The sequence below is a fragment of the Lissotriton vulgaris genome, unplaced genomic scaffold (assembly GCF_964263255.1).
Source record: "Lissotriton vulgaris unplaced genomic scaffold, aLisVul1.2 SCAFFOLD_5010, whole genome shotgun sequence".
NCBI lineage: Eukaryota > Metazoa > Chordata > Amphibia > Caudata > Salamandridae > Lissotriton > Lissotriton vulgaris.
Window position 1 is genome coordinate 8047 of NW_028244049.1, and position 72089 is coordinate 80135.

Consider the following 72089-nt stretch of genomic DNA (forward strand, 5'->3'; position numbering starts at 1 on the left):
GAGTATTCCTCCAACCCGAAATGTGTTCTAACTTATACGTATACTCTTGCACCTTAGCTGCAAATTTCATCAAACGGGGAGAGCCATTATTAGCCCCACCAGGTGACAAGATCTTAATAAGAGGTTTATGATCAGTCCTCAAACAAAAATGCATACCCCATAAATAGGTGCGAAAATGAGACACACCCCACACAGCAGCCAGTGCGCCTCGCTCAATGACAGCATAATTACGCTCAGAAGAATTGAGACAACGCGAAGCAAAAGCTACCATTTTCTCAATCCCACCACTCTTTTGAGATAAAATTGCACCAATTCCATAAGCACTCGCATCAACAGTAACGTACATGTCTCTACCTGGTTCAAAAGTAGTTAAAATACCCGCATTTATAATCTCACTTTTAATCTTTTCAAAAGCTTGTGATTGTTGAGCCTCCCAATCAAAATGCACACCCTTTCTGAGCAACACTCGTAAAGGTTCCGTTTTATGTGAAAAATTAGGTACAAATTTGGAGTAATACTCCACTAACCCAAGAAAAGATTTCAGCTGGTCTTTATCAGAAGGAATAGGAGCACTTTGCTTTTAACAAATCTTCTTTAGGTTTAACTCCATCTTGTGAAACTGTGTACCCCAGGGAATCAATTTCAGTCAAAAGAAACTGACACTTGTCCCTCCTCAGGGTAAGACCAGCACTGGATAAAATTTGCAGAACCTTGGACAAATTACAATTATGCTCAAGTTCATCTACACCTGTGATCAAAATGTCATCTTGAAAAAAATTAACGTGCTTCAAATCTTTAAACAAGGAATGCATCATTCGTTGAAACACGCTGGCTGCAGAAGCCAGGCCGAATGGCAACCTCTTGAACTGAAACACACGTTCAATAGTAACAAAGGCAGTGAACGTCTTCGAATCAGGGTGTAATACTACTTGATGATAAGCAAACCTTAGGTCCAATTTACTGAAGAATTTAACTTTGTCCATCAAGAGAACCATTTCAGAAATATTGGGCAAAGGAAACTTATCAACAATGATGTTCTGATTTAATGAATGAAGGTCAACACAAAACAAAGCTTACCATCTTTCTTTTGTGTGACCACAATGGGAGAAAGCCATTCTGAAGCTTCCACAGGTTCTATTATGTCTTGTTTTTGCATGTCATCCAGCATTTCCTTTACTTCTTTCCTAACTGCAATAGGAATTCTCCTGAGAGAATACCTAACTGGAGTAACATTTTCCTTTAATTTCATTTCATGCAGATAACCCTTCAATTTACCTAAACTAGGGCGGAAAACATCAGAAAACTTAGAAAGAACAGTCTCAACATTATTGAAATCCTCAATGACTAATACCACATCATCAGACCTCGGGTCAAGGATGATATGCAAATCATATTGTTGTATCCAACCCAGGATGGCTGGACCCTCTTCAGAAATATAAACTTTACCAACCGCAGACCTCCCCTTGAATTGAAAAGAAGTATCCATGACTCCCTTCAGTTTGATAACTTGCCCAGTGTAACCTTTGGGCATAATGTCACTGTGTGAAAGTGGGATAAAAGACCAATACTCTTTATACATGCTATACGGAATGATGGAAAACATGGAGCCAGGATCAACCAAAAGTGTAACAGGAACACCATTGAGAATAAAGGAAGCTTTTGGAGTTTGTAAAATGAACTGAGTATTGTCTTCAGAATCACTTTCAACACACAGGGACATTTCTTGAGAAACAAAATCATCTTCTACAAAATTCACTCGATTAAAAGATGGAGACTTGCATGCTTTGCTAATATGACCACGCTTACCACACTTACGACAAGTCTTATCTCTGGCAAAACAACCTTGAAAGTCAGCAGGATGAGACATACTACCACATCGAAAACACCCCATAAATTTTCCTCTCCCCCCAGAAGCATTAAAAAACGATTTAGATTTGGAGAGAAAAACTTTTGGTTTAACATCAAATTTGTCCACGTTAGGAGTAGGGTCCTTGTCAGCCTTATTGACGACAATGACGGTCTCTTCTTTCTTTATCTCAAGAAGTCGCATTTCTTCCATACACTTGTCAGACTCCTCTACAACTTTAGCAATAGCAATAGCTTCCAAAAGTGTAAGATTCTTAGCTGCCCACAATTTCTGTTGCATCCTTTTATTTTTACATTGTACTATTAATTGGTCTCTAATCATTTGATCAGCCATGACTCCAAAGTCACATTTCAAAGATAACTCCCTTAAACGAGCAACCATCTGATCAACAGTCTCTTTTCCTTTTTGTGGTGCAGTGTAAAATGTATGTCTTTGCATGACAATATTCACTTATTTTCCAAAGTATTTCTCCAATCTCAACTTGGCTTCATTATAAGGATTATCAACAAGTTCACCATCCGCATTACGAAGTTCTGGCATGAATTTAAAAACATGTTGTCCAGCTTTCCCTAAAGAATTTAATAAAATAGCTTTTTTCCTTGTCACAGGAAATCTAAGACCATCTATAGCCTCTAAATAGTTTTCAAAGAAACCCAACCACTCCTCCCGTTCAGTGGTAGGAATCTCTCCTTCAATTAGAAAAGCAGGCGGAGGAGAAATAGTATGGTTGGCTGTAGTTGCCATAATAAATAATGTCTTTAATTTGTAAGAAGTGTGACTTCGCGGAATTAGGCTGAGGCAGGAAGAAAGCAAATTCACCAATTATTCAGTAAAAGAAGAATTGAACATTCCTTAAAACATTTGAGAGAAAAGCGCTTTTTGTTAAATAGTAATTCCTTTGTATGCACAAAATTTTAATGTCCAAAAACGATTTGCCGGTTAAAAATACGTGGTTGGCAAAAAACAGCAGCGTTCAATGTAGCGTAATGGGCAAATTGAAGGAAGTCTTAAAATGGCCGCTCGACGCTGTGCGCGATGAGGTCAGAGCGCACAATGCGTTGTGATGAGGAAGTACGCGACTTATATTGCGCGCGTTGTTGCTCACGGCTTGTTGCTTAGTAGGCGTGGGGAAGAGAAAGACCGCGCGCGCTACTGCAGTTGGTTACACAAGATGCAAGATAAATATTTACCAAAAATACCTTTGAAGAAGCAAAGAAGCCGATTTTCACCTGCTAGATTCACGAAGCTCCGCGATGATTTCTAGACATCAGATCATGTGAAGCAGGAAACGGGCAATCAAGGTTTCAATTGATGCTTCGATCGGCACAACTAGCAAATCTTGAAAGACGAGGAAGACTGGATCGTCGCCAAAATGTAGTGAAGAATCAGATTGCAGGGTCGTGAGTACAGAGGTTTTATTTGCAGAATATGTTCAGGAGTAAAAGTTATGTCTATCCTGCCTCAGCAACCGCCAGGATCAGAATGAAGAACATGGAATTAAAACACACTAACACTCTAGGAACAGCAGCATGTAATGATGTCAATAGAATATCAGGCACAACAGCTACTCACCCGTGAGGGTCTCAAGGCGCTGAAGGGAGGGGGGGTGCTGCTACTGCTCGAATACACACAACAATCAATGAGAGGAGGGTCTAAGGGCGGGTTTACCGACCGACCAGGTACATGCCCCAAACACAATATTATAACAACAAATAATACCTGGGAGTCATATATAGTAAGTCAAACAGAATGGATCACAAAACCAATACTACGCAGATAACACCCGTGAGAACATCGTGCATGCTGGTAAATGCAGGCCAAGTCAAGGCTCAAGAGCATATGGAGAAAATAGTTCCCATCAGAAGCCACACTGTACCGCCCTCTTTATCATCATCTGGGTTCTCCTTACCCAGGAGACAGAACGGCCGGTCTGATATTACCGTGACCGATAAATGTGACAAGTGGGTAGTATGTTTTGTACAAAAATTAACGTGGCTACTGAAAAAAGCAGTGTATAGTGGTAGGAGTGACAAAGTGAGGGGTTTTAATAAAATTAGGTGAATCGGGTAGAAAAACAAATTTTATTAGTATCTCCCAATCCCTAAGGTTGCAAAGCAAGTGCAAGTGCGGGTTTGAAATAATAACCGTACTTGATGGTGGTCAACATGTTTCTGCATCAATCGAACAAATTTTCAAATGCATTCTTCAGGACCTTGTTATATAACACTACTGCTTAGAATAAATAGTAATGAAAAAATATCACCTGAAAGTCCCAGGTGTGTACTCAACCGTATACTGTTATCGCATTGTATCACACGGTATTGGATCCAGACGGAAAGACAAACAAACGAAAAGACAAAAGAACATGAATGTATCATATTCCCGTAGTTTTTACAATAAAAACCACAGTGTGATGGAGTCACATTCACACCTACTAGGAAAAGAATTCCAGTATACACACTCACCCATATGTGATGGTTGAGAGGCTTCACCCCACCTGGCTGCAGCTCAGGTTTGAGGAGCACCGCTCTAAAAACAATTTATGAGTTATTTTTAACAATATTTAACAAAGAGTTAAAAAGGAGTTTACACGGAGGCAAAAGATGGCTTAGTTACTCCATCAAAAAATACATTGGTTCATTGTAGGTGACCCCGCCTGTACTAAACCCCAGCAGTCAGACTGATGGCTAAATTAGAATTGTGACACGGAAGTTCGATAGTGTGGAGAACAATACACTAACCGTGTTCACAAAATATGTATATATGGCCGCGCTTAGGTAGAACAAGTTTGAGCTTTAACCTCTTCGCCGCTAATGACAAGGGTAACTCGTCATGGACTTTCCATTGATTTCAATGGAAATTGCAGCAGAGGAGTAATTGTACCTTAGCAGCCAAGTGGTTAAGGGAAACAGGAGAACGAGGCTGCTTTAAACGCTTGCGCTGCTTGTCTTGTGCGTTAGTATTGTCAGGCTTGCAGCGTGCGCATTAGCAAGCGAGCACTGTGCAGCCCGCTTACCTGTCCGTCGGTGTCTCCTGGCAGTTATCCGAACTGTCTGGGGGGGCACCGGCGATCGTGAATGAGAGCTGTTTGTACGTGCGTCTTCAGCTCAATGGAATCACGTGATCCGATGCGGTCACGTGGTGCATGGCATGCTGGGACATGTAGTCCGAGACAGGTCTTTGAAAAATAAGTTTCTTTGAGAATAAGGCATATTAATATTTGGGCAATGATTACGCAAGGAAAAAAGCCATTGCTATGTGTCAGGGCAATAATTAATGCTAGGACATATAGTTCGAGACAGGTCTTTAGAAATTCATTACTGTCTTCAAGGCATATTATTGTTTAAGCAATGGTTACGCAGGGGAAGGGCCATTGCTATGTGTCAGTAGCAATAATTAAGAATGGGTAGGAGCATCTAGAGAAAAACCCGAGCCTGTATGGTGTTTGTAAGTACGTTAGCAGAAATGCCAGTTATGCTGGAAGGGACTAAAAGTATGAAATGGTTAGAGGGACATCCAAGGTATTGGCTCATTAAGACCCTCCTTATCGCTGTTCAATCGGTAAACCCATTTTTGTTCAATTTTAAACAGGAAGCGGCTGATGTCATTACAAGAATCAGGAATCTGTGGTTGTTCCAGGACTGTCCAACAAAAGTCATCAGGGCCATGTCCTTTCTCCAGAAAGTGTGCAGTAAGGCGAGTGGCCTGTTTTCGGCATCGCACAGTACTTTTATGTTCTTGTATCCGTGTCCTTATTTTTCTGGTCGTCATGCCAACGTATCGTAGTGGGCACGGGCATGTTATCAAATAGATGAGGTTACTGCTGTTGCAGTTTGTGAATCTATTTTGTATCCATGGGCGGTTAGTCCCTATGTCAACCACGGTGGATTTACAAGTTTGGGGACAGACAGTACATGCCCCACAGGGGTGGTGGCCTACAACAGGGGGTAAGTCCCACAATGTGCCCACTTGTCTTGATTCTTTGTTTCGTGGGCGTGTGTGGACTAACTGGTCCTTAAGATTTTGTCCTCTTTTGAAGGCAAAGTTTGGTAAAGCGATGTCATCACCTCCAGTTTTCAGAATCGACCAATGTTTCTTTATGATCCTTTGTACTTGGTTTGATCGACTATTAAATGTATTGACAAAGGCAATGCGATTGGTCTTTTCTTTGGGAGGGTGTATCTCCAATAGAGACTCTCTGTTATTGTTAGATGCCCTCTTTTTAGACTGACGGATAATCTTCTTTGGATAGTTTTTTTCGCTCAATTGGGCTTCCAGATTTTTCGAGTGGATCTTGAAGGCCTCTTTGCTGGAGCAGTTTCTTTGCACCCTGAGAAACTGGCCGAAGGGCAAGTTGTCCCTTAATGCCCGTGGATGACAACTGTCATATCGCAACAATGCGTTTCTAGCCATCGGCTTGCGATAGAGCTCTGATTCAATGCCAGTTGGAGTTGCATGTAACCTCAGGTCAAGGAAAGCCAAAGATGTCCGGCTATATTCTATGGTGAATTTAAGGTAGACATTCTTACTATTCAACCATCCATGAAAGGACACGAGATCTTCTTCCGTGCCTCGCCACACCACCAGGATATCGTCAATGTAACGTTTCCATACATGTAGTGATGGTAGATAGGGGTTGGCGGGCGTCAGGACTTCTTGCTGTTCAAAGTTATGGACGTAAAGATTCGCCAGGCTCGGCACGAAAACACTGCCCATACTGGTCCCGGATGTTTGCAGGTAAGTAGTGTCCTCGAAGCGAAAGTAGTTTTCTTTCATGGCAATTTCCGCTAAATTCATAATGAAGCGTGTTGGAGTGATGGACTGATGGTTGCTCTGTTCCAGCAAAGCACCTACTACCTCCAGGATTTCGGTTTGCGGGATTGACGTATACAAAGACTCTACGTCAAACGATACAAGAATATCAGTATCGATGTCAAATTGTACTGTTGGGAGGAGTCTCAGGACATCTTTCGTATCCTGCAAGAAAGTGCTAACGTACTTACAAACACCATACAGGCTCTGGTTTTTCTCTAGATGCTCCTACCCATTCTTAATTATTGCTACTGACACATAGCAATGGCCCTTCCCCTGCGTAACCATTGCTTAAACAATAATATGCCTTGAAGACAGTAATGAATTTCTAAAGACCTGTCTCGAACTATATGTCCTAGCATTAATTATTGCCCTGACACATAGCAATGGCTTTTTTCCTTGCGTAATCATTGCCCAAATAATAATATGCCTTATTCTCAAAGAAACTTATTTTTCAAAGACCTGTCTCGGACTACATGTCCCAGCATGCCATGCACCACGTGACCGCATCGGATCACGTGATTCCATTGAGCTGAAGACGCACGTACAAACAGCTCTCATTCACGATCGCCGGTACCCCCCCAGACAGTTCGGATAACTGCCAGGAGACACCGACGGACAGGTAAGCGGGCTGCACAGTGCTCGCTTGCTAATGCGCACGCTGCAAGCCTGACAATACTAACGCACAAGACAAGCAGCGCAAGCGTTTAAAGCAGCCTCGTTCTCCTGTTTCCCTTAAAGCTCAAACTTGTTCTACCTAAGCCCGGCCATATATACATATTTTGTGAACACTGTTAGTGTATTGTTCTCCACACTATCGAACTTCCGTGTCACAATTCTAATTTAGCCATCAGTCTGACTGCTGGGGTTTAGTACAGGCGGGGTCACCTACAATGAACCAATGTATTTTTTGATGGAGTAACTAAGCCATCTTTTGCCTCCGTGTAAACTCCTTTTTAACTCTTTGTTAAATATTGTTAAAAATAACTCATAAATTGTTTTTAGAGCGGTGCTCCTCAAACCTGAGCTGCAGCCAGGTGGGGTGAAGCCTCTCAACCATCACATATGGGTGAGTGTGTATACTGGAATTCTTTTCCTAGTAGGTGTGAATGTGACTCCATCACACTGTGGTTTTTATTGTAAAAAATACAGGAATATGATACATTCATGTTCTTTTGTCTTTTCACCTGGGACTTTCAGGTGATATTTTTTCATTACTATTTATTCTAAGCAGTAGTGTTATATAACAAGGTCCTGAAGAATGCATTTGAAAATTTGTTCGATTGATGCAGAAACATGTTGACCACCATCAAGTACGGTTATTATTTCAAACCCGCACTTGCACTTGCTTTTTAACCTTAGGGATTGGGAGATACTAATAAAATTTGTTTTTCTACCCGATTCACCTAATTTTATTAAAACCCCTCACTTTGTCACTCCTACCACTATACACTGCTTTTTTCAGTAGCCACGTTAATTTTTGTACAAAACATACTACCCACTTGTCACATTTATCGGTCACGGTAATATCAGACCGGCCGTTCTGTCTCCTGGGTAAGGAGAACCCAAATGATGATAAAGAGGGCGGTACAGTGTGGCTTCTGATAGGAACTATTTTCTCCATATGCTCTTGAGCCTTGACTTTGCTGCATTTACCAGCATGCACGATGTTCTCACGGGTGTTATCTGCGTAGTATTGGTTTTGTGATCCATTCTGTTTGACTTACTATATATGACTCCCAGGTATTATTTGTTGTTATAATACTGCTCGAATAGCCAGGTCTTGAGGTGCCTCCGGAAGGTGAGGTGTGCGGGGAGGGAGTTCCATGTCTTGGCGGCCAGGTAGGAGAATGATTTTCCTCCGGTTGTGGTTCTGCGGATCCATGGGACGATGGCGAGGGAGAGGCTGGCGGAGCGGAGCCGGCGGGTGGGAGTGTAGAACGTGAAGCGGTTGTTGAGGTATACGGGACCCATGTCGTGGAGAGCTTTGTGTGTGTGGGTGAGGAGCCTGAATGTGATCCTCTTGTTGACGGGGAGCCAGTGCAGGTCTCTCAGGTGGGCGGATATGTGACTATGGCGAGGGATGTGGAGGATGAGTCGTGCGGAGGCGTTCTGTATGCGTTATAGTCGTTTCTGGAGTTTGGCGGTGGTTCCTGCATATACGGCGTTTCCGTAGTCCAGTCGGCTAGTGACGAGGGCCTGGGTGACCGTCTTTCTGGTTTCGGTGGGGATCCACCGGAATATCTTTCGGAGCATGCGCAGGGTGTTGAAGCATGATGACGAGAGGGCGTTGACTTGCTTGGTCATTGTGAGAGTGGAGTCCAGGATGAATCCCAGGTTGCGTGCGTGGTCCGAGGGTGTTGGTGCGGAGCTCAGTGCTGAAGGCCACCCGGAGTCGTCCCAGGCGGAGCGGGATTGTCCGAGGATGAGGACCTCCGTCTTGTCTGAGTTCAGCTTCAGGCGGCTGAGCTTCATCCATTCTGCGACGTCTTTCATTCCTTCCTGTAGGTTGGTTTTGGCGGTGGCTGGGTGTATGGTGAGGGAGAGTATCAGCTGGGTGTCGTCGGCGTAGGAGATGATGTTGATGTTGTGTTTGCGTGCAATGGCGGCGAGGGAACTCATGTAGATATTGAAGAGCATTGGGCTGAGCGAGGATCCTTGGGGTACGCCGCAGATGATTTTGGTGGCTTCTGAGCGGAAGGGAGGGAGGTGGACTCTCTGGGTTCTATCGGAGAGGAACGAGGGGATCTAGTCCAGGGCCTTTCCTTGGATCCCAGTGCTGAAGAGGCGTGTTATTAGGGTGTGATGGCATACGGTGTCGAAGGCTGCCAAGAGGTCCAGAAAGAAGAGGGCGGTTGTTTCTCCGTTGTCCATCAGGGTCCTGATGTCGTCGGTGGCTGCGATGAGGGCGGTTTTGGTGCTGTGGTTGGCTCGAAAACCGGACTGGGAAGGGTTGAGCGAGTTGTTTGTCTCGAGATAAGCAGTCAGCTGTTTATTGACAGTCTTCTTGATGACCTTGGCCGGAAAGGGAAGAAGAGAGATGGGGCGGAAGTTCTTGAGGTCTTTGGGGTCTGCAGTGGGTTTCTTCAGAAGGGCGATGATTTCTGCGTGCTTCCAGCTCTAGGGGAAGGTGGCTGACGTGAACGAGATGTTTATGACGTTCCGGAGATGGGGTGCGATGATGGTGTCGGCTTTGTTGAAGATATGATGGGGGCATGGGTCCAAGGGGGAGCCGGAGTGGATGGAGTTCATGACGTTGGTGGTTTCTTCAGTGCTGATGGGGGTCCAGGCACCGAGGGTGGTGGTGGGGGTCGTTGGTTCGGTGACTGGAGGCGGAGTCTGGGGTCCGAAGCTGTCGTGTATATCTCCGATCTTTCGGTGGAGGAACGTGGCGAGGGAGTTGCAGAGTTCTTGCGATGGCGTGGTTCGTTGTTGCTGGCGCTGGGGTTGGAGAGTTCTTTGACGATGTTGAAGAGTTCCTTGCTGTTGTGGGTGTTGTTGTCTAGTTGCTCTTTGAATGATGTTGTTTTGGTGTTGTGGATCAGCTGGTGGTGTTTGCGGGTGGCAGTCTTGAGGGCTGTCATGTTTTCTGTAGTTTGTTCGTGGCTCCAGGTTTTTGCGAGGGTTCGGCAGTACTTCTTTGATTCTTTGAGGGCGTCTGTGAACCATGGAGTTTTCCTGTAGCCGGTAATGCCTGGGGAGTTCTTCAGAGGTGCGAGGTCGTCGGCGCAATTGGTGATCCACTGTGCGAGGTTGTGGGCTGTGTCATTGGTTTCAGTGGTGCTTGTTGGTGGGTTCTGGCTCAGCGATGAGAGGAGCTGGTCTGTGGTGATTTTGCCCCAGTGTCTGCGGGGGATTTGTTGGGTGCAGTGGTGAGATGTATACTTTTTGAAGGTGAAGTGGATGTATCTGTGGTCAGTCCAGTGTAGTCCGGACTGAAGGAGACGTGGTTTCTGGCGGAGAAGATGGGGTCGAGCGTGTGGCCAGCGATGTGGGTTGGGGTGTTCACCAGTTGTTTGAGTCCGAGGTTGGCGCCGTTTTTCTCCAGGTGGAAGTTAAGGTCTCCTAGGAGTATGTATTCTGGTGAGGCTAGGGCGTGCGGGCTGATGAAGTCGGCGATGGTTTCAAGAGCGCTAGATATGAAAAATACGTCAACAAATATCAGTTAGACTGCACATGCTACATTTGATATGCGTATAAGCCATTGTGTCTGACCAGCGTCGCACCCTTAAGTACAACAGAAAATAGAGGCCACGTTGTACATCTTCAAAAAAAATCTCTAATAGCTTCTTCGCTGCTGCTTAAACGGCAGTTCTATTTCATCTTCCAAGGGCTGTTCAGTATACATACATCCTATTTATTTTAAAAGGTTTTGTATAGCACAAACATGACCAAAGGGGGTATCAGAGTGCTTTACAATTTAGCAATCACGAAATGTCTAAGAGAAAGTAACAGAAAACCAACAGAACAACATACAATCATCGCAGTCTCCTAGAAACTAGCATGCCTTTGAGAGCCTTGGAAGCTAGGGTCCTAAGGCAGAGGTTTCTTAATTAATATTGCTTTAACTTCCTTTTTGAACGAGGCAGTAGAGGGACTCAGTCTGACTTGAGGGGGAGGGAGTTCCAGATTCTTGGGACGATACCCGAGAAGGCTCGATTGTAAGATTTCTTTTTATGGAATTTCGATGTATTGAGCAGTAATGTGCTGACACTTCTAGAGGATCTAGAGCCAGCAGAGAGCACAAGTGATTTTGCGGGTATATCAGGGTGTTGAAATGAATGTTTTCATCGGCCATGCAAGCAATTTTTAGTTGTATGCTTGCTTCATACGGGAGCCAATTTAGGAATTTCAGCTCAGGAGTGAAATGATTGTTTCTTTTAGAACCTGTTATGAGCTTTGCAGCAGAGTTAACAGCTGCCCTAAGTGGAGCGGTCTTCGATCTAGGAAGGCCGTAGAGGGTTGCGCTTCCATAATCCAGCTTAGAGATCACTAGGGCTTGCACCTCAACCTTTAAGTCATTAGAGGGAAGGAACAGTTTTGTTTTCCTTAAGATAATCAGTTGGAAGGTTGCTCTTTTGGAGAGTGCACTAATGTGCTTCTGCATGTTCAGACTCTTATCGAGCAATATTCGAAATGAGTTCATGGAATCAATGATGTGTGGCGTGCAATTAAGAGCTGTTAGTTGATTCATCCATTCTTCGATGACTGGTGACTGTTCGAGTTGGACGATTAAGAGCAATTCAATTTTAACCGTGTTTAATTTCAGGTGGTTAAAAGTCGGCCAACATTGGGTTTTCTGTTAAACTGAGTTGAGGGACCTGATGTCTTCAGGCGAGGAGACCTTCAGGTACACTTGGGTATCATCCCCCTACAAGCGATTGTGAATGCTGGATAATTTCTGAATTTCTGTTAATGGCTCAATGAACAAATTGAAGAGAGTGCGTGAAAGTGAGGACCCCTATAGTACCCCCAGAGTGACCGGTGAGGGGTGAGACAAAGACTGGTCACCTTTAATCTTTGGGGTCTATTGTGGAGAAATGAGGAATACAGTTTATACAGGCCCAGCAAGCCCCATCCTATGTTCCAATAGGTCGATTAGGATGTTGTGCTTAACAGTATCAAAAGCTGATGATAGGTCGGGGAGGATCAAAAGGCTGGATTCATTCTGATCAAGCATTCTTAGCGCATCGTCTACAATGTGAGTGAGAGCGGAATACGTGCTTTGATCCTGACGGAAACCAGATTGGAATTGGTCTAGAAGTCGGAATTGATCAATGTGGTTACAAAGCTGGACGTGAACATATTTCTCTAGGAGCTTTGCCAGCATGGGAATGTTGGAAATTGGCCGATAATTGTGTATGTCAGAATGATCTGCGGATGGGTTTTTTAAAACAGGGTTGACTTGCCCAGACTTTAGGCAATCGGGAATAGCACCTTGCCGTAGTGAGGCATTGACTATCTTAGTCCAAAGTAGGAGTATGGAGGCTCTGATTTCAGAGAAGAAGTTCAATAGCAAGGGGTCGTTAAAGTGGGTAGATGGTTTAAGAGTAGCAAGAGTTTTGCGTCTAGTGCTTTCATCCGTCAGTTTTGAATATGCTCCAGGAAGCGTTGTTTATGTCGGGAAAAACCCGAACAGGAGTTGTCATAACAGACCAAGAAGGAAGGAGGGTGTTAGGTGGTGTGATCGATTGTTTCGCCAAGGTTCACCGTAGTTCATATTCGATCTCAGTAGTCTTTTCAAAGAAGAAGTCAGCAAATTCTACACAGTTAAGCTGCAGACCAGGACCCGCTGATGAAAGGTTAGGTTGACTGATTGAAGCTTGACGAGCTCTAACAATTTTTTGGTTTGTTTTTTGCTTGCTGTAATTGGGTTCAGAAATTGCTAGCTTTAGAGCATCTAATGCATTGTTGTAGACATTTCTTAATGATCTCAGGTGGTTGAGATGTTTGAGGGAGGGAGAGGATCTCCACAATCTTTCCGCTAGTCTCACATTTCGTCTTTCTGTATTTAGACTGCCATTGTACCAAGGTTTGGAGACTTTGGAGGACAATCCTTTTAGCTGTAGAGGTGCCATGGAGTCTAGAACACTTGTCCTGGAGCGGTTATAGTGGTCTGTAAGGTGATGGACATCCAACATGTCCCCAGGAGGGGGCAGGATGTTATCGTTAAGGGCAGTCAGATCACACAAATTGCTGTATCAAAGGCTTCTGTTCCAGTGTCTGGGTTTCTTAGGCTGGACTTTGTTAACTCTCACAGAATCTGAGATGAGGAAGGTGATGCAGTGGTGGTCTGTCCAGTCACACAGGACGGTAGATTTGGCACCAATAAGTTCTCCACCTAATTGCTTAACTGCTACTAAGCGGTCAAGTAAACCGGGACAATCCCTGAACTAACAGAAGGTGGATCACCTATGTGACGCTGCTAGTAGAACACCAATATAGAGTGGGAAAGGAGGTACGTCCTTTTGTTTTATATTCCCTCACACACCCTAGTGGCGTCATGCTTCATCATAGGGACACGCTGACGCCTTGAAGTCAGGGTGGGCTCGACCATCTTTCAGGGAGCGCTTCATGAGAGGTTTGCAGAATAGGGCCCTTAATGTGACGCAGTCTGTCTAGTTAATACTTAAGAGTGCTGCGCAAAATGTGATAGGAGGATTTCTAATGGTAAGTGCTGCAGATATGTGTTGTTGCTGTGCTGCTGTGAATAGCTTTTCATTGTTTTCAGTGTTCCTTTGTTTAACAGAGCTTGGAAAATGTACAGTACAAACCTCGGCACGCACTTGAGATGGTTTATGCCAATGTGCAGGATCCTCGCTGCCTGAAGCATTATGCCTCCGTGCCTCCATCCTTGTACAGCACTAGGTGACTCAGAGAGCGTGCTGAGGTATAAGGGAACTCTTTCAGGCACATTATATACAAGGGAATGACTGTTCAATGTGTACATGGTCACACTCCTGTTTAGACACTGTGTACACTTGGGAATGACAGTGGGGCCAGTTCACAGAACTAATCTCAGATAAAATACTAAACTTACTACTTTTGGTATTCACAGACAGCATTTAGTAGTAGTACAGTTAGGGCTCCTAACTGCCTTTTGTGAAACCCGAAAGTCGCACGGTTAGGATTTTGTCTTAGTTTGGTAGTAGTAAAGTTAGGAGTCCTAACTTTACTACTACTAAATGCCTTCTGTGAATACCAAAAGTAGTACGTTTAGGATTTTCTCTCAGATTAGTTCTGTGAATCGGCCCCCGAGTGTCCAAGCTGCAAGGTACGAAGATTTTATTCAGACCTCCATGGTGTATACTGGTATATGATAGGGCGTGAGTCTCCATGGTGCTAGGTGTACTCAAATCTATTGCAGTAGTGTGTATACTATTGACAGAGGTCGCGAGGCTCCATGGTGTTAGGTGCACAGAAACCTACTGAGGGAGTGTGTATACGAGTGAATTACAGGGTACAGATACAAGGTCATTCAGGCTAGCACTGTATACATCTGTTGATTACTAGGTGTGAGACGTTAGAATGTGAGGTACATGTGAGTGCATTATGCCTGGAGATGATTGTACATGTGCCTATATTGGAAACACATGAGTGGAGTTGAACTGGAGTACATATTTGCTATCCTTTGCAGAGTACGGATGCCCCTAGGTTTATCAACCGGATCAGGATGTTAGACTCCGGTCCTCGTAGTTAGTATTAGAATAAATAGTATAATATCTGCTCCAATAGCAATTTCTTGTGGAATGAGGCGGGGTTGCCCACTGTCGCCCATCTTTTTAACGATAGCTCTGTGATCTGTAGTCACTAATTCAGGCATTATTCTGATCATGTGCTCAGTTATACCAGCCGTAGACTTCGAATTTCACTTTATTCTGAGGATACGAGTTTCAATATGAGTCTCAACCCAATAATGCAGAAGCTCAGAAAGGTACGAACTATTTAGAGTATCAACATAAACTGGGGTAAGTCACGGATATTTCCTCTTACCACTGACACCAGTAGGTTGCCTTAGAGTTTCCCCTTGAATAGTGTGATGGTTCAGTCAAATATCTGCGGATATGGGTCAATTGGGACATCAACTAATTTATCCACAGATGATGGTGTCACTTTCACCAAACCAGAAGATCCAGTTACTCAATTATTTACTCTCCTTCTTTCCTATCATTTCCCCCCCCCCCCCCAATATGAGTCTCAACCCAATAATGCAGAAGCTCAGAAAGGTACGAACTATTTAGAGTATCAACATAAACTGGGGTAAGTCACGGATATTTCCTCTTACCACTGACACCAGTAGGTTGCCTCAGAGTTTCCCCTTGAATAGTGGGAGGGTTCAGTCAAATATCTGCGGATATGGGTCAATTGGGACATCAACTAATTTATCCACAGATGATGGTGTCACTTTCACCGGTTGTATGGCATCACAACGCGGGCTTTTACCACGCATGCCATTACAATACTGTTTTTACAACGCAAGTCGTTACAACGACTTGCGCTGTAAGCGCTGGATAGAGGAATAGTTTCATTTTCTATTCCAACTCCAGCCCACGTTACAGTAGGGAAGGTGTTGGAATAGAAAATTAAACTATTCCCAATCCAACAGCGCCCTCAAGCGCAAGTCGTTGTAACGACTTGCGTTGTAATAGCAGTGTTGTAATGTTAGCGCGTGGTAATACCCGCGTTGTAAAGGCTGTTCCCCACTTTCACCAAACCAGAAGATCCAGTTACTCAATTATTTACTCTCCTTCTTTCCTATCATTCCCCCCCCCCCCCCCCCCCCAATCACTGGGGCCTTTTTTCAATCACTTTTGTCGCTGATCGTCACTTTGCAGTGGCAGGCAAACAAACCCCGGCTTCGGTGACACTGGCATTCCATCAGCGTGGATTCAAAGTCCCTGACCTGGAGCGGTACTACTTACGTGCGCAGGCGCACTGTGCGCACTACTGGTTTCATCTGACACTTTACATGCCACACTCAGACGTTGAATTAGTTAATAAAGCCTCCGTACCTTCGAGTCCCAGGTGGGCCTACGATCCTTCCGACACCTGACATCATTTCCAGTCCTGCCTGAGCGAGGGGTGAGATGAAAGTAAAAGCTGGACTGGACATAATCTCCGCTCCCACTGCCTTATCACCCGAGACAGATTATGACACGTGAGAAGAAAGTAGTCGCACAGCTGTGGCTGTAGTGTGGGATTTATACAAACGTGAACACTTTATTGGACTTAAATCCATCACAGATACAGCAAACCTCACAGCTCTAAACGCTTTCCTATGTTGTCAAAACTGCCTATTTACCCCGTCCAGCACATTATGAAACCCGATCACGATCAACGAAGTATGAAATGCAAGATCACTCGACAAACTATCACTCTCTCACACTGAGCACTGTGGGTTTATACTGTCAATGTTTCCTGTAACTTGGCAATTTTTCTTTATTGTTCTGCAAAGTCAAAACATTTGATTCTGGAGTGTCTGTGCTTGGAGTTAGCATTGCTCAAGAGTGCTTTATTATATTAGAGTCGTGAGTGTTTGTGCACTCCTGTGTGTGTACTCAGCAGTGCCTGTTCTGGGGAAGGGGCGGCTACAGCTCCTACTCCAGCCTCAGCTCTGTTCTCCGGAGAAGCAAGTACGGGAAGAGCCTGCGAGTGAAGGGGGTACGGGGGAAAGTGTAGAGAAGCTCCATGGAGTCCGCATTGTACAGGGACACCAGCCCCCCCTCGTAGTCCAGATACACCCCCAGCTTCAGGGGCCTTTCACGAGGGGACAGAGGGGTCATAGGGGTGGTGGAAGCCCAGTAGTGAGGATGAGGATCATCCCCATCACCATCACCACCACCATCACCACCACCACCATCACCATCATCACCATCATCACCACCATCATCACCACCACCATCACCACCACCATCATCATCACCACCATCATCACCACCATCATCACCACCACCATCACCACCATCATCATCATCATCACCACCACCACCATCATCACCACCATCATCATATATCTTCCCCCACAGCACAGCCCAGACTCCCCCTTGAGTGGACCATAGGATCCGATACTCGCTCTCTACAAACTCTGCTGCGACCCCCACCATCCATCCCCCCAACCCCTCCTGCAACGGCTGCACCTCCCAGTAATGTCTGCCTGATGTGAACCCCTCACTCCCCAGCACACAGGGCAAGGAGGTGATTCTCTTGGGGGTGTCCAGCAGGGTCTGCCATGTCTCTGTCCATCTCACACGTCTCCCCCCCTCAGACAGGAGGAGCTCAGGATGTGCTGTGTCTGGATCCAGAGTCACCGTCACTGCAGAGAAGAGAATCAGAATTAGGGATTTAAGATGCAACACAGAGGACCAATCACAACGAACCACACTGCACTTTACAATATACTACACTATACCACACCTACCTGGGGGGAGCGCACTGTACTAAACAATACACTGCACTATACAGCTCCCAAGCAAAAGAAGCGCACTATATGTCAAAATGCCTATGCGCACACACACAAAAAGTTTCTTTTACAGTCGTGTCTCTGTTTAGTGACACATTGAAAACGCCAAGGACCATAAAACATAATAATGCAGTTTCTTGGGGTTTGTTGACGTGTTTTCAGATTTTATTCCACAACCAGCCGACACGTGTTTCGTCGTGTGCAAACAGTATATTCGCGACTCCTCAGGGCTATGGTGCAGAAATCAAAAGATACAAGGTCACTCTACTGGTGATACTTCCGCCCCAGCGGGGCTCGTGACCAAAGGTAAGTAGTATCTTCGAAAGAAAACCAATTGCGACAATATGTCCCGTGAATATGTGTTCCCACTGGAATGCATCCTCGTTGCGTAAAGAAGTATAAGCGCGACTCTCCTCGGAGATCGCACTGGAGACGTGTGGCTCCTGTGCAGTATGCCCGGGATGTGTGGCAAAACAAAGCCTGGAGTGGATGACTCCGGAATTGTGTGTCTTGGATCGGACGAGTAGTGTAGCTGATCTGTTTCTTCCCGGGTCGCAGTGTTCCAAATTTGTTTGTTGTCCTTGGCATTTTCAATGGTGTCACTAAACGGAGACACGTCTGTAAAAGAAACTTTTTGTGTGTGTTCATAGGCATTTTGATATATTATGTTTTTGTGTATGTTAGTTAATTCTAGCACACTATTGGAGGGGTGATAGGGACTTCCGCTCGCCAGTTGCACCACTCCCACTTCCCACAGCTACTACAAGCTTTGCGCACACTGTAGGCAGAGCGCCCGAAATAATCTGTGTATTAAAAACCCTTTCCGTGTATATCAAAAGAAGCGCACTGTACAGTATATTGCACCATACAACACCTACCTGGAATGAGCACACTGTACAATACACTGACTATACCACAGCTACCTGGATGGAGCACACTGCACTGTACACTGCACTACACAGGACCTATCACAAAGAACCACAATGTACTTCATACTGCACTACTCGGCTCATATGTAAAAGGAGCGAACTGTCAATACACCACACTATTCAGCACCTACTTGGAAGAAACACACTGCACTATACAATACAATACAATACAGTATACCGCACCTACTTGGAAGGAGCACATTGTTCAGTGCTGCACTGGACAGCACCTATCTGGACAGAGCATACTTTTGTAATGTACACTGCACTAGAAACTTCCCCTTCTGGAAGGAGCGCACTGTACTGTACTACACAGAACACATCTAGACAGCAGCTATCTCAAAGGACCACACCATACTAGACAGTACCAATCTGAAAGGGGCTCAACCTACTGTCAACAGACTGCACTGTACAGCAACTACATGAAAGGAGTGCACTGAACTGTACTGCACTGTCGGCACCTCCCTGGAAGGATACACCGGACAACCCTAGACACCACCTAATCTGAAAAAAGCATACTCGTGTGTAGTGTACACTGCACTAAAAAGTACTTATCAGTAAGAAGCGCTCTGTACAGTACACTGTGCTGGACTTCACCTATTGGGAAGGCGTGCACTGCACTGAACACTGCACTAGCAGCACCTATCTGGAGGAGCAGAGATGTGCTTTATACACAGTTCTGTTGTAAAAGGAGCAGCGCACCCACGAGGCGCTAGATATGGAACATGAGGTGGATGGGGCCAAGCCTAAACAGGAACCAGTCACTACACTGCAGTACAGAGTACAACGCAGCGAGTGCCGTGTGCTTGAGAGCCATCTGTACTAAACACTGCACAACACCCACTGCCCTAGGTGAGACTGCACTACACAGCTCAGGGTACCACAGAGTGCTCTGCAGACAGTACACTATCCTAAATGGTAGGGTGCACAGCTGTATGTACTTCTGTAGGCCACACTGCTACCAGTGCACTGTGCTAGGCTTCCACTGTACTAGACGGAGAACTACACCAAATGGAAGACTGCACTAAAAAAACCTCACTGCACTACAGAACACACTGTAAACAGTACACTGCACCAGATCGCGGACTGCACTGAAAAAGGTAATTGAACTAAAGAACACTGTAGACAGTACACACTGTACCAGACAAAATACTGTGCCAGATGGTACACAGCACTACAAAGGTAATTGTACTGCACAGGACACTGCTAGACAGACCACTGTGCAAGTGGACCCTGTACTAGATTGTGCACTGCACTAGACAGCACAATATACTACAGAGCTACCACAGATAGTACACTGTGCTAGAGTACCCCCCCACCACACACTGTCCTAGACAAAACACTGAGCTTGAGAGACCACTGTCCTACCAACTGTGATAGATACTCACAGTACTAAACTGCACACTGCTCTAGGCCACTCTTTGCACTCGATTATACTCCGTAATACACTGTACAGGGTAATATACAGTTTAATGCACACTCCACTAGACAGCACACTCCATTAGATGGTGCACAGCTCTAGACAGCACACCACAAAAGACCACAGTACCTGATGTTAAGCTGAACAATATACCACAAAGATAAGGAAAGCACACTGCATAAAACAACATACAGCATATCACTGTATAAATTAGTAGAGGGAACACTGTGCAAAGCTGCACATTGCTCTAGACAACACACAATGAGAGGCAGCACACCGCACTGGATGGTATACTGCACTTGACATTACAGTGCAGGAGGGGGCACATATTCCTAGGTGCGCACTGCACTATGAAGCATACTGTACTAGACCACACACTTCTAAAATAGTGCAATGCACCAGACCGTGCACTGCACCAATTAGCACACTGCATGAGATTGCTACTGCAATAGGCCGCCCAAAGTGCTAAACTGTACACTATACACTGCACTAGAACTAACTGTATTAGCACACTGCACAAGAAAATACACCTTACTAGATAGTACATAGTTCTAGGCAGTGTACAGCACTGGAGTTAACAATACAATAAACAATACACTATTTCACAAAACACTGCACCAGACAGCACACTGTCACACTGCATTAGATGACGCATTGTCTAGAGAGCGCACTGCACTACTCAGTACACTATACTACACTGACCACAGTGCTGCGCCAGACAGTACACTGTAGGACATGGTAGATTTGTGGCACCATCTCCCTTCCCAATCACATCTTTTTATCTTTAGAAAACATTGCAAGACTTTTCTGTTCATGCACAACTGTAATTGTATCTATTCTCCACTCTTGTTTTTCTTTCCATTTCCTTGATTCCAGGGGGTCGGAACGGAGACTGGATCTCGGTTTGTTACTTCAAGAGCTCAGGCAATTGGGTGGAGCACCCGTACGCACCGGAGATCCCATTGGGGATGCTCACTGCATTGCCACACGGTGGGGACTGGTCCCCCCTTATGGAGTGGGAACGACAAGGACTTCACACGATAGGAGATCTATACGAGTATGGAGGGCTGTTGCCATTCCGGGCCCTACAGGAGAGATATGATCTCCCTGATGGAGACTTCCTGCTTCATGCTGCGGTAACAGCCGCTATTCGAAAGCATTGGAAGGAGGAGCAGGTGGAACCGGCGACTACCATGGCCTGTCAGTATGTCGTGATGGCCGTGGGAACTTTCAAGGCAGTTACATGCCTTCAATCTGGGATGTTGCATGAGGGACTCCGACCACTAGATGGCCTTAAATTGAAGTGTGAGGCGAGCATAGGCAAACCGATACCGGACACGGTGTGGGGGTCACATCCTGTGGAGAACCAGGAAGGGGAGTAGGAACGCGCGCTTCCAGCAAGTGCAATTTTTTATCTTGCACTGGGCTTATTTGACCCCTGGGAAGATTCGGAGGTATTTCTAGGTCAATGACGCAGCATGCCCCAGGTGCTTTGAGCAAGGGGTGGAGTTGGAACATATGCTCTGGAACGGTCCGGCTCTGGGGCGATATTGGGCGGAGGTAGGGGAGCTCCTAACTGAGATTACAGATCGACATTTAGACTTTGAAATGGCACTGTGCTTGCTGCACTGGTTCCCACACACCGCCAAGACTAAAGTAACCAGTAAATTCATTGACTTAGGCTTATTCTTGGCAAAGCGGGAAATCACTTGGCACTGGAAGTCGCGGGCAAGGCCGTCGAGCAAGAATGGGGGACAGAGCTATATAAATGGGCAAGCAGAGAGAGTTCCATTAGGTTGCGACAGGCTAAGCGAACGGCCAATGAAAAGGCTCTAGATTTGGCCAAGGCTTGGGACACGTTGGTGCAGGCTCTGCGGGGGTACCAGAGGGAAGATTGAATTGTCCGAACTATACATGTGATACTTACCAATGCGCACTATGTCATGAACAATGTCCATATAACTGGTGCGATGTTCCGAACAATGTACTGGAAATGTGCCAACACCAATGCCCAAATGGGGGAGGGATCCATGGGTTTAGTTGGAAGTAACTTTGAAGACATGTTTGATGACACTAAAAATGTGGTGCAAGCTATTTTGGTTTGTATGCCGATTAAAATCAATAAAATATGTTTAAAAAAACAATGTGAATTGCCCACACCTCAATTATTGAAATTTATTTAGAAAAAGGCAAGTGTAAATCAATGACACTTGAGCAGGTAATTTTATTTATACCCATTACTCATATTCTTCTGCTTTTTTATGAAAGTTCTTTTGAAGACAGAAAAGATACACTCTAACAATCATAACAATTGACTAAACGACTTGTACAAAATACAAAAGGAAAACAATCAATATGGCAAATGGAAACACAGAACACAACATATTAACACATCAGTTCATTAATATTTACAAATGAATTTCCTATTCCGTGACAACTAAAGCTGAGTGAAAGCAAGAGCAAGAACTGTATTTTTCTTTTTTACAGAAACACTTAATGGAACACTTGGCTCCTGCAGAATGCCGACACGTTTCAGGTTCGAATGACACGTTTTCGAACCCTCATCAGGGCTTTATCAGTTGTCGGTGATTGAAACATAAAACAACAATGGACCTTTAGTGAAAACCTAATACTCGAATATGTGCCTCTAATCAATAAGATTGTAAGGAAAAATACCTGTGAATATCAGGCTCCTTAAATTTTAGGTGGTGGACATGGGGGACGGCACCTCTGTGGTTTGATTCTATAATAAAATAGAATGTACACTATTTGAGAATTTGGATGTGCTGGTCTCATATTTAAACGGCGGCGTAATATCATTAAATGCCACCTACCTCTACATGCACCGTCCGGCGCCTCTTTAGAGGGAGGAGATTGTGGTCGCTGCTCTTAACCTAATTCAAAAAAACGACATGCTAGTATTGTACGAGAATGATTGCTTCTTTTTAAAATTGAGGAAATTTAAAGTGACCCCGTACCTCTCGTCTTGGTAATGCAGTGGAGGAGATATATAATCCAATCTGTAACGACAATTTGCGTGTGGTTTTTGTGACCCGGAAAAACGGAGGAATTGTCAATACTAATGCATGTGTCAAAGGACTGACAACAACTTTTTGTAAGGGCGGACTGCAGCCTACCTGGGATGGCGGCGTATGTCTCCGTCACCCAGGCGTTTCTAGATGGAGCTTTACAATTCGGCTCCGTGTTCAAAGGCGCGCTCTGTGGGGGAAAGCGAGGAGGCATGATTGCGAGCGCCGTAAGCGGATTTAGACAGAACGAGCACGCGAGCAAGCAGCGCTTGTTCTTACCTGCGGTTAAACAATCGATGTCCCCAGTGTGAGGCTTCAGATCGAATGCCTGACAACCCGCGGGGGCCATCTTAGTGCTATTTGAATGCGAGACTGATTGGCGTCCCGGTGTATTCTAGGACACGTGGTCCAATTCCTAATGATGAATGCGCCGAATGTTTACTGGAGGAAACCAAATCGGGCAATTGTGGAATGGAGTTGAAAGAACTTAATTGTACAACAGAGATTTAAGGCGGGGATGTAAAAAACGTATTTACAAGTCCCGGATGTCTGCATTAATCATGTATGAACAAGACTAGTCAGGGGTCATTTTCTGATTGAAAGATAGCTATTGTCGGAAAAGCAGTCAAATCCTTGATAATTCGGACATACTATTCAACCCTGTGAGTGTGCTGTTAAATTTAAGAATTAAATAGGCTTCCTTTTGTAGTAACGCCTTGTTAAGTTGCAAGAAGACCCCACAAAACATATCCAGGGTCTCATTTCACAGATATTGACTGAAGGCAAGGAGGAAGGATTCCTTGGTCCTAAGGAATTTGATTTCCTCAATAAACGGTTTCCAAGCATCCCAATATTGTATCTTCTACCAAAGATCCACAAGAGTCTGGCCGACCCTCCCAGAAGGCCTATAGTCTCCGGTGTAGATTCCTGCTTGGAACCCATATCTAAATATGTCGATTTTTTCTTGAAACCTTTTATCAGAAACGTTAAATCATTTCTGAGAGATACTACTGATTTCCTAGTTAAAGTTGAAGGAACATCATTCGACCCCCAGACGCAAATGATGGTATCAATGGACGTCACGTCCTTATACACGCAAATTCCCAAGGAAGAGGCCCTGGAAGTGATCGAGCTGTACCTAGAGATGTGAGAGCGTCCCCATAGGGTACCTACATGTTTTATTCTAAAGCTGGCTGAAATCGCCCTCAAGAAAAATTATTCTGTATTTGATGACCAATTTTACATGCAAGTGAAGGGCACTGCCATGGGGTGTCCTTATGCCCCAGAAATGGCAGTGCTCTACATGGCACAATACGAAATGAGATTCATTGACAGTAACAACCCATACAAAAGAAATATCATTCAATGGTGGCGTTACATTGATGACGTCTGGCTCCTGTGGCAGGGGAGCCAGACCGATTTAACTAGATTCCACGAATGGATTAACATGAGGCACAGCGACATAAAATTTTCCATGGAAGCGAGTAACACTAGAATTACCTTTCTGGACGTAGAAGTCACTTGCCTGGATGGAGCACTAAAGGCCTCACTACATAGAAAGGCCACTGACAAAAATACAATCTTGCATCACAGCAGCCACCATCCGAGAAATTTAAAATCTAATCTACCTTTTGGACAACTACTGCGTATACGCAGGAATTGTACGGAGATGAGCGATTTTGATCACCATGCAAAAACATTTTGCGAAGAGATGACACATAGGGGTTATCCAAAGAAACTCCTCAAGCACTCATACAAACATGCACGGTTCACGCCAAGAGAATGTCTGTTACAAACAAAAGATAGGAAAGAACTGGACCGTGTGGTGTGTGTGACCACATTTGGTCCCAACACGCACAAAATGAGACAAACGATTCTCAAAAATTGGCACTTACTAGATGGACTGGAATGCCCCTTTCCCCGCCCCATCTTCGCCTACAGAAAGAACAAAAGCATTGGTCAACAAATTGTTAGAGCCAATGTAGCATTGCCAAAACCTAAACATGACATTTTGTCTTGCTGGAACATGAAACCAATTGATGGGCATCATAGATGCGGCAATTGCGTGGCGTGTTCCAGTACGATCGAAGGCAGTGAATTTGTCCATCAGGGGACCAAGTGGAAGCACTCTGGCTTCTCCAATTGCAAGACTAAAAACGTCATATATGTTATCCTGTGCCCATGCCAAAAGATCTACATTGGGAAAACGAACCAGCAAGTAAACCTACGCATAAGTCAGCATAGGTCCCGAATAAAAAGGAAAGTGTTAACGGCCCCCATGGTCGAACATTTCATAGAGAAATCCCATTCAGAATTAGAATTCAAATGGTCGGTACTTTTCACAATTGGTACAACACAGCGCCCAGCAGATGTTGACAAGGCGTTACTACAAAAGGAAGCCTATTTAATTCTTAAATTTAACAGCACACTCACAGGGTTGAATAGTATGTCCGAATTATCAAGGATTTGACTGCTTTTCCGACAATAGCTATCTTTCAATCAGAAAATGACCCCTGACCAGTCTTGTTCATACATGATTAATGCGGACATCCGGGACTTGTAATACGTTTTTTACATCCCCGCCTTAAATCTCTGTTGTACAATTGAGTTCTTTCAACTCCATTCCACAATTGCCCGATTTAGTTTCCTCCAGTAAACATTCGGCGCATTCATCATTAGGAATTGGACCACGTGTCCCAGAATGCACCGGGACGCCAATCAGTCTCGCATTCAAATAGCACTAAGATGGCCCCCGCGCGTTGTCAGGCATTCGATCTGAAGCCTCACACTGGGGACATCGATTGTTTAACCGCAGGTAAGAACAAGCGCCGCTTGCTCGCGTGCTCGTTCTGTCTACATCAGCTTACGGCGCTCGCATTCATGCCGCCTCGCTTTCCCCCACAGAGCGCGCCTTTGAACACGGAGCCGAATTGTAAAGCTCCATCTAGAAACGCCTGGGTGACAGACATACGCCGCCATCCCAGGTAGGCTGCAGTCCGCCCTTACAAAAAGTTGTTGTCAGTCCTTTGACACACGCATTAGTATTGACAATTCCTCCATTTTTCCAGGTCACAAAAACCACACGCAAATTGTCGTTACAGATTGGATTATATATCTCCTCCACTGCATTACCAAGACGAAAGGTACGGGGTCACTTTAAATTTCCTCAATTTTATAAAGAAGCAATCATTCTCGTACAGTACTAGCATGTCGTTTTTTTAGAATTAGGTTAAGAGCAGCGACCACAATCTCCTCCCTCTAAAGAGGCGCCGGACGGTGCATGTAGAGGTAGGTGGCATTTAATGATATTACGCCGCCCTTTAAATAGGAGACCAGCACATCCAAATTCTCAAATAGTGTACATTCTATTTTATTATAGAATCAAACCACAGAGGTGCCGTCCCCCATGTCCACCACCTAAAATTTAAGGAGCCTGATATTCACAGGTATTTTTCCTTACAATCTTATTGATTAGAGGCACATATTCGAGTATTAGGTTTTCACTAAAGGTCCATTGTTGTTTTATGTTTCAATCACAGACAACTGATAAAGCCCTGATGAGGGTTCAAAAACGTGTCATTCGAACCTGAAACGTGTCGGCATTCTGCAGGAGCCAAGTGTTCCATTAAGTGTTTCTGTAAAAAAAGAAAAATACAGTTCTTGCTCTTGCTTTCACTCAGCTTTAGTTGTCACGGAATAGGAAATTCATTTGTAAATATTAATGAACTGATGTGTTAATATGTTGTGTTCTGTGTTTCCATTTGCCATATTGATTGTTTTCCTTTTGTATTTTGTACAAGTCGTTTAGTCAATTGTTATGATTGTTAGAGTGTATCTTTTCTGTCTTCAAAAGAACTTTCATAAAAAAGCAGAAGAATATGAGTAATGGGTATAAATAAAATTACCTGCTCAAGTGTCATTGATTTACACTTGCCTTTTTCTAAATAAATTTCAATAATTGAGGTGTGGGCAATTCACATTGGTTTCTTAGTATTACGGTCCAGCCCCCCCCCTCAGTCCCGCTACGGACCTGACTCCTTCGGTTGCCTTAAAAAAAAAAAAAAAGGAGCGCAGGCAATTATTTCTGAAGTAACTGATTGCACTTTCCAATCAATGCACCAGGGGCCACATTGCACTAGACAGTGCGCAGTGCTTGGGAGTTCACTGCACCAGATGACACACAGTAATGGACGGTATACTTTATTAGAAAGCACACTGCACTAGACAGCTCACTGCACTAGTGGACACATTGTATTAGACAGAAATCTGCACTATGCAGTGCACTGTAAAAGGTGTCACACTCTGTTGAAAGGTACGCTGCAGTAGACATCGCACTGCCCCAGAGGGCACACTGTGCAAGACAGAACAACCAGCAAGAACATCGTGCTGTGTCGAACACTGTGCAAGACAGTACAGTGCACAAGACAGTACAGTGCACAAGACAGTACAGTGCACAAGACAGTACAGTGCACAAGACAGCATTAACAAGAACCTTGCACTGTATGGCACACTGCCCTAGTAAGATAGTGCCGTTCTGAGAGAGTGCAGTACTTGTTGTGAGACAGGAAAGCTTGCGCCTGTGCATCTGTGTTCTGAGTGAGAGAAGCTTGCTCTTCGGTATGTGTATATCTGGCCTGTGTGTGAGACCTGTTCTGAGTGTAGGAAGCTTGTATGTCCGCGTATGTCACGTCTTCTGAGCGAGGGAAATACCCAACCCTGCATGTCCTAGGCAAGTTTGGTGTGTTTTAACTATTAGGAGTAACGGAAGCTTGTACGTCTGCATCTCATGGACATGTGCACAGTGAGAGAAGCTTGCACCACTTTTGAAAATGGAGGCCTGTTCTGAGAGAAGGAAGCTTGCACTTCCATGTATGTATACCTGGTCTGAGTGTGGAAAATGTACACATCTTTATGAATGTCTTAGACCAGTTGTGAGCGACACAAACTTGCACTTTTGCATCTTCTAAACATGTTCAGAGTCAGGGAAGCTTGCACCTGGGCCAAAAAACACTACATAAGACACAGTATCAGTATACATTAAACAGAGCACTCTACGAAACAGCGCAAACAGTACTAGAGTGTCCTAGATAGCACACTGCACCAGACTGCATACGGAGCACATGTAGAGTAGGTCTGCTTTTGATTAAAAGTTCACACTATGCATCCTCTACCCCCCGTGAGAGGACTGTACTGCAGTTTATACAGGCTCCAGGATCAGACACACAGGGTCTAAGGATGCAGAAACCCTCCCAGGACAGTAGGTGCACTAGATGCAGTAGGCTGCATACACAGACCAGGCCTTCCTCTGATTATAATTTCACACTATGCAGCCTCTACCCCCCCGTGAGAGGACTGTACTGCAGCTTATACAGGCTCCAGGGAGAGAGCCACTATAGTTTCATTGTGTCCATGATCAAGCTCCGCCCTGAAGGGACCCTTTGGATTGTTTGTCATTTTTTTGGCTCCTGTTCTGGGCATGGCCAGATGTACTGGACTTAGGAGGGGTCTTAACACAGATCTGAGGGCAGGGGGAGGGGAGGGGTGCGGGCAGCGTGATTAGGACCTGTCAGCTCAAGTCCAGTTACCTTTATATTTCTTGATCTTCTCTGGACCCTGAAACGTCACCTCCTCACACCTGAAGGAACACAAATCATTTTAGTGTTACAGAAAACTCAGACTACAGGATCTGAAAAGGAACAGCACAAACACCCTGGAATTAGAAATAAAACACTTACATCACAGGAGTGCCTGCAGGACAGTCACACACACACACAGTCACACTCACACACACACACAGTCACACACACACACACACACAGTGTCACACACACACACACCCACACACACACACGCACACGCACACAGTCACACACACACACACACACAGTGTCACACACACACACACCCACACACACACACGCACACGCACACAGTCACACACACACAGTCACACACACACACACACACACACTCTCTCTCTCTCCCTCCCTCTCTTCCTCCTTCTCTCCCTCCCTCCCCTCCTCCCTCCCTCTCCCCTCTCTCCCTCTCTCTCACTCCCTCCCTCTCCTCCCTCCCTCTTCCCCTCTCCCTTCCCCCTCCCTCTCTCTCTCCCCCTTCTCTCCCTCCCTCCTTCTCTCCCTCCCTCTCCCTCCCTCTCTCTCTCTCCTTCTCTCCTTCTCTCCCTCCCTCCTCTCTCCCCCTCTCCCTTCTCTCTCTCTCCCTCCTTCTCTCCCTCCCTCCTTCTCTCCCTCCCTCCTTCTCTCCCTCCCTCCTTCTCTCCCTCCCTCTTTCTCTCCCTCCCTCTTTCTCTCCCTCCCTCCCTCTTTCTCTCCCTCTTTCTCTCCCTCCCTCCTTCTTTCTCTCCCTCCCTCCTTCTTTCTCTCCCTCCCTCCTTCCTTCTCTCCCTCCCTCCTTCCTTCTCTCCCTCCCTCCTTCCTTCTCTCTCTCCCTCCTTCCTTCCCTCCCTCTCTCACTCCCTCCCGCACCCCACCCTCTCTGACCGCTCCTCTGCTCAGATCCTTGCAGGGATTCAAACCTGATAATACAAGCTTTGGGATCTAAGAGCAAACGGTGAAAAGTGCATCCACCGACACATGAACACTCTCTCTATTTATCTGTTTACCAGGCGCGGTGCGTCCATAGGGGCGTGGGGGCGTAGGGGCGTAGCCCCCCCGCCCGCAGCCGCCCACAGCCGCCCGCAGAAGACACCGAGGGAGAACTGACAATGCATGCCAGTCAGCATGACATCGGGAGGCGTCATGTTGATTGACATGATTGTCACCAGGCAGGCAGCAACACGAGTACGCATGCGTGGGGACGTATGCGCACTTTTGTTCGTGCTTTTTCGCGCATGCCCATTAGGAGCCCTTCGGTCTCCTAATTGGCGTGCTGTGGGCGTAGAGTAACCTGTGCCCCTGCAGCGCCAGGATTGTCTGAAATATGGAAACAATTAGTGCGGACATGGCAGCCTGTTGACACGAGCTGTGCAAAAGAGTGACCTCACGCAAGTAAGGAGGAAAAAAGTGTTTTGACGTGTTTTATTTGTTTAACACCTTGGCTGCTGCCCAGATTTATCCCCGGTGCTGGGCCCCAATGTAAACGGGCGTGGTCATGACGGAACGGTTCCGTCATGAGCACAGCTCAACCGATGCTCATGACGGAACAGAAAAACCATGCATGACAGAGTCAACTGCTGAGCAACATGGAGGGAGCCAGAGAAGGTCCAGAGGACAGCCAACATGCTCACTGAAGTGTCTATGAGTTGCAGTGCACTGGGTTGGGGCACTAGAGATGAGCGCGCTCGTGTGAAGAAAAGTCTCGGATTTTGTCCCTTCGAGACATACTCCTGATGCAGACGCAGTGGTCTGTGTTAGACCTGCATCATTCTCCCCATCAATGTCCCAGAGTTCCCACACTGTTTGAGATGACATTGCTGCGCAACCTCTACACAGCACAAAACTCAGTAACGCATAATAGCTTGCGGTGCACTGAGTCACTGGCACCTGGAGTGCTGAGCACGGGGTCAGGCAGATGATGGCAACCACGACAGGTCTGAACATCTCCGTAAGTCTGTCAGGACCACCGTTTCAACTCTGGCAGATGGCGGGGGTCCTTACGGTGGTGGCGTGTGCCTCCAACGGTGATGCATATAGAAAAAACAACGTCCCAACAGGTAACAATCAAAAGGCAGTTTAGGTATGTATGCACAGAGCATTACATAGGAAGGAAACAGTCTACCTCGCCGCAGATTGATACCACGTCGAGAGATTCAGTTCCTCGCAGCAGCTCAGATTCACACAGACGCTGCTTGGTCGTCCACTCTATTTCAGACACCATTCGTCTATCAGCACAGATACACCGACTGAGGCGGGATCCAACTTACTGAGACCCGCGCCGTTAACCATTTTAATACATCCGTGAATTTATCGCACCTTGACGCTCCTGGGGCCAACAGTGCCAGCGCCCGCCCCCTGCTAGCTTCCTCAGCACCATACCAACTCGACAACCCTGTCCTGAAGAAGATCCCAAACCACTGTGGATCGAAACGCCGTCGACACCACGGCGCAATTGTTTGACGCACTTTAGCGTTTGGCTCATAACTGTGATTGAATGTGTTATAACTGACTAGAAACCTTCTGATTATTGAGCCACCATTGTACATAATTTTGTCACCTTGCGCCGTTCACGCTGTTCACCTTATCACTTGCGTCGTCACTCTTCACTTGTATATATCACCTTGTCACCAAGTGCCTTTGGGTTGTCACATGAATTTTCATGTACAGTGCTGCCTTCAACTGTATTTCCATGTGTAAATATTCCAACAAATTGGTGAATTACAAGCCATGCACTAACCACTCGAGCCTCCTTGTTTCCTTCCTATGTAATGCTCTGTGCATACATACCTAAACTGCCTTTTGATTGTTACCTGTTGGGACGTTGTTTTTTCTATATACTTTATACCCAGTCCCATCGTGGTCTGTGGGTCCGACTCCTGTTCTTTATCACTCCAACGGTGATGCGACGTCCTGGCCGGTCTTGCTTTATTTGATGTGTGAGTCCTGGTGGGACGCAGTTGGGGCCAGAGGTTGCGTACAGCGCTGGACCACAGAGACATGGCGGTGATAACTCCAAGATTAACGCTTCTGTGGCCATCTATCTCAGAGGAAGGGGTCCCGGACCGGCACAGAGTTAGTGGCCCCGGATGCACTGCGGACGGCACAGGCATCCAGCCACGGGACGTTGACTTGCGGTGCAGTCAGATGGGCCATGCGACCTGATCAGGTCCTCATCAATGTCAGAGGTGTATGTTGCGGAGGGTTTTGGGGGATAGTGGAAGCTGTCCTCCAGAGAATGATGCCAGAGGTCTGAGGTTATATGGAACCAGCAAGTGTAGGAGAGGAAAGCACAACTCCCGTTTTCACCAACAATTCAGTATCAGCTACATGAGGATGAAAACTAGCCCCTAGTCCATAATCTCAAATGCCACAAACATACGACCAGTGAGTGTCCATGAATGTCAGGGAACAGACTAAGTGGAACAGGTGCTGAGAGTGGATGCAGTCAGTGAGGATGCCGGTACACATGAACTCCATCATTGCTAAATCAAGACTGTGACCTACTGGACCACAGTGTAGGCTGGCAGCAGCGCTCAGCAGTGTCCCACAGCCACGTGTCGTTGGCTATCGAGGCACAGAGTTAGTGACACCAGGGCTGTTGTCGGTAGTGTTCGATCACCTCCATAACGGTTATCCTGTTCCCCCCCGGACTGCAATGAGTCATCCTCTTACGCATCTCCGTGCGTGAGATGAAATGTATTCTGCATTTGAATAACCTATGTTCAGTTCCAAATGTGTGACCCACTTGCCTGTGGTGTAGGCCTGAGGCAGCGGTCAGCAGGGGGCACTCACTGAGTGTCCCTACCAGCCTGCATAGTTCAGGTTCAGTGGCACCACGTGTTCGGTCACCCCTGTGACTGTGACCCGGCTTTCGTCCGGACTAAGCTGCATTTTCCTCTTACTCCTCTCCGTGCGACCACTGGTGTGGACTCGGATTCATGATTTGTGACTAGATGCTGGATGTGGGACCTACTGGTCCGATAGGGGAGTCCTGGTCCCTCATCCAAGTGTAGCCGGCTAGCGTTGAACAGGGTTAGGGACACCAGGTGTTGCCTGCTAGTGTTGAACAGGGTTAGTGGCACCACGTGTAGCAGGCTGGCGTTGAACAAGGTTAGTGGCACCATGTATCGCAAGATACCCATATGGAACTATGCCTCACTGATTGGGGGTGGGGTCTGATGCTGTGGCCGCTGGCCTGGAATTGGGGTCACTGCCATTCTTGACTCAGGACACATTTTCGCATATGGGACCAACTGGGCCGAAGAGTAGGCCGAAGGTGGCAGTAGAGTACGTCAACGTGAAAGGAATAAAGTGGGCCTGTGTCGTGGAGGCCGTGATAGACTGAGGAAGCTGCCAAGGTTGCGGCCCTCTGGCTTGCAGCTTGCGCCGGCACGTGGGGGGTCCTCCTTGACACACGCCGGTGTTGGAAGGTGATCTGTGTGGCCTGGCTGCACAGGTGCGGGCTTGACGGGTCTGTGGTCCAGCGGGCCGGGGTCCAGCCGGCGCACATCATCGCAGGCAACACCACTCATGAGGACGGCGTTGGCCTAGTGGCAGGGTGAGAGGCGCCGCCCTGGCAGAGACGTTGTGCTTTCCATAAGAGGACCACGCCCAGGGCTACGTGCTTTCTATTCACACCCCTACGCTGGCGTGGCGTACATTGGTCCATCCCACTCTGGTCACGCTTAGGGGGGCTTAACAGGCAACATTTCCGCGAGGTCCACACTGGCTGGAGTGACATAGTTGCGTCCACTGTCCACTAGACTCCATACACCAGAGGTGTATGTCGCCATGGATATGGGTGTGTTTTCCGCATACTGCGGTCTGTCCAGCACATCTCCGGCCACTCTTGGCATTGTGTACTTTCCCAAACATGGTTCTACTGCATCCTTCACACATGCCTGGTTGCCACCTCGCCTCACATTCAGATGTTGTGTGACTGAGGTGCCATGCCGTTGATGGGCCATGTAAAGGGCTTGCCCAGGTTAGCATTGTAAGTTGTTCTGTCATGACTGGTGGGTGGGCATTTTGTTGTGCATGTTGGTAGTGATTTTGTGATGTGTGTATTGCCAGAGTTGTGAGTTGCATGGTTGTGGAGTTGAGGGGAGTAGGGTGTCCATTTGAAACTTGCCAAGGGGCTGTGCATTTCCATTGTTGCTATCCTGGGTAGGCTGGTTGATGATGGACTGCAGAAGGTGAAGGAATCATGCACACTGGCTGTGTATTTGGAGGCGACATTGTTGGATGTTCCACGGTGTTCTGATGTTGCCTGCACATTGCTGTGAGATGCGTGCTTCCTATTGCGGTTATTGTGTGCTGTGTCACAAGGGGGCACAGGTGGGATGTGTGCGCTGTGGTTTGCCCCAAACAGGTGCGTGCATCCTGCTATGGCGTTTGGTCTATGCTTGGTCTCCAGCGGATCCTGTACATTGTGTTGGACATATAGGGTGATGGTGATGTCCAGGAAAGGTGTGGGGGACTTGGATGTGGCTGGCTGTGAGACTCCTCCGACTCTGGTGGATGTTGATTGGGGGGTGCCAGGGGCAAACAGGTGCATCCAATCTGCAGATTGGGGAGGGGTGAGATGTTCGTTGTCCGCTGTGTTGGTGCCGTAGGCCTGTTAGGCGATGATGGACAGGATGCGTACGATGGTTGTCCCTTTCAGCCTGTAGTGGACAGTGACATTATCAGATGATGAGTCTGTGAGGCTGGTGTGTTTCCTAGGAGTCCGCTGTCTTGGTCTGCTCTGCCTCTGTGGTTTTCTGGGGTGGGAGAGGGGGTTCTGGGTGTGTGTTGCGGTCCTGGGGTGATGGTGGTGGGTGTTGTGGCCCTCCTGGGAGTCCAGGCCACATGATGAGTGGCTCCATGGTATCTGTTGTCCTTCCGATGTAGCCCTGGGCTGGGATCCCTTTTGTGGTGCTGGCTGCTGTCTTTACACCAGTTCAGAGCATGTGTAAATTCCCTGCTGCTAACGCGCCTCATCGCTGGTTTTGTGTTCTTATTGCTGATCTGGCTGGTCGTTGCGAATGTTCAGGTGTGATGTTGTCACTGCTTTTGGCACGGGAACAGCTACTCTGCATCTCATTAGCGATAGTTGCGGGGGGTCCTCTGTGGCGATGCTTTTTGCGGCTGCTATCACGGGTAAACTGGTGCTGTGGCCTGTTAACACCAGCTTGTGAATGGGGAGTTAAATTTATCACAACTTTGGCTGCAATGAAGTGCTGTTAATTCAGCGATAGCTCCTTGTGAATATATCCCTAGGAGTTTGTGGAGTCTCAATGCATTTTTTTTTAAAACTCAATCAATGTTTCTTAGAATGGAAATGAGTTTTTAAAGACTCTGGATCTTTTGAGAACAAGCCATGGGGCCTCAACACTTTGTACGGTAGGAGAGTAGATCTGACAATCTCAATCCAGAGAACTATAGACCCATTTCCCAGCTTCCTTACCTCTCTAAAGCTCTGGAGAAATTGGTCAATGCTCAGCTAACTAGGTACCTAGAAAGTTATTCACTTCTGGATCCCTCCCAGACTGGTTTTAAAGCCAATAACAGCACCGAGGCAACGTTGCTGGCAGTGTCGGACAGTAGCAGATCCTCCACCGATCAAGGTGGAGGGGTGGCGCTGATACTGCTTGACCTGTCAGCGGCGTTTGACACGGTATCCCACGACTGTCTGCTTAACACACTCCGGAGCAAGGGAGTCCAATCTACAGAATTGAACTGGATGCACTCCTTTCTGAGTAATCGCACACACGCAGTTCATATGGGTCAGTTTCACTCAAGACCCAACCCCATCAGCTGCGGGGTCCCCCAAGGCACCTCACTGAGCCCCACCCTTTTCAATGTCTATATGTAATCTCTTGCGGACATTGGAAGGAAGTGGGGCATTGGCATCTGCTCTTACGCGGATGATACGCAGCTGATGGTGGCTATGGACAAAGGGCCTCAGATATCCAAAACCAAGCTACATGACTGCCTTTCCGAAATGGCCCAATGGAAGCACAACCACTGTCTAAAGTTAAATGCAGGCAAATCGGAGATTCTTCTGTTCGGTGGAGCCAAACGCGCGTGGGACGCCACATGGTGGCCACCTTCTTTGGGACTGGCCCCCACTCCTATGCAACATGCCAGGAACTTGGGAATCATCATGGATGATGCCCTATCCATGAAGGATCACGTCCGATCCCTTTGTGGCAAAGGCTTTGCCATACTAAAACTTCTCGCCAGGATATTTCCCTGGATACCACTGGACTGTAGACGCTCAATCACACAAGCCCTACTGGTCAGTCGCCTCGACTATGGCAATGCACTATTTGAAGGGATGAACGAATAGTTATTTTCCCACCTACAAGTTTTGCAAAACCTGGCGGCCAAACTCATTTGCAATAAAGGCAAACGGGACTCGACAACGGAGTGCTTAAAGAAACTCCATTGGCTCCTGATGCGCCAGAGGGCTGCCTTCAAACTGCTCAGCCATGCCCAGAGGGCGTTACATAAAACTGGCCACACAATTCTTCAAGGGAAGATCGATTTTTATGTACCCAATAGGAACCTACGTTCATGTCAATCAGCTCTGGCCAAAACCAAACGCATTTACAAAGTCAGAACAGGCGGTCTCTCCTTTTCTTACCTTGCAGCAAAAAGTTGGAATGACCTGCCTACTGACCTGAGACATACCACAAATTACCTTCAGTTTCGAAAAAAACTGAAAACACCTCTTCCCTAAATCGTAATCTCTGAGCATACGCCATCAGTAGTCCTTTCTGGTACATAGCGCCATGATATCCCATGGGATGAGTGTTGCGCTCTATAAAAACCGCAAATAAATAAATAAATAGGCATGTAAATGTATTGCGACTTATATAGCGCACGTATCACCCGAAGGCATCAAGGCGCTTGCCTTGGGAACCCGTCCTGGCTTTTCCCTGTGAGATAACCCCTACTGGGCATCCCCAAGGTGAAAGCCAGGCATCCCGCAGCGGGTGGGCCGCCATAGTGGAGATTAAGCAGCTATTGCCCAGAGTTGCCACGTGGGACCCCATGATTAGAATAGGCACCGAGGCAAGAATTATCGAGTCCGTGGACATTTTTGGGTTCAGGACCCCGCCGCATCGGGCATTGAACCCTGGTCCCGGGCCAGACCTCTGCATCAGGGTCTGCCACTCTAATCAGTGAGCCACACTTCTCCACAAGTGATCAACATATAATAATTGTCTGAGGTGGTATTGCTCTGGCAGCAGAGTAGATTTCTGTGAGCTCAGTACTGACATTTTCACACTGCAGCCAGACTCGCTCCTTACACACAGAGAGGAGGACAATAAACCAGCCTTACCTGTCCAGGGTGCTTCTAAGATCCTGAAAAACAAAAAAAGGACATCAGTTTCCACAACTAATTTTAAATTATCGCAGACATTTAGGTATTAGTTGTGCAATTCAGGTTAATGCAACGATCTCATCTAAGGAGACACTAGGGTGCCCACCTCACACCACCACACACACAGTCTGATATTCTGAATAGGGTCACACAACACAGCACAGCTTGTGAAATCACAAATGGGCCCTCAAGACAGCAGAGTTTAAAATTTTGATTGAGGGCAGATTGAGTACAGTCTGATATATTCTGAATGAGTCATGTATTCTGAATGCTTTTCGTTCCTGAGATCAGACGGCATATCCTGCTAAAACTCCTGCATCGCTAGAAATAATAGTTGATATACCAGAGAAACAACTAGTATCCATACTCAAAGTATACCATGCCAAAATACTTCTAACGCTCTTCTAAGGATTTAAATGTACACTTGTAAATAAACAAGGATTTTTGATCAAGCAAAGGATAAGACCTTTAGGTCTCTTGTTTCTGTTAGAAAAGGTCTATCCATACAAGCTGCAAAACTAGAACTGGGTTGTTAGACCTGGCACCTTAGTGGGAGTCTCCCTTACACGTTTTTGCTGATGTGCCTCATGTGTTTTGCTGGTGTTAGCTGCTCAGGGCACTATGCCACTGCCAATCAGTGCCACAGTGCAAGTGCTCCCTATGAAATGTGTATATGTGATTGATTTCCATGATTGGCTTATTTGGTTTACTGTCAAACCCCACTAAAGTGCACCAGGAGTATCTTTTCGACGCAGATGTTACCCCGCAGTACTTTTACAATGCGTCCGTAACAATGCAAGTCATAACCACGACTTGCGCTGGAGGGCGCTAGAGGATAAAGAATAGTATATTTACTATTCCAACACCTTCCCTAGTATCCACGGGGACTGGTGTTAGAATAGTAAATTATACTATTCACTATCAGCGCCCCCCAACGCAAGTCGTTGTAACGACTTGCGTTGTTAAAGATGCGTTGTAAAAACACGCGTTGTGACGGTACACGTCGTACCGTCATACATCCGCCAGGGCTTGTAAATACAAATGCTGCTAGTTGTGCCACCCACAGAAGCAGCCTTTTAAAATGTATCTAAGGGTCTGCCATTGCAGAACCTGCGTGCAGTCTGGTACGGTCATGCTGGCTGGGCAAGTGCATACAGTTGCCATCCCCTAAACCTTCCCTTTACTTCATGTGAGTCACCCCTAAGGTAGGCCCAAGGGCAGGGTGCATTGTAAGCATAAGGTAGGACAAGCCCTGATGTGTGTGGCATGTCCTAATAGTGAATTACAGCCATTTTCGTTTTTCACTATTGTAAGGCTACCTGTTCTCATAGACCAGAATGGGCTGCTGGAATTATTACACCCTATAATCCCAGCAGGCTCAGGGAACATGGTAGAAAGTCAAGTTTAGTATGCGTGAACTCAGAATAATAAAATACATCTTTTAGTAAAGTTTATTTTAGTTTCCTGGGTTTGCAAATACTACTTTTAGAAAGTTAGTATTTGCTTGCCTAACCATTTCAGCCTGCCTCTGCTCTGATCAATCAATCAGAGTACTTGTACAGCGCGCTACTTACCCGTGAGGATCTCAAGGCGCTATGGGGGGGGGGAAGGGGTGGTCGATGGGCAGCCTGTGTAGGGTGATGTGGCTGTGGTGGGGGGACGTTCTCGGGCAGAGGCGTTTTGGATGCGTTGTAGTCATCGTAGGTGTTTGGCTGGGATTCCTGCATAGAGTGTGTTGCCGTAGTCCAGTCTTGTGCTGACGAGGGCCTGTGTCATCATCGTTCTTCTTTCGGTCGGGATCTACTTGTAGATCCTGCGGAGCATGCGGAGGGTGTTGTAGCAGGAGGAGGAGACGGCTTTGACCTGCTTAGACATGGAGAGGGAGGAGTCGAGGATGAATCCTAGGTTGCGTGAATGGTCAGTGTGTGTTGGTGCTGTTCCCAGTGTGGTCGGCCACCAGGGGTCATCCCAGGCTGAGGGGGTGGGTCAGAGGATGAGGACCTCTGTCTTGTCCGAGTTCAGCTTCAGACGGCTGCTCTTCATCCAGTCGGTGACGATCTTCATTCTCTCGTGGAGGTTGGTTTTGGCGGTGTGTGGGTCCTTGGTGAGAGAGAGGATGAGCTGGGTGTCATCGGCGTAGGAGATGGTATTGAGGTTGTGATGGTGGGCCACTTGTGCGAGGGGGGCCATGTAGATGTTGAACAGCGTTGGGCTGAGAGATGAGCCCTGGGGGACGCCGCAGATGATGTCGGTGGCTTCGGATCAGAAGGGTGGGAGGCTGGCGCTCTGGGTTCTGCCGGAGAGGAAGGACGTGGTCCAGTCAAGGGCCTTCTCTTGGATTCCGGCTTCTAGGAGGCGTGTCTTTAGAGTGATATTGCAGACCGTGTCGACGGCGGCTGACAGATCCAGGAGGATGAGGGCTGATGTTTCGCCGTTGTCTAGTTGGTGCCTGATGTCGTCTGTGGCGGCGATGAGGGCTGTCTCGGTGCTGTGGTTTCATCTGAATCAGGACTGGGACGGCCCAAGCCTGGACCGCGCCCAGCGCCAGAGCCCCTGGCCCCCGCAATGCCCTGACCACCCGCATTACATATGACGCAGCCACCCTCACAGCCCTCAACACTGGCCGACCTCCAAACTGCTACCAAGCCGCCCCCGGACATACCCATGGACCTTTCACCTGTTATTCATGCAAGTTCACCTGCGTTAGAACCCTCACCAAACCCACCACTTCCAAACATACTCCTAACACCAACCAGCTGAAATGTATCCTTCTGAACACCCGCTCAGTCCACAGTCACGCCGTCCAACTCTGGAACCTACTCGACACTACAGATCCGGACGTCGCCTCCCTCACAGAAACGTGGATGAATGCCTCTTCAGCTTCAGACATCACCATAGCCATCCCGGACGGGTACAAGATCATCCGTAAAGGCCGCACAAAACAAAAAGGAGGAGGCATCACCATCGTCCATAGGAACACCATCCGTGTCTCAACCAGCTCAGACGACAACTTCACTATCGCCGAACATCTTCACTTCCAGATCCACACCGACCCCAAGACCACACTTAGAGGCACCCTCCTCTACAGGCCACCAGGACCCCGCACACAATTCAGTGAAGACATCACTGACTTCATCAGCCCACACGCCCTCCACTCAGAGGACTACATCCTACTGGGAGACCTCAATTTCCACCTGGAAAATAGCAACGACAGCAACACCACCACCCTTCTAGACAACCTTGCTAACCTCGGACTCAAACAACTTGTAAACACCCCCCACCCACTACGCAGGACACACTCTCGACCCTATCTTCACCTCCAGCAAGCACATCTCCTTTAATCACACCACAGCTCTCCCTTGGACGGACCACAGCTGCGTCCACTTCGAATACATAAAAACCACAATCCACAACCACCCTCAACCAACACTGCGAAGAAACTGGAACAAAATCACCATCGACCAGATCTCCACATCGCTTCTTCAAAATCCCCCTGCCTATTCATCAAACCCTAACCAAGCAGCCATCAACCTCACACAATGGCTAACCCACAGCGCCGACAACCTAGCACCCTTGAAAAAACGTCAAATCAAACTAGGCAGCAAAAACGCCCCCTGGTTCAACGATGACCTTAAGAAATCAAAGAAACTCTGTCCTTCCCTTGAGAAAACCTGGAAAAAAGAGCCAAACATTAGGACCAGAGACACCTTCAAAAACGCCACCCGAAAACACCACAAACTCATCCGAGCAGCCAAGAAATCCGCATTCAAAGACCAACTAGACAACAACGCCCACAACAGCAAGGAACTATTCAACATCGTCAAAGAGTTTACCAACCCCACTGCCAACTCCAACGACATCACTTTCTCTCAAACACTTTGCGACTCCCTAGCTTCATTCTTCCACAACAAAATCGCCGACATCCACAACAGCTTCGACAACTATCCCGGGGACCAACCCACCCATCCTACCTCCGAAACTAAACCCCCCCAGAACATCTTTATGACTGGAACCCAATCTCCACTGAGGACACCATTCGCCTAATGAACTCCATCCACTCAGGATCCCCCACAGACCCATGCCCCCACCACATCTTCAATAAAGCAGACTCCATCATCGCACCCCACCTCCGAGACGTCACCAACTGCTCCCTCAACTCCGCCACATTCCCGGAAAGCTGGAAACACGCCGAGCTCAGCGCCCTTCTGAAAAAACCCACAGCAGACCCCACCGAACTCAAAAACTACCGCCCCATCTCGCTCCGACCATTCCCGGCCAAAGTCATTGAGAAAGCCGTCAACAACCAGCTCGCCGCCTTCCTCGAATCCAATAAATCCCTCGACTCCTCACAATCCGGCTTCCGAGCCAAACATAGCACCGAAACCGCCCTCATCGCAGCAACTGACGACATTCGAACACTACTGGACAACGGAGACACAGTCGCCCTCATCCTCCTTGAACTGTCCGCAGCCTTCGACACAGTTTGTCATAGCACCCTGATACGTCTCAACAACATCGGAATTCAAGGAAAAGCACTAGACTGGATCACTTCGTTCCTCACCGGAAGAACTCAGAGAGTCCGCCTCCCACCATTTAAGTCAGAGGCCACCGAAGTCATCTGCGGCGTGCCACAAGGATCATCACTCAGCCCCACACTCTTCAACGTATACATGAGCCCCCTCGTGGCCATCGCACGCCATCACAACCTTAACATCATCTCCTACGCCGATGACACTCAACTGATCCTTTCACTCACCAAAGACCCAAACACCGCCAAAACTAACCTACATGAAGGGATGCAAGAAGTAGCCGAATGGATGAAGCACAGCCGGCTAAAATTGAACTCGGACAAGACAGAAGTCCTCATCTTAGGAAATTCTCCTTCCGCCTGGGACGACTCTTGGTGGCCAACGGCCCTAGGAAAAGCACCCATCCCAACGGACCATGCAGGAAACCTGGGCGTCATCCTGGACTCCTCACTCTCGATGACCAGACAAGTCAACGCAGTTTCTTCATCATGCTTCAACATTCTGCGCATGCTCAAAAACATTTCGCTGGATCCCCATCGATACTAGAAAAACGGTAACCCACGCACTGGTTACAAGCCGCCTGGACTACGGAAACACCTTATACGCCGGTACCACCGCAAAACTTCAGAAAAAACTCCAACGCATCCAAAACGCTTCAGCCAGACTCATACTAGACATACCGCGCAAAGACCACATCTCCGGTCACCTGAAAGACCTCCACTGGCTTCCCGTTAATAAAAGGATAACGTTCCGCCTCCTCACCCATGCACACAAAGCCCTCTACGAACTTGGACCCGAATGCCTCAACACGCGACTATCCTTCCACACTCCCCCCCGCCAGCTTCGTTCTTCCAACCAAGCCCTCGCTGCTGTTCCACGCATCAACAAAACCACCATGGGGGGGGGGAAGATCCTTCTCCTACCTAGCGGCTAAGACTTGGAACTCCATCCCCATTCACCTCCGTCTCACTCAAAACCACCTAGCCTTCAGAAATCAGCTTAAAACATGGATATTCGACAGGTAATCCTCCACCCTCCCTCAAGCGCCTTGAGACCCTCTGGGTATGTAGTGCGCTATATAAATTTCCTGACTTGACTAGCGAGTTGCACAGTTCTTGTGAGGGCAGGATGTCGTTGGCGTTGGTGCTGGGCTTGGAGAGTTCCTTTACGATGCTGAAGAGCTCCTTGCTGTTGTGTGCGTTGTTATTCAAGTGGTCTTTGAAGGAGGATCTCTTGGCTAATCTGATGAGATGGTGATGTCTGCGGGTGGCTTTCTTGTGGGCTGCGTGGTTGTCCGGTGTGCGTTCGTGGAGCCATATCTTCTTCAATTTCCGGCATGCACGTTTGAAGGTCTGGTGCTCGTTGGTGAACCAGGTGGCTCTCTTGCTGGCGTGGCTGTTGGAGGGTTTTTTGAGCGGGGCGAGGGTGTTGGCGCAGTCGTTGATCCACTGTCTGAGGTTGCAGGGTGCGGCATCTGGGTTGGTGGGGTCGGCGGGTGGGTTCTGGGCGAGGGTTGAGATTAGCTGGTCTTCAGTGACTCTGCTCCAGCAGCCGCGAGGCAGCTGTTGGGTGCCGTGGTGCATGGCTGGTTTCTTGAAGGTGAAATGGATGCAGCAGTGGTCAGTCCACGGGAGTTCGGTGGTGTGGTCGAAGGCGACGTGGGTGCCTGTGGAGAAGACTGGGTCCAGCGTGTGGCCGGCGGCTTGAGTGGGTGCTGTGACGAGTTGTCTGAGGCCAAGGTTGGTGAGGTTGTCAATCAGGGTGGCGGAGTTGGCGTCGTTGTTCGAGGTGGAAGTTCAGGTCCCCGACAAGGATGTGGTCCATGGAGGCGAGTGCGAGGGTGCTGGTGAGGTCGGGGAAGGAGTCGCTAAACTGAGCCTGGGGTCCGGGGGTTCTGTAGATGAGTGTTCCTCTGAGGGTGGTGTTGGGGTCGGTGTGGATCCGGAAGTGGAGGGGTTCAGCGGTGTTCAGGGTGTCGTCTGCGTGGGTGGTGACCTTGAGGGTGGACTTGTGGACGATGGCTATTCCTCCTCCGATTCCGTTGGCGCGATCCCTGCGGGTGATCTTTTTGCCATCCGGGATGGCTATGGCGATGTCGGGCACCGAGTAGTAGTTCCACTAGGTCTCAGTCAGGAACGTCTGGAGCAGGTGTTGAGGAGTATGCAGGAGAGGTGGTTGGGTCCAGTCATTGGAGGTTTGGTGGCTCTGTCCCAGGTGAAGCTGCAGGTGCGGCAGGAGAAGGGTCTGTGGGTCCGGTTCGGGGCGGCCTTGAAGCAGGTGTGGTTTTCACCGGCGTGGAGTGTGTGGAGGGTGCTGGCGTCGTAGTGGAGTCTGGTGATGTGGCGTTCGCGGGATCCAGGGGTTCTGGCGCAGGGCGCAGTCCAGGCGCGGACAGGCGCAAACGAGCTTGCCTTAGGCGCGCTTTTGGCGTGCCAGCGGCACACCCGCTGCGCGCATCCGCTGCGTGGCTGTGCAGCGTCCGGCATATATGGGGAGTTGGGAAGGAGGAGCAGCTGGGAAGCGGGAGCAGTGAGTGGGCAGGGGGCGGGGCCGCAGGGGGCACTGTGGCAGGGAAACAGTGGTACAGAGCAGACAACGAGGCACAAAGAGGGGGAAACAGTGGTACAGAAGGCAAAATGGGGCACAAGGGGGGGGGGCGAACGAGTGGCACAGAGCAGAAAATGAGGCACAAGAAGGGAAGACACTGGCACAGAAAGCAAAAAGGATGGAGGACACTTACCAGTGGCAGCGGCAACAGGGGCACAGTCAGAGCTGCGTAGAGGGGGAGCGACCTACCAGGAGGGTCAGGGGTCACTCACCTCACCGTGCAGCGTCAGGCATATATGGGGAGGTGGGAGGGAGGAGCAGCTGGGAGGCTGGAGCAGCGATTGGGCAGTCAGGGGGGCAGGGCTGTAGGGAGCACAGGGGTGTGGGAAATGAGTGGAACAGCAGACAAGAGGGGCACAAAACAAACGAGTGGAACAGAGGGCAGAAGGGCACGAAAAACGAGGTAAAAACGAGTGTTACAGTGGGCAGAAATGCACAAAAAACGAGTGTAACAGAGGGCAGAAGGGCATAAAAAACAAGTGGAACAGTGGGCAGAAGGGCATAAAAAACGGAAGAATGAGTGGAACAGAGGGCAGAAAGGCACAAAAAACGAGGGGGAAACGGGTTGAACAGAGGGCAGAAAACGAGGCACAATAGGGGGAGACAGTAGCACAGAAAGCAAAAAGGACAGAGGGCACTTACCAGTGGCAGCGGCAGCAGGGGCACACAGTCGGAGCTGCGTGGAGGGGGAGCGACCTACCAGGTGTATCTGCTGTCTGGTTTCTGTGTGTGACAGGCTGGGGAATTCCAGGAGACAGGCTGGGGCTGACAGGTGGTGAATAGAGAGATTACACCAGGATGGGTGGGGGGAGTGCCCCTTGACTCTGAATAGGGCTGTGCTCTGCCACCTCAATGCTCGCTCCGCCCCCTGGGGAGCGGCTGATGTCTCTGCCCTGCACCTTGTGAAGAGAAAGGGGAAGACTGTCAATAGAGTACTCCTGGACTGTACTTGTCACCACAATGCTGGCTCCACCTCCTGCGGAGAGTCGGATGTCCCTGCCCTGCTCACTGAAAGGAGAAGCCAGAGTGTGCAAAAGAAAGTGCTCAGGGACTGAACTGGATTAGGCAAAGGCCCCCCTGGCTAGATAGAACAAAGGATTTTGTGTTTTATTGTTATTGGGTTTTTGTAAAGCGCCTGAATCACCCGGGGGCATCTCCGCGCTGCCTAGTCCTTTTTTCTGAAAGCGAGAGTTAGGGTACCAGAGTGAATTTAGCGATAGAAGAAGGCTTTAAGATGTTTCCTGAAAGTCAAATATGAAGGAAACTTTCGCAGCTCTTCGGGCAGGGAGTTCCAATATTTCGGGCCTGCATACGAGAAGGCTTTGCCTCCCAGACGATTACGGTAGATACGTGGGATCGCTAGTAGGGCTTTACTGTTTGATCTCAGGTTGCAGGCTGATGTCCATCTGCAGATTTTGTCTTGAAGATATTTTGGGCCAATCTCCCTCATGGCTTTAAAGACCAGGCAGCAAGTCTTGAAAAAAGCTATTTTCTTCACTGGCAACCAGTGCAATTCCTTCAGTAAAGGGAGTGAAGGGGTACCAGGTGGACAGTTCAAGACCATCCTTGCTGCCGTATTTTGGATCACTTGGAGCTTTGCTAGCTGTGTGGATCCTACTTCAGGCAGCAGTGCATTCCCATAGTCAATCCTACTGATTACCAGGGCTTGCGCCACTGTTCTGCGATGGCTCAGGGGCAAATACGGAATGATTTTCCGCAACAATCGTAAGCTGTAGTAACATGAGCTTCCAATGTTACTCACATTTTTCTTCATGGACAGGTTCTCGTCAAGCTGTATACCTAGACTTTTCACAGAGTTTGAAGGGACAGGAGCTGCCCCCAGTTCGGCTGGCCACCAGTCATTTAGCACAATTTCCTGTCTTTTTCCAAGAAACATCAGCTCCGTTTTCTCCGGATTTAGTTGGAGACAGGACTCAGCCATCCAGCTAGAGATGGCCAACATTCCTTGGGCAAAGCGTGTTCTTCCCTCAACCAGATTTTTCCCAATTGGGAAAATCAATTGAGTATCGTCTGCGTATGAGACGACCTCAAACCCATAATGCCGCACTATTCTGGCTAATGGGGCCATGTATATATTGAAGAGGGTCGGACTTAGACAGGAGCCCTGCGGGACCCCTCTCTCCAATAGGTATTTTGACGATTTGAATGAACCCATAATGACCTGTTGCTTCCTATCAGACAGGAAGTGGACCAGCCACTTCAGTGCCCGATCCCCGATGCCGCAGTCCTGGAGCCTCTCCACCAGCAGTCGATGGGACACCGTATCGAATGCTGCGAAGAGGTCCAGTAGAATGAGCATCACCGATCTCCCTTCATCCAGTGTGCACCTGATGGAATCCGTGACAGCCAGAATAGCTGTCTCTGTGCTGAAGCCCGGCCGAAAGCCGGACTGCGACATGTCCAGAATGTTGTTGGACTCCAAATACTGGCTCACTTGGCTGTTAATGTGAGCCTCCAGTATTTTTGCTAGCAGAGGGAGTAGTGATATAGGTCTGTAATTACTTAGTACTGCTGGATCGGCGGAGGGTTTTTTGAGGATTGAGCGTACGTGGGCCTCCTTCCATATCATGGGAATGTAGCCGCTGGCCATAGAGGAGTTTAAGATCTCCTGAATGTGCGGCGCACAACTGGACGTGATCATAGCCATGACATAAGGCGGGCAAACGTCACTCGGGGACCTGGATTTAGCCATTTGCAGGTGTCGGATGACCTCCTGCCGTCAAATGGGCTCAAACTGGTTGAGGCCCATTACTGGCTCGCCGTTGGGAGTGCCCGGTACGGCTGCGCGAGGACAATTATTTTTTGGGAAGTTCTCGTATATCCGGGCAATCTTCTCCTGAAAAAAAGTGGCTAATGCTTCACACAGCTCTTGTGTTTCCACCGGCTGTTGTTGACATGCTTGCGGAGAAGAAAAGCCCTTCACTATGTCGAACAGTGTCTTTACGGAGTTCCCTGACTGTTCAATTTGTGTCTGAATAAAGGTGCATCTGGCCCCTTTAATGTTGTGATGGTAATTTGCTAACGCCTTTTTGTATTTTATTTTGTCATTCTCGTGTTTAGTCCTTCTCCATTTTCTTTCTGGAGTTTTGTAGGCGGATTTCTCCATTTTTAGAGTCCCTGAGTACCAAGGAGCTGAGCTTCGTCTCGGTCCCTGTTCGTTTTCTTTTTCAGGGATCACTGCGTCCAGTGTCTGAGTCAGAGCCTGGTTGAATTGAGCCAATAAGGACTCTGTATTGGCCTCCCCCATTTCCTTGGCCTGCTTGTCGATGCTGGGAAACTTTCCTACAAAAGCTTCTATGTCAAGTTTCTGCCAGGGTCTAGATTTTTGGGTTTTTTGTTTTAATCTGCCTGGACGCTCACTTTCCGGATTCACTGCCTCTGGGCAACAAAAGGAGATCAGATGATGATCGGTCCATGTCAGGGGCCAGGAGTCCCTGAATGACAGGTTTTCGTTGTTTGAGAAAATCATGTCCAGTGTATGGCCAGCTGTGTGTGTAGGGCCATGTACAAATTGAGCCAGACCCATGTCGGCCAGTCCTGACATCAGATGCCCCACCTCCGGGTCTAGGGTTGCTTCTCCATGGTAATTAAAATCCCCCAGTAGTATAAAACTCCGGGAAGCCACAACCTGTGTAGCGATGAACTCTGTTACAGTACTTACAAAGTTTACTTTTGAATTTGGTGGGCGGTACAGGAGTGCGCCCTCCCAGCTCTCAGCCCCTGGGCTTGTGACCCTGAACAGGCCTATCTCTAACTGCTCATTGCTAAGCGTGTCTAGCCATTGAACTTTTGTACTTTCTTTGAATACTATTGCTATCCCCCCCGCTTTACCCCTTCTATCCAAATAGATTATTTTATACCCCTCCAGAATTGCAATCGTAATAGCTGGTAGGCTAGGTGGGGATAACCACGTTTCCATCAGGAAGCATATGTCAGGAGTAAGTGAGGAGAACATATCTCAGACTGGGGTGGTGTGCTTAATCAAAGAGCGGACGTTGCATAGTAGGTAGCTCGGTCCTATTTGTGGGACGTTTGAGACGGTATCTTCTAATACCTATTGTTTTTTACAAGTCTTACAGCCTACTGGCCCTTCCAACATCACTGGTGATGATGTGGGGCAGATAGTGCAGTCCATGGGATTTATTGATGATCTCTTCCCAATATCCTGAAGCTTTTCACTCGTATACCTCAGTATCGGTGTATTCTGGGGTGTGGTCCCTGATCTACCTATGCTCCCCGACCCCCTGCGTGTCCTGGCGCGGACGGACACAGACTGGCTTACCTTTGGCGCACCATCGGCGAGACCGCTGCGCGTGCCCGCTGTGCGTCCGAGGGGAGGGCACCATTTTATCCCGGAAGTCAGGTGTCGCGTCTGTCCAATGCCTGGCCTGCTAACCCCACCTTCCACAAAGATGGCGCCCACTGTTCGCGCTAGTGCCAGCAAGTCCAGCAAATGTTCTAAGCATGGGCGGAAAATCCGTTTCGCTCGCGGATTTTGCGGATTTTCGGTAAATTCGCAATCCGCGAGATCCGCGAATCTCCCGCAAAATCCGCAAATCCGCGAGCAGCGGATTTTATGGCTTGCTCGCACTGTTCTCGTGAGTTCGCGGCTTGCCAGTACAACTTCGCACCCCGCGAGTAAGTGCTAAATTGCAGAAATACGATCTTAGCAAAACTGAAACTACTTACCAGGTTCAAAAGTTCAGGCTCATCATTAGTAGCCATTTCCTGTAGTGCTTCCTGAGGGGCCCCTCCAGAGTTCAGTTGCCAGTTGCAACTATTATGTGACCCTGCTCTGAACCTCAGAATAGTTACACATATGCCACAAAGGTCCTGAATTACAGCTAAGGGAGACAAGCAGGAGCCAGGCTGGAAGTTAAAATCCATTAATCAGCCCCTAATTCATTATTGTCAGTTGGGGCAGGGCAGGTGTTGTAACTAATTTTGCAACAATGAAAGCACTTAGCAAGTGCAAAAGATCACTAATCAGGAAGCACTAAGGAAGCAGGTGCCAGCTAAAAAAATATTCTGTGACACATTAATCAGCCCCAAATTAATTCAGGTCACTTGAGGCAGGGAAGGTGTGCTTTGCTTTGCCGAAAATAATGTACACTGGACAACCAGAGGGTGTGGTGATGAAACAGAGGGTGGCATGGGTGGGCCAGAGGGTGGCATGAGTAGTCAGAGAGTGGCAGTGGTGACAGAGAGTGGCAGTGATGAAGAAGAGTGTCCCAAACAGGCTGGACACGTAGAAACTTGCAAAACTTGCGACCCGACAGGTAAGTTCGCAAATTGCGAAATTGTAAAAACCCTCGCGAACTGGCAGAAACACGCGCGAACACAAAAAAAAAAAATCCGCAAATTCGCGGGAATTCGCGGATTTTGCGGATTGCGAGTTCGCAAATCCGCAAAATTCGCGAACGCGAGATTCGCAAAATTCGCCCATGCTTAAAATGTTCCCCAAAGCGGCAGAGAGCATGTAAGTCTGCCCTGCCCCCAGTTTCGAACACAAGTTTCACGTGAGTGAATTTACAAAGAATAACAGTGCAATTTTAAAAGCAGTTTTTTTAAAAGCGTCTGTGTTCCCGGCTACTCACCTCAGGAATCAGAACTAGGAGTAAAAGTAGGAGCCCTGCTCCTAAGAAATCAGATCCTGTTTGTGCCAAGAAGAAACTCTGCCCGAAGAGAAGGATCTGTGAAAACTGTATCGAGGACTACTGCCTAGGACCAGGGAGACTGGCCTGTGGTGGGTGCCTTGCTGCAAGAAGGAGAGGAAAAGACTGAGAAAGACTTTTAAATCTACTTGTGCATACCTAAAGAAACGATCTCCAAGGGCTTGGAAGCGAGCTTGCCCCCTGAACAGAGCCCCAAGACCATTGGGCTCTTATCCTGCCTTCGCTGTCTGCTGCTGGTCTGCTGCCTTGCCCCCCTCGCTGGAGCTGTGATCCCCAGTGCGCCTCGCCTCCGCCTTGGGCCGCGATGCTTGTGCCCTGCCGCCCCCACCTAGTGTGAGCCCCGCTCGAGTTAGAGCCGCTCGCCGTACGCCTCGCAGGGCCGCCCGCACTTTGTCACCTCGCCCGCCTCGCATCGCACTGTGCACCTCTCGCCCCTCCTGCCGGAATCCGAACGAGTGCTGATTAAAGCCCGTACAAACGAGATACCAGGCCACCCGCTTCAAACTCCGAAGTCTTGAGGGCCGCGCCACATACCGAGAGCCTCCTGTATGTCCCGTACTGGAAGGCCCGTGCCGTGCCTGCCCACCTTGCAACGCAGTTCCCCCGCAGACCCGAAGGTATGGCACGAACGCCGCAACGCCCTCAGCGTCCCAGAGGATCCGCCTGCCACATCGCCCCGTGGCCCCCGCATCGTTCCCACGAAGCCGGACTCAGCTGGTATCACCGCATCAGGAGTCCGACCTGCGCCCCATCCTCCGCCACGCCCGTCTTGCCTGTTTCAGCCGGACTCCTCTATTTCTAAGGTACTGTGTCCCCGCTAGTGCCCCCTGTGTGCCCGCCACTGACCCAGAAGTCCGCAATGCCCAGATAGCACTATTTGATTTTGTGGGCACAGTGTAGGAGTCGGACAGAGAATGCGCCAAGCGCACAACAAAACGAACTACGCATTTATTTACAGAACGCTTTGCCTAAACAATCTTGTGGCTCATTTTTAAAACGTTGAAATGGTCTTGTAAAAAGTCTGCTTAAAGAATTCATATAAAATACTTATTTTTATATAACTACGCCGGATGTCCATTTGTGGTGTATTCATGGGTTACTGTATGTGATCATAAATGCTTAACTGGTAACGCCCTGAAGTTTAGCCTGGTCTGCTCGCGCCACACTACCTAGAGGGTGAGCAGGGGTTATTTTTAGGAGTAAGTCCCTTGCCCTGACTAGAGGAGAGGGTCCCTGTTTGTCACAAGTGCATACCTGTGCCAACCAGAGACCCCCAAATCTAACATCGGTATAACCTGTACTCAGGAAAACGCACTTCTGTCTGATACGCCAGAATGTTTTTGTTGGAAACAGGAGGCTCCTAATACTCTGTTAAGCATTTGTGACACTTGAACTGGAAACCCTCAGTCATTAGATTATGTTCTATGTAAAAAGAATGGACTTTGCTCTGATATGTTTCAGTTTGAACAACAATTTATGAAATGAACGAACTGACATAATTCAGGTTAGAAAATCTTAGGGGGAGGGCTTGGCATTAGCTTGCAAAGTACTCTGGTGGGCATGTCTTTGCCTTTTCTAACAGTCTTTATCCCAACAATTCAATTGAAACTAATTGCAGAAAGTTTAATGAAGAGATTGCAGTGACTTTTGATACAATAGTCCCCTTATTAAGTTAAAACCCTGTAACCATTTATCCACCCCATGGTATAATGAGTCATTAAAAGAAACAAAACTAGAGTGCAGACAATTAGAAAGGAAATGGCATCGGTCTCACATGGAAGAAGACAAACAACATTGAATAAGCATAAACAGGAGATACACACAGCAGAAGCTGGCTTTTACATGGATTCTATTTTAGCAGCCGCTAATAGAACAACGAAGGCCTTTGAGCTCTTCCGGGGCTCATCTAATCCGCAGAGTTTAAAACATGATATTATTCCTACGCAGCAGCCGTGTGATGATCTTGTGGTCTTCTTTGAAAAGAGAGTCAGCAAGATCTTAGAGGAAATTGGTAAGGCTTCTAAGGTGGAAGCTGCACCTTCCAGTGATTGTAACAGTGACTGTTGATTCTTTGTCTAATGGAGATGCTTTGGAAATGTCGAGGGAGTAGTGAGAGCACCCACTGGACGAATGAATTCTTTAAGCCAATTACAGAGGGAATCTTGTTAACAATCGCTTTGTTCCCAACCATACAATCAGGTGACATCCAGATGACACATACATCCATCATGGCCCGCACAGAGAGACTCACAATCTAATGTACTCATTTTAAAGACAAACAAAAAAATATTCATGTCAATTATGTACAAACAATTCCTTAAAAGTGAAATATAACAAACTCATCAGACAAAATCAAAACAGTTCAATGAGTGTCATAAAAAAATTAAATATACAGTATGTACAAGTTCAAGAATTATTCTCTCTCTCTTTGGTACAATAGTTAAATGTATAGTACATCATTGGCAAACAAAGGAGGACAGTTAAAATCACAGCCCAAATTTCATTTAGACCAATAGTTGCTGTCTGGTATTTCTCAATCATATGTGCCTCCAGTTTATTGAGATTTGTCTGTGGACTCATTTTATTCCATGATTTCACTGCAAGTCAGGCAGACCACCTGATCTCATTCTCATTATGGTTACATTCAGTAAAGTGTTGCACCAACGATGCCCCCTGTGCTCTGCAGTGTATTCGTGACTGATGTTATAACACCCTTATTTTGAATGCTGGTGTCGTCTGCTCGATATAGACTTGATCACAAGGACATGTCACAGAGTACACAACATTTTTCGTATTACAATTCGAGACATTATTTTGAATATGTTTTTTGTTATTCAACATGACAAATTTAGAGTCATTCGTGTATGGGCATCCAGCGCAGATGTAGCAGTTAAAAAGTCCTACTACCGGTGGAAGACCCAACATATTTCTCATATCGCTCTAGGTGGTTTTCAACGCGGGTCTCTCACTAGATGTTGGCGAAGATTTTTTTCCTTTACGGAATGCAAAGCAAGGCTTTGGAATATTCAAACGGTTTATTAACCTCCAGTTCCGCAAAATAATTTGCTTCCCTGTGTTGGCCTTAGGGTTATATGTAAGCACACATGGCATTTGGTTGGACTCCTGTTTATTCCTAGGTGTCAGCTGATGTTCACGGTGTAATCCATGCTCGTGTTAAAGCTGCTCTGACCAATTTCCTGGAGTAACCTCGGTCACATAACTTTTCCTGTAAGGGGTCCGCATTTTTAGGTCTCGCTATTCGATGCGCATGGAGCTTGCGAGACTATGGGGGCTTAAACAGTCTTTAACCAACTTGCAAGGAATCGTGGCGATTCCTTGCAGTGCCCGTGAAATTCAAGCTCAATGCGCATGCGCATTGAGCTTAAAAGCGCGTGCACATCAGTTCCCTCAGCCGCACTCCAGGCCCCTGCTGCTTTCACACCCTCTCCCCGCTCCGCCCCCTCCCCTGCCCGCCGTGTCGCATTTCTCCTCCCCCCTCCCCTTCTCTCCCTCCATCTTGTTTTTGCCAGCCGTACTTTCACTTTGACGGCGCCAGGCTGTCTCTTGTTTAAGGAAGTCTCTCATTAGCATTTAGAGTCTACTGCTTAAGTTTATCGCAGTGTAATTTCACGGCGCCCCTGGTTGCAGCCCTGTGTGCCCTGCAGCAGAGGCGGGCACAGAGTACAGCGGAACAGTATCATAGAACATGAAGAGTCTTGTTCAACCCGCACTCGCAGCACTCCTCCTCTTCCACCCTAGAAGGAAGTGTGGGGCTTCTAACCAAAGCTTGTCACCCGCAGTCAGCCCAGAGTAAAAACACAAGTTTTTAGAATTCATGACATGACTGATTTGTGATATCCATGTAGCGCATCACTTGGTGGAGAAATTACAATTTTGTCCTACCGGAGACCCTGTGACCTTAATAACAGACCCGTCCCCGCAGCAGGCGCATTGATGCGCTCAGCTTACTGCCATGGTTATTCACCCGTCGTCACATCTTTTCCTTTGTTTACTTTCTCATGTAATCTGTGCCCCAAGTTTGTGTATATTTTGTGTTGTCTAAAATTTTGTGACACAAAAGTAGACCCATCTAAATCCAGTAACCTTGATTCCTGTTTTGACCACCCACTGACTCACAACGGGTGGGGCTGCATTGGGCACGAGACACTGTTGTGAGGGTCTGTCAACTTTTTTTTTACTCACTCAGTTATCGCTTATTTACTAGAGTTCTAGAATTAATTTACGAGTGAATAACTTACATGGACCACCTGCCACACTCAGGTTTTCTCTACTTTCACTTGTGAGCGTCAGGGTCGTGGCGAGTAAAACCCTTACACAGCGGTCTTTTCAAGTGCAACTTTTTTGATTAATTTGAAAATTTTTGAGTGCACCTCACACTGCATTTTTACGTTGAAACTGGAATATTAGACGTACGTATGCAGGCAGTTACAGCAAGGCGGCAAGTTTTTCCTTCGATTTGGGGAGAGTTGGAAGAAACAGCGTGAATTGGAAAAATATTCGAAAGTGACTGAAAAAATGTTTTTCAATAATATTTGAATCGATTAGTCCTAAACTGATGTTTTTAGTTTATCGAGTGAACTATGCAAACTTCGGCGTGTGAAAGCATCCAAATGGGTCTTTTTGCTGAACCCCATCCACATATGCCTGCTACAAAGGTCATAAACTAAACCTGCTTGAGAGAAGCAGTCAGTAGAATCCCTTAGCAGGCGCAATTTAGGAACAAGCATAGGTATATCTTAGGAGAGTTTCAAGACTACACCTACGTTACTAACTAACAAACTAACATGAGACTGGAGTTCTTTGTATGAAACAAGGAAATCATTTTTCTAAATGTTAATCTTAGTTTCCTTAATATGTCTTGACTTTATCTCTCCTGTGCAAGAACAGGAATAAATGATGCCCTTTGACACACTTTCTGCAGCGCTTAAAACGTTCACTGTAACATCGGCTTTGCTATAAAATGTATTGGTAAATGTTTGTAACTTCTGAATAATTTACACCTAAGTTCACCACATTTCTCTATGGTCCTCTGGTCAATAACCCCAACACGCCCCGGCAACCGCCCAGAAGTGTGGCACACATTAAAGAACACAAATGAATAAATGACTCTCAATCTGCGACTGGTTATGGCAATTTCTATGACATCATTTCCTACATGTTTATCTGTGGAGTAGTTTATTGGCTTGTTTTAATAGAGTTTCATATAGCGCTAACTTGACCGGAATCAGGAATCAGAGCGCTTTACATGAGCACCAGTTGCATTACATGAGGACACACATTTATTTTTGTAAGGCGCAGGGACATTAATTGATTTGCCCAGGATCACAGGATGTTCAGCGTCATTGCCGAGACTCCATCCCAGTTCCCCACACTCGAGGGCGACTGCCGTACTGTATCCCTTTCTCCGTGGTGATTGGCCTGCTTTCTGAGCAGGAGTTCCATCACAGGGTGCTTTACATCTTTCTTTCTAATGCCCTTGCAGTATTAGCAGGACAGTCTATAGCTGCCAAAAAGCTACTGTTTCTCTGTTATCTGTGTTAGACAGCTTTCGGGAAAACAGCCTCTCAGGGGATAATGTATATCTGTGCACTGCGCACAAAGCTAAGAACAAGTTAAAATACTTTTATTTTTTTTTAACTTGTTTACTTTCACTTTGATGGCCACCGGGCCGTCTCTCGCGTTTCTCCAGGCTGCATTGCACCTCTCATTAGCCGGCTCCTTTGTGGTGCAGAGAGGCACAGCCTGCTGCAAGCCGGACCACTGGGCATTACACGCTTGGCTCGTTTTATGGCCTTCTCCTTCTGTTGTCCTTTTGTAAACCCGGTTCTCCAGGGCAGTAAATACAATAAAACAAATCTCTGCTTCACAGATTCCATGTTACAATCGCTTTAGGAGAGGACCTGGCTGCAGCGCCTGCAGGCTGGTTTGTGCACAGAGACATAACTCAAAACAAGGATTTAGAACGTCCTGTTTAGCAATCATCCCCACACACTCCCAATGATCCCAGACCTTCAGCTTATCAAGGGGTGGCCTCGCGTTTGGTCCTGGGGTTAATCTTTTTGGGCACAGATATGCCCCTCCCCCTTGTTTTTCTCTTGCCACAGACCATGCCTCAATCGCTTGTGTAAACGGGCACAAGAGACAAAGCTTGTGACATTTATTAATGTAATGCTCTAAATATGGAAATCACTCTCCCCATCGCAGGGCTCGAGTGACACAGATTTATTCCTTTGAGTTTTCTTTTTATAGTGCACTTAATCAACATTAGAAGGTCTGCAGCTGTACTAATATGAAGAGCTTTCACATTACATTGTTCTCAGTTCGGCGGTAAATGTTTCCATATTACACTATGGTTTTTTATTTTTGGATTTACTTTAAGCTACTGCCTTTATAAATTACAATAACTTTCATTTAAGTATTAATTATTCGAAAAAAAATTAAAAGCCATTGTTATTTGTAAAATCAATATTTCACCTCTGTTCTTGCATTTTCGTCACAATAAAATACACTGAACATATTCTTCACAAACGTTATTTACAATAGTTTAAGCTATTGCTATTATAAATTACAAGAACTTTTATTTAAGTATTAATTATTTAAAAAAAATTAAAAGCCATTTGTATTTGTAATATGAATACATGTAAGTCACGTACATACTAAACATGTTGCATTACAAATGATATAGGTGTCCCATTTGAAAAAGTTAAAAGTATTGGCATTGTAAATGACAAAGCTATTAATTTTGCTATTTTCAAGACCAACACATAAAAAAAGTTGTCATTTACAAAACCAATATCTCCAACTTTTCTAATGCGAGACCTATTGCATTTCCAATGCTTGTTTAAATAATCAGTTTCATTAGAACAATTACGGCGGATTCTTTACACCGTGTTGGGCTCTCAGTATACAAGTAGGTTTCTCTGGAATGAATCAGTTTGTACATAGTTTTGGCTGTCAGTGCAGAAGGATTTGCCGTTAAACATGTTTGTATATTTTGTTGGGTTTTAGAATAAAGGAGGTCAGTGTAAATTAACCCTCTCTGTCGATCATACATGTGCTTCACATACATTCAACGCCCCACACACACCAGATGAATGTAGCTCTTCTGTATTCTCTTGTATTCACAAAGCAGAGTCTCACCTTCAGAAGGTCCAACGCTGATTCCTCAGACTTCTTCTCTAGATCTGTTATCAGAGCATTAAGAGAAGTGATTTGATTGGACAGTTTGGAGATATTAGCATTTTCTTCCTTGGTAATTTTCTTCTCCATCTCCTCCAGTCTCTGGTGCAGTGTCTTCTCTTTCTCCCTCAGGAGCTGGTGCAGCTCTTCAATCTCAGACTCCATTTTCTCCTTCTCGGCTCTCACCTTGTTCTGTCAGCAAAGAAATGATGGTTAGATTCTGGGTAGATTGCAATGAGCCCCACCATACGTAGAGTCCAGGCCGGGCCCATTGGGTTCTGCACTGTCCACCAACCTCCCCCACTGAACTTTATACCGACCACCAACAGAGACCTCCGTTCTAAATGAGCTGTGCACTGCCCACCCACCTCCCCCACTGAGTGGTAAACTGTCCACCAGCACAGCCCCCAGCCCCCTACTGAGCTGTGTAATACCCAAGCACACAGACACCCCCTGAGGCATGTACTACCGACCCACTTAGCCCTCCACTGAGCTCAGTGCTGCCCACAATTGAAGCCCTCCACTGAGCTGGGCGCTGCCCATGGGTGCAGCCTTCCACTTACGTGTGTGCTGCACACCTACATTCCCAAAGAGCAGTACACGACCCACCCATACAGATCCTCTCTAGGCTGCACATTGACCACACAGCACCCGCTGCATAGAGTTGCTCATTGCCCACACACAACTCCCCACTTAGCTCTGTACTATTCACCCACAACACCTCCCCCACTGAGCTCTGCCCTGGTCATCCATACAGACCCCACTGAGGTGTGCACCGCTCAAGCCCTCAGTTCCTCACTCAATCTGCCCACTGATGTGTGCGCTGCTCACCCACACAGACCAGGTCTGAGCTGCGCACTGTCCATCCACAAAGCACCCCACTGAGCTGCACACTGCCCACCCAAACCTCCCTCACACCGTGTACACTGGAACTGATTGATCATATCTGTGATAGTGTATAAACAAACACCAGTGCACATCCTTTTTAGTCACTCTTATCCAATGGGCATCCGGCCACGTCAATCCAGTATCTCAAATATTCTTGCCATCCACAGATATAGACGCACAATGTTCATTGATATTCAATGTTCTTTTATTGATTCTTTTCTTGTCACAGCCTGCGACAAGAAAATAATTACTAAAAGAACATTGAATATCAATGAACATTGTGTTTGTTTATAAATTGTATATGACACTCTGCCTCACTTTGTGTGGATAGGGTATCGTAGATTGGTGCTAAAAGGTGGATGAGCACTACATCGAGATTGCACTCCAACAAACTGATTTAATTAACATTGTATAATTCATAACAAGGGAGATACTTAATTCTATGATGTGCTGATCGTGCTAAGCAAATCCGCCACTTGTTTTTTGTCATATCTGTGATAGTGCAAAGGAACTACGTAAAAGTTTTACCATTGATGGATGGAGCATCTAGACTTGGTTGAAAAGCAAATTTTGGGGAGGGAAGCAGGTGCTGGAAATAGTTCTGGCGGTTCGCCTACCTCAAGTATTTCCAGGCAGCAGGACGGCCTTGGGCTTTTATTACTTTATATCCCTAACTATATCTGCACATCTTTTATCAACTGTTTCCCCCAAGATCGAGAGCCCGCCCCTTCCGTCCCCCGCAAGATACTCAAGAAAGGAGATGAATCAAATAAGAAATCCGATTATGGATCACTTGAATCAGACGATAATGATCCGTTTAAGGCAGAGAAGGATTTCCTGTTAGTTTAACTTGTCTGCATATGTTGTTGAGATATTAGAATACAGGAGGTCAGTGTAAATAAACCCTGTCTGTTGATCATACATGTTCTCCACTTTCATTCAACACCACACACACCGTATGAATGCAGTACCTCTGTATTGTCTTCTATTTACAAAGCGGTGTCTCACCTTCAGGAGGTCCAACCAGGGTTCCTTACATATCTTCTCTAGGTCCATCATCGGGGCTTTGAGAGAGGTGATTTGATTGGACAGTTTGGAGATATTTGCATTTTCTTCCATGGTAATCCTCTTCTCTATCTCCTCCAGTCTCTGGTTCAGTGTCTGCTCTTTGTCTCTCAGGAGCTGGCGCAGCTCTTCAATCTCAGACTCCATTTTCTGCTTCTCAGCTCTCACCTTGTTCTGTCGGCATCAAAGAAATGATGGTTAGACTCTGGGGAGATTTCAATGAGTCCCGCCATATGCAGTGTCCAACACCCTGCGCATGCTCCGCAAGATCTTCAGATGGATCCCCACGGGAGCCAGGAAGACCATCACCCAGGCACTCGTCACCAGCCGACTTGACTACAGGAACACCCTCTACGCCGGATCCACAGCAAAACTTCAAAAAAAGACTCCAACGCATCCAGAACGCCTCCGCCCAACTCATCCTCAACATCCCCCGACACAGCCACATCACCGGACACCTGAGAGACCTGCACTGGCTCCCCGTCAGCAAGAGAATCACGTTCAGACTCCTCACCCACGCACACAAGGCTCTCCACGACCTGGGCCCCAAGTACCTCAACGACCAAATGACCTTCTACACGCCCACCCGCCAGCTACGATCGACCGGCCACGCACTCACCACCGCATCACGCATCCACAGAGGCACCACCGGAGGAAGATCCTTCTCCTACATGGCAGCCAAGACGTGGAACTCCCTCCCCACCCACCTCCACCCACCTCCGGCGAACCCAAGACCATCTCGCCTTCAGGAAGCAGCTCAAGACCTGGCTGTTCGAGCAGTAACTTTCCCCACCCCCAGCGCCTTGAGACCCTCCCGGGTGAGTAGTGCGCTATACAAATGTTGTGAGTGATTGATTGATTGATTGAAGAGCAATGACAGATTTAACCAATGGTAAGTGACGAAGCAAAGAGAAATGCAATGGGTGGAGTTTAACTAGTAATGCTAATTACTTGATGCCTCAGAGGCAGCGCATGAACTGCCCTATGCAGACCTAAAAACAGTGAAAAAAGTAAGGGAAGAGTAAAGAGTGCAGGAAAGGAAACGAGCAGGAGAAAGCAAACATTATCATTTTTTTGTAATTCAATATTTTTCAGTGCTTCATGAATAGTGCACAGACTTAACACAGATCTCAACAGTGCAAGCTTCCCTTAAATACAGAGTACAAGTATACATAGCTGCAAAGGGGCCCTTTCTTCTGTGATCTCTTTGCAGACTTTCATTTTTAACATACAGCACCTTGCATTCTGGGTCTTGTAGTTTGTTTTTAACTTTCAAAGTATGGGCTCAAAATCACAGTGAACAGAATGCTGTTGGGTAAAACGCCAAGATTCGTTAGAGGTGTCAAGTGCCATGGAGCTGCTTGCCAGGTATAGATGGAAAATGGACTCCAGCGATGCAAGTTTCCCTCGATCACCCAGAAAAGGAACAAAACTCTCAGCAGCCGTGCAACATCACCACACACTGAATAGTTACTGTCGGTGGTGCCAGTTCTGACCAACAAAGAAGTCGCTGAGGGTCTTAAGTGAGATGTCAATGTTCAGGGTAAAATTTGAAAACTTAGCCTAGATCTGCATGTGTGTAAGTGGTTGAGTGCACACCCACCTGAAGGAAGTGGAGCACTCTATGGGGTCAAAGGCAAGGATACAGTCAACGAGGGATTAGATGCATATCTGGGTTCAGAGAGTGGATATTGGCTTTTACTACGTTGTATTATTCTTTATGGAGGGGTGTCTTCACCTCTACTGGTGAGGTTGGGGGCATTGCTGTTAGATATGGGAACGTTGTTCCAGATCCTGGAGCACAGATGGGAAAGGTTTGTTGCCATGTTTAAGTCTTGCCCATCAGACAGCACATGTGGGCTGGTTGGAAAATAATTAATAAGGGTTTTCCAAGAACTTACAGCCCACCCATAGCTTATCATTTGTTGGTCTTATTGTCACACTCATTTGCTTCCTTCTCATTTGATGCCTTCCGTGTCCATCTTAGTTTGTCCCTCCCCTGGAGCCTAGCCTCTTTACCACTGTTTAACTTCAACCACTGAATCCCTCCACTGCTCACTTTTACGGAACTACTTTTTTCCTTTTGCTTAAGCACTCCATATGAGTGCATGTGTTTTCCATCTCCTTCTCTCGTGTTATTAATCTCATCTTCAAATATCCACCACCTGAGCTATACCTTGCTATCTCCATTGTGTGCTGCAAGCTCTCTATTGTGTTCATCTCTCCCCCACAAGCACCCCTTGCTCTTTGTTGTTTTCCTTCTCATGTGCTTCTCCAATCCCAGTTACTGCTACCCCCACTTTGCCATTTCCCCCCCAACAACTATGTGGTCCTTTTTAGGTCGAGCCTGCTTGCTCGACTTTTAGTAAGGGGGTTTTCAAAGTGGTACCCCACGCTTTGGCTGGCCTAGCGCTTGCGCTCAGGCGAGTGTGCACGCGCGCATCTGCCATCTGTCTTTCACGAGTCATTAAGTGCATCGCAATCACTTTCAATTTCGCAGCGATAGGCACCATCTGGCTTTGTTATGTTGAAAATATTTTTATAGCGCACTTACACCGTATTGTTTCATGGCGCTGTGAGCACAAGTGAACAAAACATAGAAGCAGTGTGGTAGATTTCAGAAGGAACAAGGAGGAAAATGTTTATACGTGAGCTTGGCGAAACAGTAAAGTTTTCAGAAGGGATCTAAAGTGGGGATAAGAGGGAGTGAGTCTCAGCTCCAGGGGCAGTGCATTCCACCGGGATGGGGCAAGAAATGAAAATCTGAGACCACCATGTTTTTTTGCGGTTGAATGTGGGGGTAGTAAGAAGGGCCAAATGAGAAGAGCGGAGAAGACGCAGAGGCGAGTAACAATGAAGAAGAAGATATAAAAAGAGGGCCAAGGCCAGCCAGGGCTTGAAAAATAATACAGCCAAGTTTGAAATCGCTGCGTTTGGCCACTGGGAGCCAGTGTAGGGATTTGAGTAAGGGACAAACATGACATTGTCTGGGCTGATGGAAGACTAATCTTGCGGCCTGATTTTGCACTAGCTGAAGGCGATTCAGTTGGTAAGCCGGGATGCCAACATAGAGGGAGTTGGCATAATCAAGCCTGGAGACCACCAGGGCCAGCAGAGCCAGGGTCAGGGCCTCCGTAGTTAAAAATCGAGAGATCTTCCGGATTTTTCGGAGATGAAAAAAACAGGAAGATGCCTCAGCGCTGATCTGAGGCTTCATGGAGAGGTCCTTACTAATAATAACTCCTAAGCTTTTTACTGAATTAAGTGGGCAGGGCGGGGAACCAAGATCACAAGGCCAAAAATTAGAGTTCCAGGGGTTAGAGGTACCACCTAACAAGACCAGCTCGGTCTTGTCGGGGTTAAGTTTTAGGTGGTTGTTCCCCATCCAGGTACTAATAAGACATAGGGTAGACTGAAAATTATGAATAGATTGTGCGGAGGCATCAATGGCAAAGACCAGCTGGATATCGTCGGAGTAATTGAATGCAGTCACATTACACTCCCTCAGAGCCCAAATTAGGGGACTCGGGTATAGATTAAAAAGGAGAGGGGAGAGGGAAGATTCCGGGGGGACACCACATGACAGCTTGACCTTATCCGCTGAGAAGTTTGAAAGACGCACAGCCTGGTGACGATCGCTCAGAAAGGAGCGGATCCAGCCAAGAGCCGGCCCAGGACGCCGGCGTCGCAGACACAGTCGATCAGAATATCATGGTCGACGTGTCGAAGGCCGCCGACAAATCCAGGAGCACCAAGGCCTGGTTAATCCCAAGGTCCGCTTCTCTCCTCAGCTCCTCCATCACTGACAGGATGACTGACTCAGTTGAATGAGCCGGTCTAAATACGGCCTGACAAGGGTCAAGGAACTGGGTACGCTCAATGAAAGAATTCAAGACGTTGGTAACACGAGTCTCAAGTACTTTACTGAGGTAGGGGAGCAAAGAGATGGGACAGAAATTGCTCATAATAGAAGGGTCCGCAGTAGGTTTCTTTAGAATGGGTATGACTTCGGCTGTTTTAAAGGAGTCAGGAACCAGACCAAGCCGAAGGGACTTGTTGAGCAGGGCCAGGGGCGGTTTGGGACAAACTGTAAGATCCTCACGTAAAACAATGGGAAGGGCAACAATCCGTGGGTGAGCCGGAGCTCACCTTTTTTAGTAAAGCTAAAAATTCCTCCTCAGAAATTGGGGGTAGCTGGTCTACTGTATGAGAGTTGCTAGTATTGAATGTTGGAGCAGCTGTGAGTATGGAGGATGGTGTGAGACGGGGAATACGCTTTGATTTTTGCATTTTTTTCCATGAATAAGGAATTAAGGGAATCGCATAATTCTTGTGAAGGGGGAGGTTTGATAGTGACTGTCAGGGTGTGAAAGTTCTTCCACTATGTTAAAAATATCTTTTGCCTTAGAGGCGGAGTCGGTAATCCTTTTAGAGAAGTACAGAGTTTTGGCCTGAAGGATGGACAGTTTATAGTCTTTGAGCTGGGCCATAAATAGCACTTTTTCCTCAGGGGCGTAATTGCGTCTCCAACTACGTTCAGCCCGTCTGAGTGAGAGTTTTTTTACTTTAAGTTCATCCGAGAACCATCTCTGGGCATCATGGGGGCGCTTTAATTTAAGGTGTCTAAACGGTGCCACAGTGTTACTAGCTGACTCAAGCCAGTGCCTCGCACTGGCAGCCTGGGTATTCAGAGAATCCTGTTCAGGAGGGGGAAGAGGCGCTGAGTAAAGAACAAAATTGGTCAAGATCCACCCTGTTCCAGTTCCTGGCCTGGAGATTCCCCGTAGGTGTTTGGCTAATAAGTGGGGGAAAAGCTAGGGAGAACATAATCTCGCTTTCCTTTCTCTCTCCCTGTGCGTGAATAACCTTCAACACAACCCTCGTCTTCACACCACAAATTGATGGTTTGATGGCGGCATCTCCTCTGTAAACCGACTTCATTAGTTAACAAATGCTTCGTAAGACAAAATGGACGATAGTTTGCGTTTCTGCATTTGCGTGCAGTGTTACAAAAAGCTGGCAACACACTAGGCTAAGACTTCATTTGTAGATTGATGTATAAGAACTCCACGAAACGTATGCAAAGCTAAACTATTTGCTAAAGCTATCAGGGGCGGCTAGTGACATTTGAAAGTGGTGGGGCGTAAACTAATTTGCATATTGCACCGCAGCAAGCGAGCCGGAACCACCTTGCATCCATCCATAGATCATTCATGCATCCACCCACCCACCCATCCTGCATCCATACATCATTCATTCATGCATCCACCCATCCATCCATCCATCCATCCACCCATCCATCCTCCATCATCCATCCTGCATCCATTCATGCATCCACCCATCCATCCTGCATCCATCATTCATTCATGCATCCACCCATCCCTCCACCCACCCATCCATCCTGCATCCATCATTCATTCATGCATCCACCCACCCATCCATCCATCCTGCATCCATCTTTCATTCATGCATCCACCCACCCATCCATCATTCATTCATGCATTCACCCATCCATCCATCCATCCTGCATCCATCATTCATTCATGCATCCACCCATCCATCCATCCATCCACCCACCCATCCATTCTGCATCCATCATTCATTCATGCATCCACCCATCCATCCTGCATCCATCATCCACCCATCCATCCACCAATTCTGCATCCATCCTGCGTCCGTCGATTCTGGCGCTATATAAGAAATATAATAATAATAATTCATGCATCCACCCATCCATCCATCCTGTATCCATCCTGCATCCATCATTCATTCATGCATCCACCCATCCATCCTGCATCCATCATTCATTCATGCATCCACCCATCCACCCTGCATCCATCCATCATTCATTCATGCATTCACCCACCCATCCATCCATCCATCCTGCATCCATCTTTCATTCATGCATCCACCCACCCATCCATCCTGCATCCATCATTCATTCATGCATTCACCCATCCATCCATCCATCCATCCTGCATCCATCATTCATTCATGCATTCACCCATCCATCCATCCACCCATCCATCCTGCATCCATCATTCATTCATGCATCCACCCATCCATCCTGCATCCATCCTGCATCCATCATTCATTCATGCATCCACCCATCCATCCATCCATCCATCCACCCATCCACCAATTCTGCATCCATCCTGCATCTGTCGATTCTGGCGCTATATAAGAAATATAATAATAATAATAATAATTCATGCATCCACCCATCCATCCATCCATCCTGTATCCATCCTGCATCCATCATTCATTCATGCATCCACCCATCCATCCACTCATCCATCCTGCATCCATCATTCATAAAGGGGTGGGGATCGTGGGGAATAAACATTGCATGTAACACTGACAAACACAAATGTTGCAGAAGGGCAGCAAAACGAGTGTAAATGAGGGCAGAAGGGCAGCAAAACGAGTCTAAATAAGGGCAGCAAAACGAGTCATTAGCAGTTAGATGGCCGACAAAGCTACACTCATTTGTAGCAGCGCACCAAAAACCGCCATTCCAAGCGCGTGCATAACGACGTTACTTCCTATAGTGTTTCTTTAATGAGTTAATCAGGTATTTACTTTTCTATCACCACATTTCATAAGCAAACCTGTGCTGCCTAACTGGCGATTGCTACTGCGGCATAATTTAATAAATAAAAATCACTCGGCATCTATATTTCTCAAGGTCGGATTTCACTTTCCGTGTACACTACACTACTACAGTGAACCCGTTTAGTAAACAATGTTCCTTCATAGCACTCTGATCATACCTGAGCTGGTGTGAACGCCGGGTGTCCCTGGCCGAGCGGTTCCTTCGGGACTTGACTGTCGCAGTGTCGCCCTCTCAAGTATTCCTTCCTGGGTCCGGTCAGGTCAGGTCTGAGGTCAAGTCTTCCATCAAACGAACCCCATAAACAAACAGAGGCCGCAGTACGAGGGAGGGAGAGAGCTCTGGCCCCCCAGACAGGGGGTTATGTACCCGGGCTAGGTATTGACCAGCCAATCCTGGCGCTGTATGGTGCCCCCCCAGCCAGGATTGGCTGGGGGGCACCATAACTGCTTGCCCAGTTTCCCTGTACAACCCCGGGGGCTGCCGCCCGCCCCCATGTCCTCTCTCTAAAGGGAAAATCAGGGGGGAAACAATCTGCGCATGCGCGGGCATGTTTGTGCCCAAAAGTCGACATGCGCTTTAGCAGGCCCATCAGGCCCCCATCCCCACTGCGCACTCCGGGAAAGTCGGGTGTCTCCCGGATTCCCGGCCGGCAGGTAGCGCGATTTTTAAAAAAATTTGTATGTGGTTTAGTGGCGACGCGGTGGGTCCATGGGGCTTAGTGGGGCTATGCCCCTACGCCCCAATGGACACACCGCGCCTGAAGAAAGCACAAAGTCTAACGCTTGTTCTTCGACCACCATTTTAAGATAAGTTGCTATGTATCCTGCAGAAGTTTCTGTTAACAGACTTTTCTGCCCTACGAATGCAGATGAGTTTTGTGCTTTGATATTTTGACCTCTGTACACATGCCGCTCGTGCAGCTGCAGATGCAATCTTTTCCTAGGAGCGCATGGGACTCGGCACGGGCAGGAATTTGTGTCTGGAAGAGCCTTGGACCATGCGTCGGATAGTACAACTTCTTTAGCCCCATCCCGAGCATGGAGAATGGGCGGTTCTATTCATGCCCTGCGTGCCTACGGTCGGGATCTTCCTTTAACAAATACAAAGCGGCATCTTTCACACCACGCTAGGACATTTAAAGAGGGTTCTCAGGATCAGCCAAATTGCGGATTTCTTCTCTTTAATCAATGTTGCTCCTCAAATTAGTTTGTAATCATAGACACTTGGGTGGTGTCATTATTTTGAAATCCATCAGTCAAAAAGCAGTTGGTATGATCTTCCTTACCGGTCTGACCCAGCCCTGTCCATGTTGATTCATATGCACATTAGAGCTGTATATGTGTAAAAGACAAATGTGAAATGGTCCTTTCTGGAGTCGGCCAGCAAACAAGGGTTGAATATCTCAACTCAATTACCATGGTGTGCAAAATAGGCGCATGCTCTTGATATTAATTAAATACGGGATTTCGTGGTGTATTTGCTGTTAGGTAGATGCTTTTGCTATTGACTCAAGTACACACAAGTTGTCAATATGTCTCAATCAAAATAACAGATTGGGAGGAGCCACTAAAGTGGTTTGGGGTGTGCTCAAGGAAAGTCATCAGAAATCTCCAGTTTTATTCTTCCCAGTGGGATTGGATGCCTTGTCCATGTGTTTTGCTGCTTGTGCCTCTTCCTCAGTGCAAAGATTATTTAGTTCTTTCCTGATGTCATAATAGTTGTACAAGAGGAGTGCCATACTAACTACGTCTTATTGACCTAAATGTCGTAGATTAGTCACACATTCTTTAACCAAGAGAATGAGTCCCATATTTCCTTTCACAAACTTAGGTCTTCTATCCGTCTCCTTTCTTAGTGTGTTTTTTAGCTGTTGTATTTATACAGTATTTATACTTCTAATCAGGTGCAGAAGTACCTTGAGTTTTAGTACCAAGGAAAAGAGCTCAGCGGGAAGAATATAGACTCGGATTCTGTGCCACAATGGATTAAACATCCTGCTACAGACCCCTCCTGGTCCAGTATGCTACTGCTTAACATCCATGAGGAGGACGCCACTGATGCATGGGAGCCGGTGCTAGGACAGACTTGTGGGCCGCTTTTAAGGTATATTTTGTGTCAATAAATGAAGAAAAAAAATGACAGGTTACTTTCTTAAGATAATGACATTGGAAATGGCTCCAATGGAAATGCTTCACCCCTTTGCCGCGGGGCTAATTCCCATGCGGTGCAGGGGGGGATGGGGCCGTGCACGACGCCGCCATGCTTGTGACTAGCTCGGCTCGTCACGCTGCAGTGGCACTGTGCTCATGACGAATGGAGCTCTTCATGACCACACCCGTTTTCGAACGTTCAGCACAGCATGGAAATTATCCCCGCGTGCGAGCGTTGTGGCGGTTATGTCGAGCTCAGCTCAGCTAGTCATGAGCACAGCGCAACCGTGCCAGCACGGAAAGTGTTAAATGCTGACAAAAATAATTTTTAGCTCTGTGCAAGCCAAGACCTTTTGATTTTGAGTAATTTACATATCCAATATACATGCTATTAGGGGCTTTTAGCCAGCCCACTTCATCCATTGGTCTGTTGTTGTGCCATTCACACTTTTCTTCCACCTGCTACAGCTACAACATACTGCCTGGGGTAGTGGGTCAACACACTTCACTTTGAGTGATGGTGTTTGACTCTTGGACAAGGAGTACACCTGCAAATAAGGTAGTTCCCTTTGGTGCCCGGCTGCACTGTAGTTATGTGCGCTTCTTGAAACCACATTTTTTTCTACTTCATTTTTTAAACTTTTTAAAATATTTGTAAGGGCCTGGCGACTCCAGCAACAATGGTGTATTAAAAAGCAAGCATTGCCAAACACTGTCAAGCCAATGCGAGACTGATTGGCTTTGCCAATGTTTGTTGGTCTTGTGTTGCTCTCCATCTCTTTAGCTCATTCAAAAAGCATTGGCATAGCCAATAGATCTCGCTTTTGGGACCTTATAAGTATTTAGTTATGCAGCACAATATCATCAACTGTTGCATGGCTAAGCACTTATAAGGTCCCAAAAGCGAGACCTATTGGGTTTGCCGATGCTTGTTTTAACTGTTTTACTTTTAACATAACAAAGCAAATTGAGGATGGCCTTTTAGCCTAATAAATGCGCTTTCACACTATTTTTATTTAACGTTTCTTTATTTACCACTCCATCTAGGGCCCATAAATTGAAAAGAAAAAAAGCACCTAGGTCAATTTGTAGGTCTGTTTATGATTTTTTTTCCTTTTTTTTGACCATGCACGTTTTAATTGGAGTGCGGATGTTTAAAGAGTTTGCCAGAAATGTATGGAAGTCAATTGGTAGGGGGTTGCTGTGGATGGAGGTGGCGGGGAGAGAGAGCAGTTCAAGGTTTTAAGGTTGTCGATTAAGTATTTGAAAATGTTAAAGATGTTTTCGGGTTGGTCTCGCCTCAGAGGTCTTGAGAAGGACACGGATTGCACAGTTCACTGAGGGCATAACATCAGCTGCTGACACAGTGCACACTTCACTTGTCCTAAAGCATTTTGTTGTCCTCGTATTGCTGCCTTCAAAAGGGTTTAAGAAAACATCAAGGTCAGGGGAAGACCAAGAGGAAAGATAGGATGAAGTGGGTGAGATAGTACCAGCAGAAATGGGAGATTTTGTTACCTCGCTATAGAATACCTCTCACTGGTAAAACATCAAATGGGTTCAAGTTTTTATAAAAAACAATCTGTATTGTGTTGTCGTTTACAATGTGCCCAGGTCTGTAAACCTCGTGTAGAGGATTGCATCTATATCTAAAGCCAATATCTGGTGAGTTGTGTCCAGGTCTGGGGTCATAGATTAGGTCTTGTTTTGGGGGCATAGGGCAAGCAGGGCTACTGGACCACGGCTGTGCATCTTGGGCTCGTTTGCCTCGGATGTCAAGGGGTCCATCTTACTACAGCTGTGCAAACTGGGCCAAGTGCAAGCCCTTCACTGCTTTTCTCTCAGTGGTAGTGATGGCAGCAGTCACAGGCGTCTCAGGGAGGTTAGTGTGACGGGACAACAAGCTCAGGACTCAACAAACACCCAACAGCAAGATAACCTGATTGTGCAGCCCAGCCCTTACCTTTATTAAAAGAAGCACTTTAATGGACTTTAAAACATAATACTACACACTACAAAAGTGCAAGTTCTCAGAATCTCTTGCACTGAGCTACTGCCGTACAGATGAGGATGTCCCCCCCCCGGCTCCCCTCCACCTCCTCTCACTCACGGTCAGTGTAAGAGTATCCCCGGGAGTGGGTCTCAGGCATAGGTTCAATGCTTCAAGTGCCCCTGTGGCAGTGTTGAGTGCCCAGTCTCTCAGTCTTGGGTTTCTCACCAAATACTAGTGCATTGTCAAAGCAGGTCAACGCTGTCTCATCCTCCTGCTACAACACCCTCCGATGCTCCGCAGGATCTACAAGTGGATCCCGACCGAAACAAGAAAAACGGTTACACAGGCCCTCGTCAGCAGCAGACTGGACTACGGCAACGCACTCTACGCAGGAATCCCAGCCAAACACCTACGACAACTACAACGCATCCAAAACGCCTCCGCCTGACTGATCGTCAACGTCCCCCACCGCATCCACATCACCTCCACCTGAGACCTACACTGGCTCCCATTCGACAAGAGGATCACCTTCAAGCTCCTCACCCACGCACACAAACACTCCACAACGCCGGACCATCCTACCTGAACAGCAAACTCCGCTTCTACACCCCCACCCTCCAGCTCTGCTCCGCCAGCTTCGCACTCTCCGCTGTCCCCCGTATCCAACGAACGACCTCCGGCGGCAGATGCTTCTCCTATCTCGCCCCCAAGACCTGGAACACCCTCCCTACCTACATACGACAGACCCAAGACCTACTTGCCTTCAGAAGACTCCTCAAGACCTAGCTCTTCGAGCAGTAGCAGCACCCCCCCCTTTCCCTCAGCGCCTTGGGACCCTCACGGGTAAGTAGCGCGCTCTACAAGTACTCTGATTGATTGATTGATTGTAGCCCTCAATTAGGTCTCTGTGTACTTCATTCAATGTCTTGCTCTCAGTGAATGAAAGATCAGCCGGCCCCTAGGTGTACGGTCCCTCTGCTTCAACTTCTGGAATAGAAATTTGGGACAGTGAAATCTAGAGGAGGCAGGAGCGTACACATCTTCAGGAATACCCCATTTTCCGGGCACCTGTAAAATAGGCCGGAGCTTGCAGCCCATGGGTCTGGACTGGGCCTTCCTTTACTCTGGCAGCTTGGTGAGTCGGCAGCTTAGTGGAGTACACTTCCCATGGGTTGAAACCGAGATGCAGTCCGTTTTCAGTCTTAGGTCTGTGTGGCTACATTTTGGCAGCTTCTAGATGCTTCACAGGTCAGCGGCATAGTCCAATCAGGCACACTTCTGGTCAGCACCTCGGATAGATGCACAGTCACTCAGACACAAAATAGACAAGTGCTGTGAGGTAGCAGCTTCTCTTACAGTGGCGTAGTCGGCTTGGGCAGAAATTGGGCAAGTACTGTGGGCTAACGACTTGAAGCGCAGTCTATATGGGTACACGCAGTCCGATAGAACATGGAACTGGAAACACAAGTGAGTCGGTAGTAGCAAAAACTACCAACTTATAGGAATTACGGGGTTACCCAATGCACTCATAACTTGTATATCACATAGTATGTACATTCAATAGTCATATACACAAAACAAAGCAACAGAAAAATGTAGGAATCTCCAGTGGGAGAGTGGTCCGATGGAGTCCTTTATTGTGTAAGACAGCCAGCCGACACGTGTTTCATCGCTATTGCGAATCCTCAGGGCTGAAAAAACAGATAGATAACAATGGAGCATCCCATGTGCCAAAGTACAATCACATTGATGCAGCATTACACAGTCTCAGACAAATTAACAACGCTTCCACTAGTGTGACACGTGAGCATTAAACCTAGTCACATCATTGTGCAACCAAAAGCATTTGTGCCGAAAGTGCATCTACGGCGCCATCTCATAAATGTGCTGGTGACCAAGTGGGCATGTGAATCAAAATAAGAGGTCCATGTATGCTTCTTACTAAGTGAGACGGCGCGGTCTAAAAAACTTCAAATAGCACCATGTATATTAAATCTTCTTATATGCAAGTGCCTCTAATCGTGCACGATTCATTCACACTGCGTGCAAAGTGAGATTTGAGCAAAGTCACGTGAAATTGTGACTTTATTGAGAGAGACGGCACATACCTATATATGGCTGTTTCAAAACCAGAAGGTCTGTGTATAAAACAAAACAAATGACACTCCTGATATGATCTCACTACTTAGTAAGGGTCTCAATTTCAACCCCTATGCCACAGGGGATATTTTCAAATTAAAGATGGATCTTTTCAAATTTGTGAGAAATCTTAAACTGAAAAAACATTGTTTTGGGATGGATAAGAATGACAGAGGGGCTAAGAATATTTCTTCACTGGCTAC

The 72089-nt window shown here is 47.2% G+C and overlaps 1 protein-coding gene across 1 annotated transcript; it reads right to left on the bottom strand.

The window, feature by feature from the left end:
* Positions 1–16370: 16370 nt before the first annotated feature.
* On the bottom strand, positions 16371–59094 carry LOC147668172 (tripartite motif-containing protein 60-like). The gene is made up of 5 exons (XM_086948728.1): positions 58932–59094; positions 56997–57227; positions 36962–36984; positions 28600–28649; positions 16371–17492 (listed from the first exon to the last, which is right to left on the bottom strand). Exons 1-5 carry the CDS (start codon positions 59040–59042, stop codon positions 16777–16779), a joined length of 1131 nt encoding a protein of 376 aa, XP_086804854.1. The 5' UTR covers positions 59043–59094; the 3' UTR covers positions 16371–16776.
* Between the last annotated feature and the right edge of the window lie 12995 nt (positions 59095–72089).

Excerpts from the sequence above, each read along its gene's own strand:
- LOC147668172 (XM_086948728.1), bottom strand. The coding sequence starts at position 59,042 with ATGGAAGAAAATGCAAATATCTCCAAACTGTCCAATCAAATCACCTCT. Across the intron at positions 57,228-58,931 it reads CCTGGTTGGACCTCCTGAAG|AACAAGGTGAGAGCCGAGAA; the intron begins GTGAGACACCGC and ends CTTTGCTGACAG. Across the intron at positions 36,985-56,996 it reads CAGCGTTGGACCTTCTGAAG|GATCTTAGAAGCACCCTGGA; the intron begins GTGAGACTCTGC and ends TTTGTTTTTCAG.